We start from the raw sequence: 64,101 nt of genomic DNA, 5'->3' as shown, positions 1-64,101 counted from the left end.
AGAGACCCTTGACATTGAGAGTCTGTTTATTTTTTAACCTAATGTTTTCCAATTCCATCCAATCGTAAGAAAATAACATGATGTTATTCTTTATGGCTAAGTAATACTCCCTTGTGTATATATGACAATTTTTCTTTATCCATTCACCTTTTGATAGTGCCCATCAATAGAAATGCAATATTGGGAGCTAGAGCAAAGTAAAGAAAAATGGTGACGTTAGGGGTTGGATATCATAAAGATAGAAGGAAGATCAGTGGACTAGGAGATTCAGGGGAAGAAGGTGGGAAAGGAAGGAAATGAATAATTAACTTTGTGAAATTATGATTTCTGCATGTATAAATATATCAACTTGAATTCCATCTTTATGTATGTCTTTAAAGACCAGTCAAAAATACAAAAATGTGTGGAAGGGAGGCCAGTAGAATAGAAGAAGGAAAATAGAAGGAAGAAAAAGGGAAAAGGGGCTGAAATAAAGTAAATTAAATTTCATGCATGTATGATTAGGTTATAATTAATCCAACTATTATGTATAACTAAAATGTACCAAAGGGAAAAAGAAAGAGATTCAAGGCAGCACCAAAAACGCACTTAAAATACTGATTGTGGCTTTACTACTGGGAAAATATCCCTAATTATGAACCACAAGATCTTATCCAGATGAAGGCTAGCTCCTGGATCTGTGAAATCCAGGCTCCTATGGGGCAGACCTGCCAGGTATTTTCTCTGCCATTGTGAATTCGACCAAGTCAATAGCAGCTTCTATGACAGCCCACCAGAACTCAAGCTGGCCTTGCAGAAATGTTTCTGAGTGAGATCTGGTCCTTACAATTGCTTTAATAAAATTGGCCATGATGCCTTGTCACATTCCTCATGACAAAAACACTCAGGGTCACTCCAGAGGAACTGGGCTGCACGAAATAACCACACAAGAGACAGAGAGGCCCTTTTCTTTGGGGGTCCTGTGATGGCTCCTCTGACATTAAGGGTCCTCAGAGAGAGAGAGAGGCAGCACGTGCTGACCCTTTTATTGAGGTAAAGCCATTCAAATGAGGTAAGGGGTCAGGTTTCAGGGGGTTGAGTCTAGCTTCATGATGTCTGCTGTCAGCAGTTGACTGACATCTAGGAAGGCCACACCTAAAGGCAGAGCAAGAGAAGAGGACACACAAAGGGTATTTCCATGGAAACTTCTATCCCAAACAGGGCAAAGGGGCAATATCACAAAGGAACAGGTAAGAGTAATCGCACCCACGGGGCTGCAGGAAGGCACTCCTACATCTGAAGACACATGGCGCTACGTTGAGGATCTGGCAATCAATATCCAGGTCACTAGGAAAATGACCGACAGAGCCTCTTTCAATCATGGGAAGGAGAATGTCAGTCATTCAGTGAAACCACCTCTCACAACACCTTCTCTCTTGACACTCATCTCCTGAAGAAAGTTGTTGTTAGCAGTAAGAGTCAGCTCCTTCTCTACCTGCTCATTTCATGCCAAAGGTCTTTAGATCTGGAAACATAACACATTTGTGACCAAAATTCAAAATTCTTCCAGAATGACAAATTTCTCTCTTTGATCTATACTCTAATAACTCCAACAGTGATAACTGTGACATATACTCTGAGTAACAAAGATGTCATGATGGCCTTGAGAAAATTGATGACTTAATATTTAATGCATTCAATACGTATTTGAACCCATTATAACACAAGTCTTCCTGCAAAATCAATAGTGCTTTTTTTTCCCATTTTCCTTGTTTTAAAATGATTATTTCACATGATGTCATTAGCTTGTGAAAAGAAATGGGAGTGGGGAGTCATTGGAAAATATTGACTATGGACTTATGTTTTTAGATAACTTACCCTATAACACAGTGAATTTGCTTCTTAATGATTTAGGAATCCTCAAGGAAAGATTAAAACAATGAACTCAGTAACAATACTATACAGTATGAGGGGATTGGTGATGAGTCTTTCACATGTTTTCATTCCCTAAAATTCTAAACTTAGCAGGAATGGAGACAGATTTTAGAAAAGAAAAATGCAACAGGTTACTGGACAAGTTCAAGATTTTCTCTATAATTTTCCATTCTGCTTCTCTGGACCTAAAAATATGCTCCTCTCTTTGTAGGATACTTTTCCTATATGGCAGAGTCATAATTAGTGACATCCAAAGATTTTTCACCTTGTTCTTTTTAATGCAAAACAATTCCAGATACATATTTTCTGCTTACAAATATAATATATGTAGGATAATTTCATCTTATTTAGACTGGATTCATCCATCCCCTCTCAATGATTTCTTTTTTTATGTTTTGGTTAAGAATGTTAAGGAAAATTAAAATTGAAATCATGGGGTTATTAGTGTAATTGAATTATTTTCTGTATTTTACTGCTTTAAAAGATACTTAGGAGATTTTACTTAAATCCCTATACTGTGTGACTGAACAAAAGTTAAAATTAAGGAACCAGAGACTTGAATTTCTACTAAATGATGGACATGTCATTGGATGATTTATTAATTTAAAAAAATGAAAAAAATATACAACCTAAGGGTGTTTTTTGTTTGCTAGGATTTTTTATTTGTTTTGTTTTTAAGTTTATTTCTCCATTATGTTATATTATGTGTCAATACTCTTTTCTACATAGTCATATGGAATGCATGTTTCAGCTACTTCTGTTGTTGTCCACATAGGCATCATATCACTGTCAAAATATTCTAAAAGTCACAAATTTAATAAGGCAATAGTTTGAGAGGAGAGAATATTCAGAACACTGACAGATGGCAATTGTGGCTACAATAGTGCACATGCAGTGGAATAATGGAAGAAAGGTACAATATTTGGATTTTTAATAATTTTGAAGTGCTCTTTTCAAATTTTTTATTGCTACACAGCAAATCAAATTCAGAGGTGTAGTTTAAAACGACATCACTCTGTTGTGTTTCAAAAATGTCTGATAAAAATATCCTGAAATTCATTTGACAAAATAAGAGACACATAAGGAGACACACCCAAGGAGATCTTAGCAAGAAAAATGAAGCAGGAGGGATCTCAATACCAGACTTCAAGTTATACTGCATAGCTATAGCATCAAGAACACCATGGTATTGGCACCAAAACAGTGAAAAAGGACAATGGAATAGAATAGAAGACAGAGACAAATCCATGGAAATACAATTATCTTATACATTTTTGTTCAAAAGGTGCCAAAAACATTGGGAAAAAAAGGTGGCCTTTTTAATAAATCATACTGGAAAAATGAAAATCTAGAAATCAATATGTAGCAGAAAAGTTTAATGCCTATCTCTCAACCAGTACAAAATTCAACTCAAGGTGGAACAAAGATGGAGATATTAGAGTGGTGACCCTGAATCTGCTAGAAGAAAATGTAGGCCCACCTCTCCAACATGTTGGCATAGAAACAAACTTTCCTAACATGATTCCTAAAGCACAAGCAATCAAGTATCAATAAGTGAGATAGCATCACATTTAAAACTTCTGTATGGCAAAGGAAACAATTGAGAGCATGAAGAGAGAGCCTACAGAATGGAAGAATTTTTTTTTTTACCTGTTCCTCAGGGTAGTATACAGAATATGGAAAGAACCCCAAAAATTAAAAACCAAAACAAATAAATAAACAAACAAACAAAAAATCACCTAATCAATGAAGGGGCAAAATAATTGAACAGACATTTCTCAAAAGAATAATCCACAATTCAACAAATATATGAAAATGGTTAAAACCCTTAACAATCAGGGAAATGAAAATCAAAACTACATTGAGATTTCATCTCACTCTTCAAAAAGGCAATCATCAAGAATACAAATAATAACAAATGTTGGTGAGAATGTGGAAAAAAAGATACACTCATATGTTTTTGTTGGTACTAGTAGTTAGTGCCACCACTTTGGAAACGAGTGTGGTGATTCCTCAAGAAACTAGGAATGAAACCACCATATGACACAGCTATCCCATTATTCAACATATATTTGAAAAATTTAAACTCAGCATACTAGAAAGATGCAGCCACATCAATATTTAAAGCAGCACAATGCACAGTAGTGGAGTAATGGAGCCAACTAGGTGTCCATCAAAAGATGAATGGATAAAGAAAATGTGGTATATAAACACAATGGAGTTTACTCAGTTTAATGTCATAGTTAAAAGAATGACATTATGGCATCTACTGGTAAATGGACGGAACTGAAGACCATCATGCTAAGTGAAGTAAGCCAGTCCCCAAAAGTCATAGGTTGAATGTCTTCTCTGATAGGTAGAATTTAATCCAAAACAAGGGGGTGGGGGGTAAAAAAAAAAGAGAGAGAAATAAATAAAAAATAGAAAGAAGGAACTTTATCAAAAATAGAAAAAAAGATCAGTAGAACAGACAAAAGTAATGAGGAGGTGAATAAGGGGCAGGGAAAGGGAAAAACAATGGAATGAGTTTGGCTGAACTTCCATATGTGCATGCATACATATGGCATGGTATGGCATGGCATTGTATGTGTCCACAGGGCACTAATTAAAAAATAAAAGAGTAAAGTGTAAATGAATTGAAAAGTGATTTGTGGAGTGGAGGGCAGAGAGTGGGAAAAGGGGGGAAGTGATGGAGACTGAATTGAACCAGGTTGTGTTGCATGCTTTTGTGATAATGTCCAGGTGTGTCCTTGTATTGAGTATAAATAGATTTTTTTTAAAAAAAAATTAAATGTCAGGATTTTCTCTGCATAACTGCCTTCTGCAGGACTCAGCAGGGTGATTTTCCTTTCCATATGACATTGAATGTATTCACTTCTGAGGATTCAGATGGTTCCTTTTCTGATATGGAATGTTTAAAAGGATTTTAAGTTTATATTATGGAATTACACTGTGCATTAGGAACATAAAAATTTCATTGTTGTAATTTACATACTGATAGGGAGAAAGTTTAAGCAATTACCTAAGTATATTAACAAAATTATTTCATGTAAACTTTTGGAATAAATCATACAAAGCAATGGGGTTGAGCTTGATGTAATATTTGAGTTTGTGTGATAGAAGGTTAAAGAACATGTACCTATCATGATGGCACTGAAATATAATCTTTATCTCACTATAAAGAGTCCAAGATATAAATAAACTCTCTCATATTAAATGAAAAAGAATGAAAGAAGATGAAGTACAGTCTGAGAAGAGTGAAAAATAAACAGGAGAGGGAGTGTTCTACATTCTATGTATGTAGCACACATATTGATGAAAATAAGGAAGGGATTGTGTTGTTTTTTTAATTTTTATTGTTGGTTGTTCAAAACATTACATAGTTCTTGATATATCATATTTCACACTTTGATTCAAGTGGGTTATGAACTCCCATTTTTACTCCGTATACAGATTGCAGAATCACTTCGGTTACACATCCATTGATTTACCTATTGCCATACTAGTGTCTGTTGTATTCTGCTGCCTTTCCTATCCTCCACTATCCCCCCTCCCCTCCCCTCCCCTCCCCTCTTCTCTCTCTACCCCATCTACTGTAATTCATTTCTCCCCTCTTTTTTTTTCCCTTTCCCCTCACTTCCTCTTGTATGTAATTTTGTAAAACCCTGTGGGTCTCCTACCCTTTCCATGCAATTTCCCTTCTCTCTCCCTTTCCCTCCCACCTCTCATCCCTGTTTAATGTTAATCTTCTTCTCATGCTCTTCTTCCCTACTCTGTTCTTAGTTACTCTCCTAATATCAAAGAAGACATTTGGCATTTGTTTTTTAGGGATTGGCTAGCTTCACTTAGCATAATCTGCTCTAATGCCATCCATTTCCCTGCAAATTCTATGATTTTGTCATTTTTTTAATGCAGAGTAATACTCCATTGTGTATAAATGCCACATTTTTTAATCCATTCATCTATTGAAGGGCATCTAGGTTGGTTCCACATTCTTGCTATTGTGAATTGTGCTGCTATGAACATCGATGTAGCAGTGTCCCTGTAGTATGCTCTTTTTAGGTCTTTAGGGAATAGACTGAGAAGGGGAATAGCTGGGTCCAATGGTGGTTCCATTCCCAGATTTCCAAGAATTCTCCATACTGCTTTCCAAATTGGCCGCACCAATTTGCAGTCCCACCAGCAATGTACAAGTGTACCCTTTTCCCCACATCCTCACCACCACTTGTTGTTGTTTGACTTCATAATGGCTGCCAATCTTACTGGAGTGAGATGGTATCTTAGGGTGGTTTTGATTTGCATTTCTCTGACTGCTAGAGATGGTGAGCATTTTTTCATGTACTTATTGATTGATTGTATGTCCTCCTCTGAGAAGTATCTGTTCAGGTCCTTGGCCCATTTGTTGATTGGGTTATTTGTTTTCTTATTGTTTAATTTTTTGAGTTCTTTGTATACTCTGGATATTAGGGCTCTATCTGAAGTGTGAAGAGTAAAAATTTGTTCCCATGGTGTAGGCTCCCTATTTACCTCTCTTATTGTTTCTTTTGCTGAGAAAAAACTTTTTAGTTTGAGTAAGTCCCATTTGTTGATTCTAGTTATTAACTTTTGTGCTATGGGTGTCCTATTGAGGAATTTGGAGCCCGACCCCACAGTATGTAGATCGTAGCCAACTTTTTCTTCTATCAGACGCCGTGTATCTGATTTGATATCAATCTCCTTGATCCATTTTGAGTTAACTTTTGTGCATGGTGAGAGAAAGGGATTCAGTTTCATTTTGTTGCATATGGATTTCCAGTTTTCCCAGCACCATTTGTTGAAGATGCTATCCTTCCTCCATTGCATGCTTTTAGCCCCTTTATCAAATATAAGATAGTTGTAATATTGTGGATTGGTTTCTGTGTCTTCTATTCTGTACCATTGGTCCACCTGCCTGTTTTGGTACCAGTACCATGCTGTTTTTGTTACTATTGCTCTGTAGTATAGTTTGAAGTCTGGTATTGCTATACCGCCTGATTCACACTTCCTGCTTAGAGTTGTTTTTGCTATTCTGGGTCTTTTATTTTTCCATATGAATTTCATGATTGCTTTATCTATTTCTATAAGAAATACCATTGGGATTTTGATTGGCATTGCATTAAACCTATAGAGAATTTTTGGTAATATCGCCATTTTGATGATGTTAGTTCTGCCTATCCATGAACAGGGTATATTTTTCCATCTTCTAAGATCTTCTTCTATTTCTCTCTTTAGGGTTCTGTAGTTTTCATTGTATAAGTCTTTCACCTCTTTTGTTAGGTTGATTCCCAAGTATTTTATTTTTGGGGGGGATATTGTGAATGGAGTGGTTGTCCTCATTTCCATTTCAGAGGATTTGTTGCTGATATACAGGAATGCCTTTGATTTATGCATGTTAATTTTATATCCTGCCACTTTGCTGAATTCGTTTATTAGCTCTAATAGTTTCTTTGTAGACCCTTTTGGGTCTGCTAGGTATAGAATCATGTCTTCCTCAAATAGTGATAATTTAAGTTCTTCTTTTCCTATTTTTATGCCTTTAATTTCTTTCATCTGTCTAATTGCTCTGGCCAGTGTTTCGAGAACTATGTTGAACAGAAGTGGTGAGAGAGGGCATCCCTGTCTTGTTCCAGATTTTAGAGGGAATGCCTTCAATTTTTCTCCATTCAGAATGATGCTAGCCTGAGGCTTAGCATAGCGTGGTAGACACATCACCCCAATTGGGATTGTGTTTTATTTCATGGGCTGGAAAATACTACAATTAAGAACAAAACTTTGAAAAACATCTTTCACTACTGGGGAATCAAGAAAATGTAATTAAGTATGAAACAAAAAAAAAAATGTCAATAGTGTAGAAAACCTTGTTTTTTAAAAAATACTTTTTAAAATAGAAATTGACCATAAAATCTATACAAAGTTTTCCATGTACTTTATATACTTAAATACAAAATTTTTTAAAATGTATGTAATTTCAAAGTTAATGCACATAATCTTCAAGACCCTACAATGATAAAAATATGTTCAACAAACTGAAAATAAATAAAAAATACAAAAGTAACAAAAATATAGATTATAAGCAAAGTGTGAAACCAGTGATGTACAACTCAAAATCATCCAGAGACAATGAAATACAAGGAACAAATGACATAGGTACACAAATTTGATTAACTCAGAATTCTCATGAGAAACTCATTAGCAACAGAAGCAGAATATGAGAAATATAACTGATACAGGAGAAGTTGTTCCCCACTGTGAGCATGGCTATTTCTATTTAAGAGCAACAGTATGTAGAATTTCTTACACTGTTATAAAAAGAAGCCCTCAAAGAGTGGTTGATTAAAAGTCACTTGTCATTCCACAGATTACTTCATGCAAATCTATAAAGGTGAGCTGCAATTGTGCTATTAGACTTCTTTACTTAAGGATAGCTCTAAATTTGATGACCAAGATTCAATTGATAAAGTAGAAAACCACGAAATTCTGAGATCTTTATGAAATAATTCTCTAGTGTAAGTCTCAGATCTTTTTTAACTTTTTCTTATCCAAAATTAAATTAAATACATATCAGAAAGCATTAATGATAATAAATAAGGTAATTTATCTCAGACAATCTTGAAGACTAATGAGAGTAGAATTATGGAACTTGAGAAGAGAGTTCAACACTTTTTCTATCTGTAAATTATTTCCAAAGCATGAAGTGAAGGGGTTAAGTGGAGTGCAGTATTCAGTGTTTTATGAAGTTAGGGAAATATGTAATTATTCATTTTGGGAAGCTGGAGATCAAGAACTAAGTATTTATTAAGAACTGTTAAGCTGTGTTCGCTTCTTCACAGATGAGGTATTAATATGGAGAGTTTAATTTCATTTTCTCTTGTTTTTATTCCCATTAATGTGTTCTGACAATTTACATAATCTGACTAATTCATAGATGGGTTTATTTAAAGTTGTACTTTTAAAAATGGGGTGAAGGAAAAAATAGGGAAATAAAGTTTCATTTGATTACAAGAGCATCACATGAAGGAGGAGAAACTTACAGAGATAAGAAAAAATGTGAAGAAATAGTGTGAAGTATTGCTCATGTTTATTAAGTTAAGGATTAGTTAATGTATTTGACACATTACAGAAATTGTTAATGAGGAAATCAAATGAACATCAAGCTGGGTTAATGTTTTCATATCAGCATAAGTGATTGGAGATATTGGTACAAAACGATAATAGAGCTCTTTTATTCCTCATTTTAAAAAGTTGATTAGGAAAATTTATTCTCCTTAATAAAAAGAGAGGAGTTAAAATTCATTATGAATAAGATTCAGTGGAAAGCTTCAAGAGCAAATATTTGAATAGAAAGAAGATAGAATATTACTACTATAAAGGGGGAAAAACTGTATACCACCCCCCAAAAAAAAACTATATAAAAGGACTGTAACATAATCCTGCCCTTAAGGATGAAATAATAAGTAATATTTCTCCATGTACCGCTGCATAATGATGCACACTTCTCACACTTCTCAGTACTCTTAGTGTCTGTTGATAAAGTCTAATTAAATACATTAGTTTTTTTTTTCTTGAATTGATTTTAACTGCATATCAAGTAATTCTGAAATTACAAATGTCATCCCATGGGGCCAGAGAAAACAAGGTCGTGGTGGAAATTCTTTAAGAGATAAGTGCTATTTTTCTTTATGTATCTAAGTCAGGTAACATAAAATATTAATGCATTTCACAATGTGAGTAAATTAATCACACAATTTACTGTGCCTACAGATGGAGAGCAAATTAAAGCAGAAAAATCAAATACAACTATGGTGATGGAATTCATTCTTTTGGGGTTTTCTGATACTCCCCATCTCCAGTGGATGCTTTTTGGGATATTTTTATTGCTGTATTTGACTATTCTGACTTGCAATAGCATTATTATGCTGATAACACAAACTGACTCTTCTCTTCAAACTCCTATGTATTTCTTCCTTAGCAATTTTTCCTTTGTGGAAATCTGTTATGTAACTGTCACTATCCCAAGAATGCTCATGGACTTTTGTACACAAAAAGGAAATATTTCTTTGTATGCCTGCTCTACACAAATGTGTTTTGTCCTCTTGCTTGGAGGCACAGAGTGCCTCCTCCTGACAGCGATGGCCTATGACCGCTATGTGGCCATTTGTAACCCTCTGCACTACCCTCTGGTCATGAGCCACAAGGTCTGCATGCAGCTGGTGGCTGCCTCCTGGGTCACTGCAATTCAAGCTGCGATTGGACTGACATACCTAATTTTCTCATTGCCCTTTTGTGGATCTAACAGAATTAACCACTTCTTCTGTGATATCCCTCCAGTCCTCCAGCTTGCTTGTGGTGACACATCCATGAATAACATAGCCGTCTACATGTCGTCCATGGTGTTTTTTCTGATTCCGTTTCTGTTGATCTCTGCCTCCTATGGCAAAATCATCTCCAACATTCTAAAAATGCCATCAGCCAGGGGGAGGGCTAAAGCCTTCTCCACCTGCTCTTCTCACCTGACAGTTGTGGTCTTGTTCTATGGAACAGCTAGTATTACTTACTTGCAACCCAAGTCGAATCAGTCTGAGGGAACAGGAAAACTGTTGTCTCTTTTCTACACCATTTTGATCCCAACTTTGAATCCCATCATATACACTCTGAGGAACAAGGATATCACCATGGCACTGAGGAAACTACTAACTAAGTTATTAGCATAAGGCAAAGACTTGAAAACTAATAATTTTCTATTACTTTCTTACGTAACTACAAAAAAAAAAACTTTGCTCTAATGTTTTTAAATCATGATGATTAATATTGTGGTAACTACTACATTATGCCTAGGGCCTTTGATTATAAAGTTTAGGTAAGGTATCTATGTAATAAGAACATAAATAATCCTATTTCAAGTATGTAATTTGAAGATCAATATTTCCTTATTTCCTTCCATGGTTAAGTACTGAGTTAAGAGATTTTATGAGAATCACAATGGAAAACAATTGCCTGTGTCATATAACCAAGAAGTATACACATGTTCTAGGATTGTGTTTTCAATATTCACTTTCTTCTGCATGAATATGGGTTCCATTTTGTAACCTTACTGTTGGATTTAGCCAATTGAAAATGGCAGAAATATTTTAAGAGGGTGGAAGAAGGGAGTCATGATTTTTAAAAATTTATGTATTTTTGCATTATCCCATTTTTATTTTTCTCTGTCCATATTATTTTATAACTAAAACTTCTTAGGATGTTTGCTCCTCCACTGTCCAGATATTATTGTTCCCTAGTCACCTCCCTCCCTCCCATTGTAGCTCTGGTCTTGTTTTGGTAATATCTCTTTCCTAAGAGATTTTTCTTCATTAATACAGTTGTGTACATATAGTGGGCTGGTTCTTAGTGCCTCAAAATACATCTACATCTGGAATGTACAAATAGGAGTGAATCTAAAATAAGTGATTGGTAGATAGAGTTAAGTAAGCCTATTAAAATGAGATCACTAAGGTTTAGGATGGGCATCAAATCCAGTCATCAGTATTCTGATGTGAGAAGGAAGGCAGAAAATATTTTTAAAACATTCATGAAGAAACAGAAGAACATGACATGAGGGCAGAGGGAGAGATTGGTGTGATTCAGTCCTCAACAAAGGCAGAGAAATGTCATCCAAAGCCGGAAGAAGAAGGACTCTATCCTAGCTTTCAGGATAAGTGAAGCCAAGAAGAAGTGTGATTTTTGACTCTGGCTATAACAACTGTGAGTGATGTATTTTCTTTTTTTTTTTTACAACCAGTTTGGGAGAATTTATTGATGAAAATCCAAGAAATTAGTCTGGCATGTAAACATTGCATTCTTTAAATTTCTTTTATTTGACTCCTGTGGAGTTAATTGTCTGCACTTCCAGGACACAGTTGATTTGTCATCTCTTATCCCTGGCTTCAATTTTTGCTTCCATTTAGGACAATAATTTAACACTTTTTTTCTTTTGATGAAAACACTGATTTTTAAATTAAGTAGAATCAGTAGAATCTCATCTTGCAGAAATAATATGTCCAAGAATTATTACAATTATGCATTTGCTCAAGAAACTTAAAAGACAGGTTCAGATTTCTTTTTAAATAATGAAAATCACAATTGGTAGTGAAAGGTAGGCATTGTGAATTATAGCATGTTGACACAGTGGGGTATGTCTACCCCTGTGATACTGCTCAGCCACTCAGGATAATGCTCTGGAGTGGCTGCATTAAAGAAATTCCCACTGCCCTAATATGAAAGAAGAAAATTGTATATCCTACCATATCCATCCAACTAAGAAAAGGTTTATCTTGGAATATTGCCAGATAATTTGTCAATTTTTTTCTATGTCAGTGTCAATATTAAAACAGAAAGAAACACACTCTTCTATTTTTTTCTGACATTTGACTATTTGACTACACAGAGTGCACTCATAAAGAATTTATTTAAAGGAAAATTCAATATAATAACGGAACAAGGCAGGTTAGTGTCTGAAATCTGCAATTCTATCAGCTCCAGGATATTCCCAGGATTCCTTTGGTCCCACACACCAGGATGTACTTTTGCATGAAGTCAGGTGGACTGCACAGAGCATCTGGACTTCTATAATGTTGAGAAAGAGGAGTTGAGGTGAGGCTAATCTCTCTTGATTATGTAACTAATCCAAGTGGTCAAATTCACTAGGAATTTGACCTTTATTGTTAGTTGGTAACTAACAATAAAGACAGTGACTGAGATCACTAGAGTTATTTTCAATATTAAATAGAATAGCTCAAATGCCACTAGTATTAAATGAGAAAAATCTAGTTATATAGGCATGAACAGATAAAAAGATAGAGCTTTTCCCCTACAGAGTGAAGATCAAATCTATATCCACAATGGCAATGACCATGTTCAACACTGTTTATGCTACTGCAATAATTTTTCTAATGCTGCATTACACACAACCTCAAATTTAGAAATATAAGACAAATATGTTTTCATATTTTCTGCAGTTTATGGTGCTGGGTGGATGGTTTTTGGGGCTGCTTTGGATCTCAATGACTGAAATCAACATAGCTGGGTCAAGTTCTTGTCTGGAGGATGAGGGGAAACCTTTGTTTCCAGCTCAGTTAGGTTTTTAGCACTACAGTATATGTCTCCTGCTGGATCCCATTTCTCTTACCATGAATCTCTTGTCTTTCTGACTTTGACCACCATACCTACATATAAAGGATTTATGTGATTTAAACAGATCCACATGAATAGTCTCCAATTATTAATTTCAACTGATATTAGATCTAAATTATTCATGCAAAATGAGTTTATATTAGTACTTTTTTTTTGTAAAAATAGGAGACTTATGTATAAGAGGAAGCATAGTTACTTGGCAATCTTCAAATCATATTTAATAGTTCTATAACACAAAATAATAAAAACAAAAAAATGATAAAACATAGTAAAGCAAAAATAAAATAATTTAAAAATGAAATTACTACATATTTATCAGAGAAGTTCTCTGAAATAACTTATTATGTTTGAAATAGTTAAGTAAATTGTGCCAAGTTTTATTGAAAGACTACAAAGAATCTTTGGTCATAACTAGCAAACAACAGAAAATATAATCTCAGAAGCTAATAATTATGTTTGTTTAAAACATAACATTTTATTTTGTTTGTATATATCCATATATGTTTATATATAAGCATACATAATATACACATATATACACATTTACACACATTACTGTAACTACAAATAACAAAAATAAATACATGGAATTCCATAAAATACTAATTTCACATATTAAAATATATAAAAGAAGCAAACCAAACATGAAATGAGAAATACTATCTGAACTAGAATGGAAATGAGCAACTATTGAAAATTAAGTAAATTTCAGAAAACTTACATGATAAATAGTAAAATAATTTGAAGGAAATTTAGGAGGAAAGAAATAAATAGCATGTGCAGATGATGAGAATATCATAATTAAAGTATATAAACTTTCTCAAATCAATCACAGACTTAAAAAATAGAATAATTTTTTTTTTGTGTGTGTGTATTCAAGAGAGAGAGAGAGAACTTTTTTAAGCATATATAACAATGTGCTACAATGTTGCAGAAATTCAAACCATGTGATATAATTTTACAACTAATAAAGGAATAAATGGTATAATAGAGAGCTCCACAGGTGGACACACCTAACATGTGGAAACACTTGATTATCAAAAATATTACCTCTGCAGAACAGTGTAGAAAAACTGATTTTTATTAAATTATTCTATTAAAATATTCTAAAGTGGATACAAACGTACAATAGAGAACTTGATTCATACTTTACCTAATTACTCATAAAACAATTCTTGTAGTTTGTAAATTTGAATATTAAACATAACAAATTTTTTCAAAGATAATCTGATATGATTTTGTCAGAAGATATCCCCCTAAAGTAGCAGTTCATGTAGGAATATTCAGAGGTGAAATGATTGGATTGTAAAAATGTAAAGAATGAAAGAGAAAAATCAATTTTATGAAGGAAATAACACATTTTAAAAATAATAAGATGTGATTTTAAGACTCAGAAAATCTTACTGTGAGGAAATAGTGACAATTTTGAAATAGTAAATATATTCACCAGTGGATAATCCAGAAAGAGATACATATGTTTGTATTTTAATCAAGATGCTGGGATAAATATGGGCAATTGAATATATTTTCACTGAATATTGCAGGAGTAATCAAATATCTGCACAAGGAAAAGTAAGCCTCAAACTTTTTGTCATGTCTTATATCAATACAAAATGGATCATATACATAAAAGTGAAATGTACATGATAAAATGATGTAGAAGACATCAGAAGATAAAACCTGTGAGGTACTGTGGTGAAATATTTGTAAAGACAGCTCAAGGGGCTGGGATTGTGGCTCAGTGGTTGTGTGCTTGCCTAGCATGTGTGGGGCCCTGGTTTCGATCCTAAGCACCACATAAAAATAAATAAATGGAATAAAGGTATATAAAAAAGACAGCTTAAACACACACTTTACAAACATAAAGATATGGAACTACCTAAAAATATATAATTTTTAAAAAGATAGCATTAATCAATTATTGCTCAGACATATTTCAATTGATGTATTTGCATTCAGAGTGTATCAAGAACACTTGCCATCCAATAAGTAGATACCTAGTAATAAATGAACAAAGCATTAAAAGGACACTTTAATTTTCACAAAAAAGTTAATTTAGTATAAAATAATTCTATTTCTGGAAAAGTCCTGGACCCCCACCCCTGATCTTGAAGACATTCCAAGCAAAGTGTGTATATGGGAGGAAAAAAAAGTGGCATATTTTGCTATGGGACTGGATGATCTGGATCTGGATGAATGGTGGGGAATCAGCAGAGTACAGAAGGCAAATCTACATCCCCCACTAATGCATTTAAAAGAAGCAGTTAGAGAGACTAACTTTCTGGAAAGTAATAGTGGACAAGTAAGTGGTATTTCACTGCCAGGAATTTCCTTCCTCATGGGAAAAGCTCTATGCCAATGAGAAATTGAGGAAAAGTAGAGTCCATCTAGGAAACACAGCCTTGCAAAATGAGCCTGAATGTCTGCCAAAGAGAAGCAGTACTCTAGAAATTAAATTGATACAAGAAGATGTTCCCCCAGGAGCATGACTATTGCTATTTAAGAGCAATCCATGTTTGCTTCAAGCAAAAATATAGTTGAATTACAGTGACTTCCTCAGAGAAAGAAGAGCTTAAAATGTTTCTAGATTAACATTGACTGATAGAGACTGCTTCATGTACATTAATAAAGGTATGGTGTAGTTCTGCTACTAATACATTTTATTTAAGAATATTTTAAATTTGAGGATCAAGAATAATGTAATAAAGCAGAAAATAATAAAATTGTGAGTGTCTATGAAATGATTAATTCAAGTAACTCATATATTTTAACTTTGTTATTTATATACTTAAATAAAATAAGATGCATGTCTAATAATGACAATTATATTTACAATAACCAAAATTATTTAAGATAATCTTGAAAACAACTACTGACAACAATGTGTAACTTAAGGGAGCAGCATCTGATCACTTCTATCTATCAATATATTAATTCAAAATCATAGATTGATGGGGCTCAATTGTGCATAGGTATAATAGATTTCAGAATATAAGGAATGTAGAAAACTCATTTGGGAAGTTGCAAAACAAGAATTGGGAAAATGCAATGGGAATTGTCTTGTAGTGCTGACTGCATCATAGGGATGAAACTAACAAAGACAGTTTTATTTTTGATTCCCTTGAATCACCTGAGTGAATAAAACTTAGTGTCAAACACAGCAGAACTTGTAAAAGATAACATTATGAAAAGAAAATAAAGAAAGGGTGCTATATTTGCTTAAAAGACAATTAAATGACCATGGAGAATCTCACACAAGTAAGAAAAGAAATACAAAAAAAGTGTGTATGTAATAGGTCATGTGTATTTATTAACTAAAAGGATAATTGAATTTACTATTTTCTGATGTGCTGCTAGGTACCAAACCCAGAGCATCACCCATCACTGAGATTCATCCCCTGCTGAATTCAGGTTTTTGATTCACATTACTGTAGTTGTTATTAGGGAAAGTAAATGAACAACATGCTGGAATCTAGGTTCCCATATATAGCCTAAACAATGGATTATTACATAAATAATAATAATGCATGTTTATTTACTCAAAAATAATGAATTAGTTTAAAAAGTTCATTTTTTAGAGTTTAAACAAAGACTTACAGTTCATTTTGAATAATAATTAAAGAAAAAGTTTTAGGGAAATATTTAGGACTTAAATATGATATTAGAATACCAATGAGCAGATAATAAAATAAACCCAGGAATATCAATACAAAACACCGTAACATTATTTTCCTTTGCAGGGTGAAATGATGAAAATCTGTTTCTCAAAAATATACATTTTTATTTTGTTTAGTGAATAAATTTTAAATGCATATCACTTGATCTCTGAAATTTGAAATTTTAAGTAGTAGAAACAAAAATAGGTAATGGTAGAAATGATTGATGAAATTATAAAAGTGTATTTATGGACTAAACTCCAGGTATCATAAGAGATCAATGTGGTTCAAGATAGGAATAAATTAACCATGTTAAATTTATCATATCTGCAGGTGAAGAGCCAGTTAGAACAGGAAAACCAAATACCACTACATTGATGGAATTTGTTCTTTTGGGATTTTCTGATATTCCCCACCTTCAGTGGATGATTTTTGGAATATTCTTATTCTTATATTTCACTATATTGATGTGCAATAGCATTATTATACTGATAACAAAAACTGACCCTGCTCTTCAAACTCCTATGTATTTTTTTCTTAGCAACTTTTCGGTGTTGGAAATCTGTTATGTAACAGCCACTATGCCAAGAATGCTCATGGACCTTTGTACACAGAAAGGAACTATTTCCTTTTATGCCTGTGCTACACAAATGTGTTTTGTCCTCTTGCTTGGAGGCACAGAGTGCCTCCTCTTGACAGTGATGGCTTATGACCGCTATGTGGCCATTTGTAACCCTTTGCAATACCCTGTAGTCATGAGTCACAAGGTTTGCATACAACTAGTGGCTGCGTCTTGGGTCAGTGGAATCCCTGTTGAAATTGGGCAAACATACCAGATTTTCTCTTTGCCCTTTTGTGGGTCTAACAAAATTAACCACTTCTTCTGTGACATCCCCCCACTGCTCAATCTTGCTTGTGGTGATACTTTTGTGAATGAGATGGCAGTATATGTGGTTGCAGTACTCTTTGTCATGGTTCCATTTATCTTGATCTCTGCTTCCTATGGCAAAATCATCTCCAACATTCTAAAAATGTCATCAGCCAGAGGGAGGGCTAAAGCCTTCTCCACTTGCTCTTCTCACCTGATGGTTGTGGTCTTGTTCTATGGAACAGCTAGTATCACTTACCTACAACCCAAGTCAAATCAGTCTGATGGAACAGGGAAACTTCTGTCTCTTTTCTGTACCATTTTGATCCCAGCTTTGAATCCCATCATCTATACTCTGCGGAACAAGGATATCACCATGGCATTGAAAAAACTACTAACTAAGTTATTAACATGAGGAAAAGACTTGAGTACTCAATAAGAATTTACTCATAGTCTTCTCATTTAATTACAGCAGGAATATATTTCAGGTATATTCCAAAATTTTAAATACCTACAATTTGAATTATTATTAGCAAACCATCTTCTGTTAAAGAAAGTTTGCTTCATATACTTAGATAAGGGCTTCCCTGAAAGCAGTGTCAACATTAACCCAATAACAAGGACATCATTTTGAACATCAATCTTTCCTCTCATAATTATCTATTGAGTTTAGAGACATCAGAAGAAACCAAATGAAAGATAGCAAGTGTATAGTGCAACCAGGGAAAAGAGTCTTGTTCTGTAATTTCTTCTACTCTTTCATTCTAGCAAGTATTTGCTACCCTTCTCTGATGTTATAAGGATGTGTTTAGCCAAAGGAAAATTCCTAAAGAAATTATGATTTTGGTAAAAGGAACATTTTGTGTTTTTTAATTTTCTTATTTTTTTCTTATTTTCGCATCTTTATTTCTTCTTGTATTCCCAGTCATTTTAAGTCTGTAAATCCTGTTCATGTTTCTATTTCTGGAATAGACAATGATTTTTGGTAGCTTCAGTCTCTCCTATGTTAACTTAAGGATTTGTTTGTTTATTATAAGTTTGTAGATCTATACATTTTATGTCTTTGACTGAGTGCTGGTCTTTCTAAATGTATCTCCATCTGGATCCTAAAAATATGATTCTGTTGGGAACAAACAGGTCTTTTAAATATAGTTAATTAAGGATTTTGAAATAAGATTTAAGACAGGCACCAAAGTGAAGGAAGTGTCCTCATAAGACACAAATGACAGAAGTTTAGAAAATGAACATAGAGAAACAGAGAACATCATGTGAAGATGGAGGCAGAGACTGGAGGGATTCAGGCACAAACCAAGGAAGACAAGAGCCACCCAATACTGGAAGAACAGAGGAATGACGCTCTCTTAAAGCATTTGGAGGAGGTGAAGCCCCAAACTATTCAGTTGGGACAGTGACCTTCAGAATATGAGAGACTGATATCATGTTGTTTTCAGCCACCAATTTGTGTTGATGTGGTCACTTGGGACTAGGAATGAATTATATCATGTAAATGATGCTCTGATTAAAGTCTTTTATTTAAATCATCAAGCATGAATTCTGTACCCAGCAAGGTTACAGCTCATATATCATGCATCCTTACTTCTCTAGTTCCACCCATTTTGGCCCACATTTTTTTTTAATGTAAAATAAAAATAATTATTCTCTTATTTAATAAACAAAATCCATGAAATATCATCTTCTAAGATTTATATCACAAAAATATTCCACACATTTGTTCCAATGTGTTTATGAAAGTATATATTTATGTTTGTCACAATCAGAGATAAATTGAAGGTGAGACAGGTAACTTAGACTCTGTTGATGCACTGGAGTGAATACATACCTTAACTGTACTCAGCCGCTCAGGACAGCCCTTCAGGGCAGCTCCACTGAGGAAACCTCACCTCCCTGACAAGTAAAGAAGAATGTAAATCTCTGCATGTCATTCCAATTAAGAAAGTATGTACATGTGAAAATTGCCAAATCAGTGATCAAATAAATGTTTCTATCAATTTGTATAAATAATAGACCTAAAATAATAAATATGTTTGCTTTGTTTTCTGTTGTTTTGATTATTTGGAGATTCACTATACCAAACAGAGTACATTCACAAAGACTTTTGTCTAATGACAAAAAAATATTGTTCATGGAATAAAGAAAAAATGTAGTCAATTTTCTGGTTCTGAGAGACACTCAGTACCAGGAAATTCCCAACTTTCCCCTTTTCCCCATATACCAGGCTGCATGTTTGCTTGGCATCAGATGGCCTGTGCAGGAAATCTGGACTTTAGCCCGAGAGAGTATGGGGAATTGGGGTGGGATCTTATTTCTCCTGGTCATGTCATGTTATGACTGCCATGCTGTCAATCAAACACATTAGGAATTTTGACAACTAGCAATAAAGAAGTGAGTGAGACCATGAGTTTTGTTTTGGACCTTCCACAGAACATCCTAAAGTACACTGTCCTAAGTAAAAGACCTTAACTAGGCATACATAGAGTCAAAGATTCCTTCTACAGATCAAGGGCAAAACCACTCTAAAAGGGTAAAGACTAAGTTCAATGTCTTTTAAGTTACTCCTGAATTTTCAAATATTGCTTAACAAGTGACCAAAAACTCAGCATTTGCAGTAAATACAAATTTATCATCTCATAGCATCTGTGGGTCATAAGTCTTGGCAGGGTGGCTGGTTTCTATGATTTGGGTCTCCATGGCTAAATTTAAGGTGTGGAGGCTGTGGGGAAGAGTATTTGATTCTAGCTCAGCTAGGATGTTTGCAGAATCAAATTTCTTGTGCTGGTAAAATTCAGGTGCATTTTCCTTGAAGGATGCCAACTGGGGACCAAGTGTTAGTTCCTAGGAACCAACCACATTGCATCCTCCCGCTCTCTTTTATTTATCTCCCACTGAATCCTTGGATTACTGATTCTGACTACCATACCTAAGTTTTAAGAGATTTATGTGATTCAGTCGTGGCTACAAGGCTGACAAACCTACTTAAAAGCAAATGAAGTTAGTCCTTAATGATAAGTGCAAAATGATTTTATAGCAACATACATTCTTTGAATAAGCAGGAGGAGATGCATGCATAGGAAGAACCATAAAGTTTAGGACCATCTTAAAATTATATTCACTAAAGATATAAAGGAATAAAAACAATAAAATATATTCAAACTCATTGAATTTTACATCTCATTGAAAATATTTTAAAGTTTGTAGTGTGGTTTGAAAAATTTACCTCATAATATCAGTATCTAAATAGCAAGTTGATAATGAAAAATAATACTGACATTGTGTAAGGTGCAAGTATACCTGTCAAAATAACCAATTAAAATACATGGTCATGTGCTAGGATAGTTGTTCTGTTGTTGAAAGTATTAATGATAAACTTAAATATTAATGGCTATGTATTAGAGTATTCCATTTTGCTTTTGAAACTGTTCTTAAATATTGGTTGTGAAATGTAATAAAAGTTACTTTTAACTTCACTTTTTATTCCCAGAAATATTCGATATTGGAAAATAAATATACTGTGCTAGTACAAGCAGCCTAACACTGTTACTAGTTGGCCACATTTAAGTTGAAACAAAGATGCAAAAATAAGAACTATATTTTGTAAACAAAAAAAAAATCAACAGGGCTATATTAAATTTTAAAAAAATTCTGAAAATATTCCGTAAGCAAAGAACTCAGAGAGCAAGGTTTGAAAGACTTTGACTCTTTGATCTGGAAGCAAGTTCTAAATCCCAGACTTGCTGGGGTATAAATGCAGGACAGGGTGCAGGAGGCTCTGAGTGCTGAGATATCCTTTAAATGAAATGAAGACAGAGGTAAACAAGGTTCACTGTGGAACTGGATGCCACAAGGAAAACTACATGGAATTTATTGGTACCTGGAGTAAGTGTTCTTCAAATTAACCCAGAGACTGCTGTCTATCCCAAGAAACAGGGAAAGTACACGACCAGGGTCCCTTCCAGTCACCCCATGGCATACCAGTGCAGGCTGGTAAGAATTTGTTGTTCATTGATATCTGAACCTGAAGAGGATGACTTAGGCCATAGAGAAATTTGCTACAAAAGGTTTTAGATTTTAAGAAACTGAACTACATGAGATCAGAGAAGGATCTGATGTGTTTGGAACAAATAATGAAACACACTATTAGTGGTCAAAACTCGGGCTGTGGTTTCATGCTCTCCAAACATATTTCCATATGTTTGACATAAAGCAACTTCTCCAGCACCATCCTATTTAGTTGGAAAGACTAATCAGATTTCTTTAGTTATAGATCGTTTTTAATGAGTGTTTTGTCTTATGTGTGAACTCTGACTAGTTTCCCCAATATCATCTCGGTTAAAATTAGGTGTATTATATGTTGGTGCTTTTTAAAGCATGTTTTTTTCTGTATGATCTCTGTTCAATTTTAAGTTATTTGAGTGCTAGTTGTCCATGAGGAACTACAAAGATGGCTGAGGGAACTAGGCCATATAGTGTGGTGCAGATGGAAGTAAGAGACTTTCCTAAATGCTACCTGCAAAATTGTACTGTGTAGGAAACTTGCTTATTTTGCTAAGTAATTGGTATATCTGACTTTTTTTTAAATTTTCTTGGATATTTTCAGATGTTTTATAGTGTGATAAATATCATTTCTAATGATAGGAAGATGATTAGATAAATCTGCTTTAATGGTGGATGGACATTCAATGTGTTACCTACTATAGTAAAGTCAAGGTTGTGATACTTCATGAGTATAGTTCTCATTTTTTGATATAAGTGAAAAAAATGATAATAAAAAAGTACAGAGAATCAATGTAGAAACATGCAGTATTAAAGAGAAACAGATTCAAAACATGCAAAGAATGTGCTTTTAGAAACATAATGTGCATGCTCATGGAAATCTAAGCAGGAAATCAAAAAATTGATTCCACATACCTAAGATTCTAGCTAGGCTCATGGTTTGTTGTTTGAGACTCTTCTCCACACATACCTGTAAACAGTTCAAACAGGATAGGGTGTTACGATGAAACTTTCCTCTTGTCTTTCTGCTATAATCTACTTTAAAATATTTATTTTGGTCATAGTCTCTAGTTTTCAAACAGCTAGATACTTTTCCTGATTAGACAACATTACACAAATTTTAAAATTTCTAGGTATTTGTCATCACGGAGGGTGTGCTTTAGTTTCTACAAATGTTAATTTAGGGTACAGATGATTCAGTTCTAAAAAGGGCCACCCCAAATGGGAACAGTCAATGTAGAGAACATGTATGGGACAAAATATGTGTCACATTTCCTAGAGGCCTGGATGGCCTAAATCTGAAAAAAAAAAAAGTAAAGAAAGAAAATCCACATGACTAACTAAAGGCCATGTATATGATAGAACTTGGCTTGTTTGTTTGTTTTTAACTTCTGTGGCCTGACATGATAGACAAATAAGTGATATTTCACTGCCAGTAAATTGCTTCCTCCTGAGGGAGGCTCTAGGCCAAGGATGGGCTGGGGAGAAGGATGGATCTATATCCAAAAGCTACGACCTAGAAAAGTGAACCTGAATGCTTGCCAACAGAAGTTCCCTAGAAATTAAATTGGTACGTGAGAGAAGATGTTCCCCAGGGTTGGCAGGACTATTGCTATTTAAGAGCAATGCATGTTTCCAGAAAGCAAAGCTGATATAAAATTAGAGTAAATTTCCAAGAAAAGAACTGAAAATTTTACAGGATAAGTCACTTAACACTCCATAGACTGCTTCATGCAAATCTATAAAGGTAAGGTTTAATAGAGCACTTCGAGTATTTTATTCAGATAGTTGTAAATTAATAAATCAGAAAATCATCAAATTCTGAGATCCATATCTGAGTAAAATATTTATATAATGCATGCATATCTTAAATTTATTAATTTTAAAGTTGAACAGTTTTAGATATATGTAAGTAATGATAATGACATATATAAGGTAAATGATTTATTTAAACTAAAATTGAAAACCAGTAGAAAACATTGAAATATAAAGATGTTTAGTAGACATTTGACAAAAATAAAATAAAAGCAATAAAAGCTTCAAGAGTAAAGGTTTGAAGCAAAAGAAGGTGCAATATCACTACCAATACAGAGAAAAATAATAAACTAAAAAAAAAAAAGAAATGAGAAAAAGTATGTAACATGATTCCAACCTTAAGGAAAAATAATAAAATATTATTTATCCACAATATGTTCTAAACAATAATAAATACTTCTCAATAACATTGTTATCATTACAAGTCAAGTATAATAAGTGAATTCAATCTTAATGCTTCATTTTACCTGCTTTTGAGTTAATGCCTGATGCTTCAAAGTTTATTTCATAAAAATAGAGCATACAGATAATAAAAATAATTTAAGGGATTATAAAGTATATTCATGCATCTAAGCTACATAACATAGGATATCAATGCAGTTACAAAGATAAATGAATTAACCATCTTGAATTTGCAATATCTGCAGATGGGGATCAAATTAAAACAGAAAAATCAAATACAACAATGCTGGAATTTGTTCTCTTGGGGTTTTCTGATATTCCCCATCTCCGGTGGATGCTGTTTGGGATATTTTTACTCATCTACTTGGCTATTCTGATGTGCAATAGCATTATAATAGTAATAACACAAACTGACCCTGCTCTTCAAACTCCCATGTATTTCTTCCTTAGCAATTTTTCCCTTGTGGAAATCTGTTATGTAACGGTCACTATCCCAAGAATGCTCATGGACCTATGTACACAGAAAGGAAATATTTCCTTGTATGCCTGTGCTACTCAAATGTGTTTTGTCCTCTTGCTTGGAGGCACAGAGTGCCTCCTCCTGACAGCAATGGGCTATGACCGCTATGTGGCCATTTGTAACCCTCTGCAGTACCCTGTAGTCATGAGTCACAAGGTCTGCATGCAGCTGGTGGCCACCTCTTGGATCAGTGCACTTCCAGCTGTGATTGGACAAACATACCAGATTTTCTCTTTGCCCTTTTGTGGATCTCACAGAATTAACCATTTCTTCTGCGACATCCCTCCAGTCCTCAAGCTTGCTTGTGGTGACACTTTTGTGAATGAGATGGCAGTCTATGTAGTTGCAGTGGTGTTTGTCATGATTCCATTTCTGTTGACCATCGCCTCCTATGGCAAAATCATCTCCAGTATTCTGAAATTGTCATCGGCCAGAGGAAGGGCTAAAGCCTTCTCCACCTGCTCTTCCCACCTGATGGTTGTGGTCTTGTTCTATGGAACAGCTGGGATCACGTACTTGCAACCCAAACCAAATCAATCTGAAAGAATTGGCAAACTGATTTCTCTCTTCTACACCATTTTGATTCCAGCTTTGAATCCCATCATATACACTCTGAGGAACAAAGACATTATGGTGTCACTGAGAAAACTACTAGCTAAGGTGTTAAAATGAGGCAAAGATTTGAAAACTCAGAAATAATTTGCTAATGTTGCTCCAAATATATGAATTTTATTACTATATTCTCAAATGATGGTAGTTAATATTTAGTAAAGATCCACATTATATCCAGGAATCTTTGTTTTATAGAGTTTAGGTGAGGGTTTTAGTACAACCAGAGAGCAAATTAACTCAATTGAAAGATCTATTTTGAATATGAATCTTTCCTCTCATGGCTAACTGTGGAGTCAAGAATCTTCCCGAGTAGCATGAAAGATTGTTAACTGTGTCATAAACCTGTGTTTAGGGTCATGTTCTGGGATAATTTTCTTTAATTTTCTCATTCCTCCAGATAAAATCTACTATTCTCCAATAATGTGTTTGAATTTACCAGTGAAATTCCATGCAGAGCTATGATGATAAACCATGTCCCTTTAACTGTACAATTCCTGAGTATGTTCTTTCCTGTACCACTCAGATTTCATTGTTCTCTGTTAACCTCAGTCCCTTATGTTGTAGCTTCTAGTCTGCCTTTGGTGATATCTATTTAGTATGAGAAGTTTGTAGAATTTTCACTATCAATACCTATTTTGAGGGGGTTGGATGGCATTCTCTCAAAATATATCTCTACTCAGAAACTTCAAATGTGACCATTTGTAAAAAGGGTCTTTGCAGATGTACATCAATAAGGATTTTGAAATGAGATCATCATGTTAGGAAGCAAATCCAAGGATCAGAGCCCTCATAAGATCAGAAGGCAGAAGAAGATTAGAAAACAGAGGAAATCAGAGAAGAACATCATGTGAAAGTGGAGGCACAGACTGGAGTGATACCACCATGCACCAAGGAAGACAAGGGACTCCAAAGGCCGAAGGGGACTGGGTGTGACTCTTCACTAAAGACCAGAGTAAGTAAGCCCCCAACCACACTGTGATTTGGGAGACTGGTCTAGAGAACTGTGAGAGAGTAAATTTGTGTTGCTGTAAGTCATCCATTTAGGGTAATTTGTTAAGGCAGACATAGGAAAATAATACAGCATGTAAATGGTTCTATCATTAAAGTTCTTTTATTTTAATTATCTTACATGAATTGTGTTCTTGCCTGTTCACACTGGTAAAATCCACATTTGTATTCTTCCACCCATTTGGGGAAATGTTTTGTTTTTTTTTTTCAAAATATTACTTAATTTTTTATTTTACAAACTAGATTTTGAAATGTTATCTTATGGAAATACTATCTGCCTAAGAATTGTATCAGATTATATATATATATGAAATATGTTGTGGTGGTACTTGAAATTGAGTCCAAAAACACTCTAGCCCTGAGCTATTACCCTACTTATTTTTATTTTATTTTTTATTTTGAGATAGGGTCTTCTGATGCTGCAGCGGCTGGCCTTGAAGTTGTGATCCTCCTGCTTGAGCCTCCCAGTAGCTGGGATTACAGGCATGTGCCACTGCATCTGGCTCTGAATGATTTTTTAAAGACTTTTGGTTTTCTTTTTCTTAACAATGTAAGACCAAATTGGAGTCAAAGGGGAGTCTCTGTGCACCTAGAGTAAGCCCTGGAGTACATCTATGCTCTCTAGTACTGCCAGCCCCACAAGGCCACGCTTTAGAGCAGCTCAGTGATAGAAATTCCCATTTTCCAAACAGAATGGAGAGCCCATCATTAATCTGAGTAAGAAAATACATCTCTCTGAAAGTGACTATATTGTCAATCAAACAGATTTTCCTCTCTATATGGGTGTCATTATTAAACCTATAGGAAAATGAATGTAGCTGCGTTGTTTTCTGTAGTTTGTTTATTTGAAAGGACTCACCAGATGGCAGTGTACTCACAGTGACAAACACATAGCTCAGTGATGTAGAGAAAAGATGCAGGCAAGCAATGGAGACCTACTGGGCAGCAGGAAATTCCTTGCATTCTTACTGTCCCACATACCAGGCTGCACTTTTGGTTCATATCAAGTGGACTGTGCAGGGAATGTAGATTTCTGGAAGGCTGAGTAAGGGGGGAGTTTAGGTGGGGTCTCATCTCTCTTGGTCATGTTACTAAGTCAGGCCATCAAACACATTAGGGCTATAGCCAAACACCAAGACAGTGATTGGTGTCACCAGAGTGCTGTTAGAGATCACACAGAATATCATGAAGTCCCCTGTTCTTAACCTTAAGTAAGAGCAAAAATGTAGGCATATAGGCATGACAGATACAAAGACAGAACTTTTTGTCAATTAGGTATAAATCAACCACATCTGCATGGTGATAATAACAAAATTCATAGCTTTTTAAGTCATTGCAGTGGTTTTCTAATGGTGCTAAACAAATGACCACACAGTTAGCATGTTAAGGCACCACACACCTATCTTCTTTATATGTAGGTCCTAAGTCTGGTGCAGGGTCACTGATTTCTCTTCCTAGGCTCTCAAGCTGAAATCCAAGTGTCTGCTGGGCCAAGCTATTATCAGAAAGATGAGGGGAAGATATTTGACTGCAAGCTCAGCTTGGTTATATTGTTTCCATAATCCATTTTCTGGTGGAGAGAAGACCACAGGCCCAGTTTTCTGGCTGAATATCAATGGAGTCCAAGTCTTAGCTCCTAGAAACCTGCCACATTTCATAATTCTGCCCTCTTGGATCTCTCACCTTGAAACTCTTGACTTTTTTTTAGTTCTGTTTACTCCACATAGATTGAAAGGAATTATGTGATTCAATTAGGTCCACATGAGTAATCTCCCTAAAGTCAGCTGACATTACACCTTAATTCTAAGAGAAAAATAATTTTACATTATGGCATAGATGACTGATTGAACGAATAAAATTGAAAGTATAGGAGGAAGGATAAACCATCTTAGAATAGTACTTTGTAGAGTTATAATATACACAAATGCAAAAATCAGGAGAAAATGATAAAAATATACAAAATAAAACAGTAAGTAAATATTTTAAAATGGAATCAGTGAAATTTGATGGCTCCTTGCTTTGAGCCATAGAGCTAAATACACTGTGACAAGTTGTGTTGAGAGGCTACAAAGCCAGAACTGTCAATACTAGGAAATCACAGATGATAAAATATAACCTCAGAAATTAAAGTATTTGTTTAGTCACAAAGTGGCTATACTTCTATTTTTTTTCTCAAATGTATGATTTCCTGGAACTGATTTTCATATTAATAATAGTAGTCCTAAATTAATTTTCAAATATATAAATTACCATTCCTTAGTAATTATTCCATTCACAAAGTGGTTTATCTTCAAAGGTATGCTAAAATCTTTTGGTAGCAGTTCTGTTTTTTTTTGTTGTTGTTGTTGTTTTTTGACTAGTATCGGAATATTACTGAATTTGAGAGGAAGTCATTGTAGAAAGATTCATGGCAGTATACAGCAAATGGCGTTAAGAAAGATAGAGTCATTTCAATGAAATTAATAGCAAAATCAATTTGTTTCCATGTAAAAGAAGGCAATATGATATTGAAATACAATTAGCCCTTCATATCCATGAATTTTATATCTCTATAAAAATGAGATTTAAAAAATTTGAGAAATAAAAAATGTCATCTGTACTGAATGTATACAGATATATTTCTTAACATTATTCCTTAAAAATATTGTATAACAACTACATAAGTACATTTATAACATATTCTTTTGCTATTATAAATAAACTAGAGGTGATTTAAAGTATATTACAGTGTTTTTGTACATACAACATCATTTTACAGAAGGAACTTGAACATCTACTGATTTTAGTGTCCAATGGTGTCTTGGAAGTGATCTATCACAGACACTGAGGAAGTACTATAATATGTAAAACAAAATAAAAAATAGCAAGTAGTTGTGAAGAGTCACATAAAATATTTCAGCAATCTAATCCAGTGAACTATAAAATCATTTAAGAAAATTAGAGAAAGCAAATATGATGTTGGTGATACATTGTTGTAACAGAAAATTCAGTATTAAAAAATATTTTTCTCCCAGTGTGAGCCACAAATTCAATGAAATAGAATAAAATCATATGTGTGTATGTATATATTGGGTGTTGTTTAACATATAAGACTGATTTGAAAATTGTTTTGGAGAAGAAGATGGTCAATAATCACTCAGGTAATGTTGAATAAGAGTAAAGTGAGGGGAATCAGTGTAGCCAACATCAGAACATATTTTAATGCTGCAGAAACTGACAGAGTTGTACAATCTAAGTGGACAATTACACACAGAGATCTCAACACACAGACAGACTTGAATAATCACTTTAATAAGTCTTGCTATTTAATTGAATTTTAATGTGTAAAAAAAGGAATTCCTTAATATTTACTCCATAATATTTATATAATAAAATGGTTTCAAATACTTTATATCCCAAATATGTAATAAAACATGAAGTAATTTCAAAAGCAATTTATATTATCTTCATAGTTTTAGTTTGAAAAAATTCTATTAGCACAGCCATTAACCATTGTGGAAAACATTGATAAATTAAACTGCAATAATTAAAAATTGTTGTTGCGGGATATAATTGACCAAGTTAAATGCATATAAAAAAATATGCCAGGCCTGGCGCAGTGGCACAGGCTGTAATCCTAGCAGTGCAGGAGGCTGAGACAGGAGGATCTTGAGTTCAAAGCCAGTCTCAGCAACTTAGCAAGGCACTAAGCAATTCAGTGAGATCCTGTCTCTAAGTAAAATGTAAAATAGGGCTGGGGATGTGGCTCAGTGGTTGAGTGTCCCTGAGTTCAATCCCTACTACCGAAATAAATATATAAATAAGCCAGAATAAGACCCATTAGTCTGCATAATGAGTATGTAAGCAAAAAACAAAAATAAAATGTGTTCTTCCTCCAAAGAAGTCAAAAAGAAATGTTGCAACTAAAAATAATTAAATATAATGTACATACAGAAGTTAATCAAATTAAAACATATATATATATATATATATATATATATATATATATATAGAGAGAGAGAGAGAGAGAGAGAGAGAGAGAGAGAGAGAAAGTTTGAGAAGATATTTCAAGGAGAAAGGAGAAAGGAGCACTTCACAAATGCCCAGGGTGAAAAATAATAATAATCCATTAGTAATATGTGGGAGATCAACCTTGCACTTGACTGAGTCACACTCCCGGCTGGGTGCTGTGGCGCTCAGTCACAGAGATGTGTCAGAGCTTTCCCCACCCTTCTTGATTTTGAGGGTCAGTGTCTCATGCATGGGTGTGTCTTGCTACAGCCCCATGGGTGGAGCTATGCTCACCTGTTCCTTTGTAATATAACCCCTTGCCCTGTTTAGTATAGAATCTTCCATGGAAGTGCCTTGTGTGTGTCCCCTTCTCTTACTGTGTCCTGAGTGTGGCCTACCCAGGTGTCGGTCAACCTGCTGTCAATGGACATCATGAAGATAGACTAAGCACCAGAAACCTGACCCCTTGCCTCATTTGAATAGCTTCTCCTCAATAAAAAGGGTCAGCGCATGTGCACTCTCTTCCTGTGGACCCTTAAGGTCAGAGGAGCTGTCACAGCTACCCTAAAGAAAAAGGTATTTGTGTCTCTTGTGTGGTTATTTCATGCAGCCCAGTTAGCCCAGTTCAACTGGAGTAACCCATGAGCCTTTTAGTCACGAGAACAGAAACCCGGCAGTAATAAGCAAAAAGAAATCAAACTCCAGTGAGATGCATGGCACAACTATCAGTGCGACTAAAGTTTGTAACAGGAAGCACAGCATACTACCTGCATGAAATAATTGGAGCAATGTCAACTCCCCACCTCCATCTCTGGCATATGAAATCTTAATTTCAGCAAATAGCCTGCCTTCGCTTGGAGATTCTATCTACTTTTGTTTATCCAGCAGATGCATGTACACCTGCAAACCAAGAGTTACCCCCAAGAATGTTCATCTTAATATGATTCATAGCTATAAATATTTATCAAATCAGAATTTGAAGCAATTGTGATAATTTCACAAAACGAAAAATGAGAGGTGATGAAAACTGGCAAAACTAGGAACAAAAATGAATAAAGCTTTCTGAGAAAAAAAATCTTATACTAAGAATGTACTATTTTAAGTGAGTTTAAAAGAGTGTGTAGAAATGCCTATCATATATGTGAATATAGGCATATATATGATAAGAATATACGCATATTTACATATTTCTACATATACACATTTTTCTACTTTTCATGCCATTTTTTATTTTGTTTAATGAACAAATTAGTATGGTGATGATGCAAAGAAAAACAATAGGTTTTTTGCTAGGAGCAAATTCAAAATATGTGTTATCTTTTGCTTCCCCAAAAATATGTTCCAAGACAGGTGATCTTGATCAACATTTTCTTTCTCCTTTCTGGAAAGGATATAATTAAAACATTTAATCATTAATTTATTCATCATTTAATAAATTAGCTTCTACTTCTAACTGAAAAATACAGGGTCACAATAACCCAGCATTCCTGCAGAAAGCTGTAAAATCTATGAATATAGCTGGGCATGGTGGGGCACATTTGTAATCCCAGCAACTCAGAAGGCTAAAGCAGGAGAATCACAAGTTCAAAGCAAGCTCCAGCAACTTAGTAGGCTCTAAGCAAATTAGAGGAACTTAAATAAAAGGTCTGGGGACATGGTTCAGTGCTTAAGTACCCTGAGTTAAATTCCCAGTACAAAAAAAAATTCTAAATAATTTATCACCCTCATAATTAGAGGCATCCATTTGCTATAAAAGAGAAAATAATAAATTACAATTTAAAATTAAGGCTAAGTCAGAGAGACATCCAAAATAATGGCTCACACTAATTTGCTCTCTGCAACTATCAACAATGTTGCAATATCCTACTACTGAATAATTCATACACATGTACCATTTATTGCTTTATTCAGAAAGTAAAGGCACTTGTATCTATCAATTATGACAAATTTCTATCCATGGATAGAATATATAGTAGAATTTCTAAGATTTTTTTTCAACTACATCCTTGAAATTCTTCTTTTATGAATGAGGCCAGATATCTGTCCCTTTGTGGAAAAGAATAAGTTTTTCCAACCTTTCTGTGAATTTAATTTGTTCAGTTCATTTTGTTATTTCTATGTTAGGCTTTTCCTTGGTATTTAAAATACCACTTATAGCTGGAGATCTAGCCCAGTTTTGGAGGACTCCCCTAGCATGCATGAGGCTCTGGTTTTAATCCCCAGGACTACACACACAACACACACAAACATACACCCCTACACACATACACACACACAGAGAGAGAGAGAGAGAGAGAGAGAGAGAAATAGCACTTCACTGGAGAATTAATAAACAGATATATGACAATCTAGTATGTGTAAAGATGGTATTGCTCATTGCCCAATTTATATTAAGAAATAAAATGTACTGTGCCCTCTATTCCATAGAGGGCCTGAAGAGAGTGTATTCTGGCTACAGTGGGAGTTACCTGGGCTAAATTAAAGAAATCAAATAAGCAGATGCCTAAGAGCTGCTATTAATTAGAAATTTAAATATGTAGGTGGAGGAAGTCCTTGGGGGTAGACAGAACTGTTGATATTTAAAGAACACTTTATAAAGAACAAATATATTAAAAGCAGAGGGAATATAATAAGTGGTCTCACTTTCAGTAATTTAAATATTGAAATAGTTAAGGCTTCTGCAGTAAGAAAGAAAAATCAAACCATTCAAGAAAGGTAAACATGGATTCTTTTATCCTGACAGCAAGCTTTAATTTGTATACAAACTCAAAAATGAAGTTTATAACATAGTGGGGAGATGTATGTCTTATTAAACAGTTCATCCATTTGAGAAGCACATGATCAGATTTTGCTTTCCACAGATGAAACACCAGGGAAAACCACCAGAAGGAAACCTAACTGCATGGAAGGAATTTGTCCTTTTGGGGTTTGCTGAGGTGCCCCAGCTCCAGTGGTTTCTGTTTGGACTGTTCTTTGTCATCTACATGATCATCCTGCTGGGCAATGGAACTATTTTGGTAATAACAAAAGTAGAGCCTGCCCTCCAGACCCCCATGTATTTTTTCCTTGGCAATTTTTCCTTTTTGGAGATCTGTTATGTTTCAGTTACTCTCCCCAGAATGCTCGTGAATCTTGGGACCCAGAAAAGGACCATCTCTTTGGTTGCCTGTGCTACACAAATGTTCTGCTTTCTTGTACTGGCAGCTACAGAATGTTTCCTTCTGTCAGTGATGGCCTATGACCGCTATGTGGCCATTTGTAACCCTCTGCAGTACCCTCTGGTCATGAACCACAAGGTCTGTATCCAGCTGGTGGCTGCCTCCTGGATCAGTGGAATTCCTTTTCAGGTAGGTCAGACCTTCCAGGTTTTCTCCCTGCCATATTGTGCTTCCAATGTAATCAACCACTTCTTCTGTGACATCTCGCCAATACTTAAGCTGGCCTGTGGGGAAACCTTCACAAATGAGCTGATGGTCTATGTGGCTGCTCTGCTGTTTGTTTCGGCACCATTTCTGTTAATACTTATCTCCTATATCAAAATCATCTCCACAGTCCTTAAATTGCCATCAGCCACAAGCAGGGCCAAAGCCTTCTCCACCTGCTCATCTCATCTTACAGTGGTGGTGTTATTCTTTGGATCAGCTATTATTACATATTTGAGACCTGAGGCTACTCATTCAGCAGAAACTGACAAAGTGCTTTCTCTTTTCTATACTGTTGTGACTCCCATGTTCAACCCCATGATATATAGCTTGAGGAACAAGGATGTTATAATGGCTTTGAGAAAATTATTAGGAAAAGAATCTACTTGAATAAATGTATGCTATATTTGCAGGACTAGTTATTTTCTGCATCTGTAATAAAATTTCAAGAGGTATGTGTATTTAGATTTGTGTCTTATCTATCTCTTAGTAGTTACTATTTCCAAATTAAATCTTATTTGTTATGTTGAGGGATTATTCTGCCTCAAGTTATATGAGTAATACATGTGTCACCAACTAGCAAATCATTTCATTGAAAATTCTTTATTTTTGTATGTGTGTGCAGTGTCAAATTACTATTGACAGAGCTGGTTGTGATCGTCTTGATAATATTCCAGTCTCTGTTGTAACAAACATTGAAAATCATGTCATTCATATCCATAGTTTTATGACAATCATTTTTCAAAGCAGGTAGAAAATGGACATTAAATGAAGAACATAAATGACACACACATGCACACACACATACACACAGATATTTGAACCTAGCCTGATTTTTTAGAGAAATCAGTTCTTAGAAAAAAAGTGCATGTAGTTTCATGAATAATGTTAGTAAATACTGTGCATGGTTTATGTACCTTTAAAAGTTAGTATTCCTTTATGGTAATCATTTTGTATTTTAAATAATATAATAAAATATACACAACTAATATGGAGAACAAGAAGAAGGAAGAGTTCTGTGAATAACAAGTATTTTTTATTATATATGGACAAGTTGTTTTTCCAAAATAGAAGTTTTCTTGGGGAGATAGACTAAATAGCAGAATTCAGAAAGAAGATATTTGATAAATGCACATATCTTCTATCAAATCACCAATATATCACAAATAATTTTCACTCTATACACTGAAAATGATGAATTAATATATAACTAATGTTCATTGTAGCTATCTCAATAAAATTTTCTCTTATGTTTCTTTTATTTAACTGATACTTTGGAGTTTGTTAAGTAATTTGTGTTATTTATGTAATGCTAAAAACAAATGGTAAATCTTTCCTCATTGTGGATAAATAAAATTTAATTTTTTGTCTCATACATATTGATGTAAGTAAACTTATTATTAATACTGTATACAAAGGTAACATATTTCTGAAAAACTGTGACCTGTTAAGAGAGTATATGTCTAAACAAGAACATTGTAAGGTTTGCACTTGTTCTTAAAAGCATTTGTCTTCAGATTAATAATATGAGTTCTTATCACATTTACAAGGAGATACCTTACCCAGAGTGGAGAGAAAATGTGGTACTACATTCTGTCTACCAGAAGATATCCAGAATATGCGTTAACAACCCAAATGACATACCCAAATAAGACTTAAACCCAGCTTAGATCAAAGAAAAGAGTAAATAAATCACTAATGACTCAGATAAAGCCTCTATCAGAAGTTACTAACACCTAAAATAAATGATTGGTAATAGAAGAATGATGAAAGAAAGAAAAATATACTAAGAATAATTTCAGAAAAAGAAATTCTCAGGCAGAAATTGGACAAACCACAAGCTATTGCATTTAGAATGTGGGGAGGGGGTCCAGAAGAAATTGAGGAGTTTTTTTTCCTCACTGGACTTCCTGTGAAATATAGAATAAAAATACTGTTTGAGAGAAGACAGTTTTGGAAGAAGCAATGTCTATCTTAGTAAGAACAGAGAGGTGCTCTTTCCATGATGGAATGGGTCCAGTGTATATCAGCCTGCCACTGGAGAGCTAGAAGGCCAGTCCAGGAAATGATGTCATACCTGGAATATAGGGTTAATCTCTGCTCCTGACAAATTGTAGAGTCATCAGCAGCTCTAATCAAACTGAAGATAATGATTGGAAGTTCATGCTGCTGTGTCCATGCATAGCCTCTCCCTGTGTCTGTGTGGTCACTTGGCACAGCAACCCACTGGACAATGCTAATGGAAACTAGGGAAAGAGGCTAGGTGGTAACCACAGAATGGGTTTCCCTACCCATGTAATCATCCAAAACCTCCTCAGCTGAGGACAACCTTTGATAAATATTCACATTGTTCACAAATATCTTCCCTTTTTGGGGATCATTTTCAGAAGTCTATTTATGTATTTTTCTAAAAATATCTTGATGATTATTTCTCAATTTTGATTCTTTCAAATCCCTCACTGTTCTCTCAAACCATTACCTTTAACCAATGGATGGGTACACAATCACACATCTGGTCATTTTTCTTTCCAAGCTAAATGAACAACCAGAAGTACTGCTCAGATTCCTTCCCCCCTCACTAAACTCCTTGATGCATGTCCCAGAAAGTAGCTACATGGTCACACATGTTAGCTTTGGGGTGATACCTGAACGTCCCATAGAACCTAGGTAACATAGATCCATACTTTCTTTTGCTAAGTGAACTTCTATGAGGTCATTAATATTGAATGAGAGAGAAAATGATGTAAGAGGAGAAAAGACCTTGATAATTTGGACCTCTTTTTCATGTGAATGGCTTGTGCCATTAGGTCCTGTTAAAGTCCTATATATACCACTTCCATATGATACTTGGGCCTTTTAAATAAAAGTTTTATTATCCTGCTGTTTAGGTGGACTCTATAAATTATCTCTTTCATCCTGAAATAGGATTCTATTTTGTGGATTTTAAGGAATTATTTTTATCTAATTGGCATATTTATAAACTTATTGGGAGTGTTGAAATTATCATTTCAATAATATCTATGAATTCTAATGTGAAATTTCTTTTGTTTCTCTTTTTTACTATTTGTAATTTATCTCATTTTATCTTCTTAATCACCTACTATATATGCACATATATTATTAAACTTTATAAACACAATATGTAGTTTTATCTTTCTTTTTCTAAGTTTCCAATTTTATATATATTAAAAATATATTGAAGGATGAACAGTAGAATAGAGGAAGCCAAATACAGAAAGGAGGAGGAGAGGGAAAGAGGAGGCACTGGGGACTGAAATGTACCAAAATGAATGCATGCAAGTAGGATAATGTCAAAATAAACCCAACTATTACTTATAACTGTAATACACTTATGAAACCATTAAAATTGATGATACAATAACCTGAAAGTAAGAAGATAAATACAATATTAGTGAAACCCTGTAGTACTTCCCTTTTGCATAGTTTTTTTATTTATTATTAATTTATTTACTTATTAAAAGTCTCCGTAGATATTTTATTTCATATTATAGCATGCCATTTTTGATTTAATGCATTCTAGTAGTTGATTTGTCTAAGTTAATTGTTTCCTATAAAATTGTTCAGATTATTTTTATAGTAATTTTAATTTTTTCAGAATATGCTGTAATATATACAAAAATCACATTTTATAATTATTGTTTTAAAATTACTGACTCAAAGACTTATTTTAATATTCCTCATATCACAGGGCTCCTAAGCAGCAACTTGCTGTTGTTGATATGAATTTTGTTTCTGTGTATAGTTCATATTTTCTTGTTTTCTACATCTCATAAATTCTCTTTACAACTGGACAATTTGTCTGACATACTATAACAACTCCAGATTCTGGTACTTGTAGGAAGGGTTGTTGTTGTCTTTGTTTGTTTGTTTAGTGTCTTGCCTGGATTAATTTTGTGGGATCTGTTTTATTTATGTTGTGAAACTACTGATAAAACCTGGTTGTTCTTATGATTATGATTATGATTAGTTATATTACAATGTCTGAATTCACAAGTATCTATCCCCCACTGGTCAGTATAGCTTAGTGATCAGCCCGTGAGAGTGTCCTTAAATACACCAGCCAGGAGGATCTCCAATATTTATTTACTGGTGGATTTGTGGCTGGCTTGGAAAATGTATTAAAATTTCAGGAAGTTTGAAAGGGTTTGCTGGATTTTACTCTCTGAATTTACACAGTCACAGTCACCAGTATCCCTCTTGGGACAGTCTAGAGGGTGTTTGGCCATGCACTCACATCCACTCATTCAGATCTCTACAATAATTAGGATTTCAACAGTACTCATTTTCATTTTGTCATTTCCAGGAACTTCTGTTAAATTGTTGGCTATTCTGTCTCAAAGTCTATGGACACTATGGAATAGCTATAATCTTACCCCATCCAATTGATGATTTGTTACAGAAGTTGATAACATTTTTAATAAGAACTGTGGAAATTATTCATATGTGTTGGTTGAAGTTACACGAACCTTCCACTGTATAAATCAGAAAGCAGATAAATTGTTGGGCAAATAGAGTCCTAGTAGATATTCTGTTCCATGTAGTTGAAAGTGGTTAATAAGAAATTCCTGTGTCAAAAAAAGCAAATTTTCACTATTCTTATTTATGTGGCCTTACTTTTCTTAAACATTTTATGCACACAAAAACCCTAAAACATAAAGTTCTTATTTCAAGAAATTTAACTCAAAATGCATTATGGATTTAGTTGTATATTTCTTTAAAATTAGAATTGTTGGAAGAAAATATATGAGAAAATATTTATGATCATGTTTAGGCAAATATCATAAATGTTATGAAATCACAAATTACTAAAGACAATGTTTTCAGAGTTTATATTAATTGGTAAGCAAAAGAATGTGGAGAGACTGAGGATATAAGTAGAATAGCCCTGCAGGTCATAGTTTGTTATACTAGACTCCTTCAATAGTAGAAAAATGCTTTCCTCAATTGGAAAGCTACTTGGGAAAGGATTTATCCCCAAGGCAGACACTATTTATTACTTCAGGAGCACTGTTTTTTTTTTTTTTGTTGTTGTTGTTGTTGTTAGTTTGCTTGTTTTGTTTTGTTTTATTTTTTTTCTGAAAGTTGAATATATATTATAATTACCCTCTGTTACAAATAAAGATAAATTCCCAAACTATAAAAACGACAGACTTCTTTATTGTTTTCTATTACCAATCAATAAAGGTAAGCATTATAATTAACCTAATTTTAAAATCAGTATGCATGGACTAATTTTGACAAGTATAGAATTTATTTTTATATCTACTTTTTATCTTTATTTACATGAACAATAAAAATATTTAAAATTTAAAAGGAACCCTTTGTTGTTGGTTATTTTTTCAATTCCATGATGCTCTTGCAGATTACATTTGTACTCTTGTGACTTTTACTATTATTAGGTAAACTGAGAGCAAAATGGAAAATCCTTTTCAATAAAAGAAAGCAGCAAGAAAGATTATTGTCATCATCATCTTCTTATGTGTTGATATTTGCTAAATAATTGTGTGATAAGCATGTATTTAGTTATTTTACATCAGCAAGATCCAGGCATCTTAACTTGTGTAAACCCAATTATATATACTAGTTTAGCAAAATATTGAATACAGTATTAAAATGACTATGCATTTTACTAATATTAGAAAGATTCCGAGGGGTTAAATAGAAGGGAATATGGTTAGAGGCAGTGACAATTTTCAGGTTGTATAATGCAAAGTAATTATATTTCTTCTATGGAAAAAATGAGATAAAATGTTCTATTGATAAAAAAGATAACAAAAGCAATAGATAAAGACAAAAAAAAAAAGAAAGAAAAAAGGAAGGAAGGAAGGAATAAAATCCAGGATTAGGAACCCTAAGATGAATGTATGTGTGAGGTCTGGTTTCAATTCCCAGCACTACACACACAGGGAAACATATGCATACATGCAAATAGCTCTTCATTATAAAATTAATAAGTGGATATATGTCAATCTATGATGGTTGCAGAAGTTATTGCTCAGTACCAATTCTTATTAAAAAAGAAAATGTACTGTGCACTCTATTCCATAGGGAGACTGAAAAGAATGTATTCAGGCTACAATGAGAGTTATCTGGGCAAATGCAATAAAGCAAATAAGCAAATGCCTAAGAGCTGCTCTTAATTAGAAATTTAAATGTGTAGGTGGAAGAAGGCCCTGGGGTAGACAGAACTGTCGATATTTAAAGAGCATTTTTTAAAGAACAAATATCTTAAAAACAGATGTAACATCTATGATGATATAAGTGGTCTCACCTTAAGCAATTGAAATATCAAAATCTTTAAGCCTTACAGTAAGGAAAAAAAATCAACCCAATCAAAAAAGGTAAATATGAACTTTTTTATCCTGTTGAAATTTAAATAATACAAACTAAAAATTTATATTCAGAACATAGTGGGGAAATGGACATTTCATTAAAACAGCTCATATATAATTCTTATTCTATTAAATATAACTTGCAATGAAATGATAACTATAAAACAATGATATGAAATTATGTGAAGTCCAGAAAACTGTACTAACTGTTGTATTTTAAGGCTAGATAATATTATAGAAAAACTTCCTTTTAAGCTAACACTTTGTTACAAATTATTTTCATATGTACCTATTCAGGAAGTATACACCCAGGGAGAAGCTTAGGTAGCTTGTAATAGTTGGCTGAACTTGAATATTATTACATATTACTTTAATCTTTTGGTTTTTTGGAGGAAACCTGGTCTTGAATTTAAAATAGAAAAATAAGAGCATTAAGGTTTTTTTGTTTGTTTTTAACTTTGGTTAATAAAAACATAAACAACTGCAAAAGAGAAAGGTAATAAAATCTTATTTGAGCATATTGAAGAAATTTGTGCTTTGTGCCTTGCTACCTCTGAGTAAAATAGTATTTATCTCTTTTATATAGTACTTATTTCACAACAAAATATTGGGTTTGTATAACATAAAATTATATTTTATTTATCACTGAAAGATTTTGGAATAGTAAAATTAGTTTTTATGTATTGCCATTGACCATAAATATACATAAAGTGTGGAATCTTGTTTTTTTTTTCTTCTTATGAGGGATACTTTTAATAGTGTGTCTTACTTTGAATCATTTTTGAATAAAATATTAAGCATTATGCATGGTGAACAACCATTATTTTATGATCTGTACTGATCTGCAGTAGTAAATAGTCCAGTCTTACCTCTCAGATCATTTATTGATAATAAAAGAAAACTCATACAGAGAGATCAGGCCAAATTTCAACACACTGGGCTAAGCAATTAATTGTATTTTGGATAGTAGAACCACAGATAAATATGAGAATATAAATAAAATTATGACAGAGAACTCTGGGTATTTATCTTGAGATTTTGGGAATTTCATAACTTTAAAAGTTTGCTTTAAGATCTTTCTCTAGTCTCACATTAAACAGATCATGCAAAGAAAAAAAATATTTAGAGTATATTTTTATGTTATCTGAAGCATTAAATAAACTTAAAACAATATTAATAAGTACCATTTATATAGACTTGCATAGATGCCATGCACTCTTGAAGCAGTTTTACATATATCGAGATCAGTAATCCTAAAACTGGGTAAAATTCTTGGCCTGTGTTACTTTTTTTTTTAATCCTATGGCAGCAGGAATAGAGCAGTATCTGTGAATCTCAGACAGCAAGAAGAGGAGCTGTAGTTCAATCCTCGCCATCTTTGTAGGACTCTCTCTCACTTCCATGACTACACTTATTCTGTGTTTGAGGGGAGAGGTCCAAAGCCACAGGTTTAGAGAAATGATAGGCAAGGCTGAGATTAATGAAGAGCAAGAACCAGATGATACTTTGGATATAATATCTAAAATTGCATTCACTCTTAGAATTGTACATATACTAAATGTCTCCTGAGAATGAATGAGTACCTCTTAAATATTTTTTCAAAGAATCAAGTTCAACTTTCCATCATTGTGATCCAAATGAAGTGTAAAAGTGGAATAAACTGCCTAAAAAGTAAGCAGGTAACTCTATGAAATAACATTTATTGAGCAATGTATTATTAACCTGTGGGCTAATGACCTATTAGCCTAAAGCCCAATTTCTATAATCGACATTATTATATGTATAGAAACATAACTAGATGGCAATCACTTTAAAATGGATCACTGATATTTTGCCAGTATTGTCTCATTTAATTCTGACAAATAAGGTACCTTAGAAATGTTAAAGATCTTTTTCTTATATCACAGACAATAAATAGTAGAGTTAGGATTCAAACCCAAGTCCAATAAAAAATATAATAATCTGAACCTCAAACTTATGGGAAAATGAAGAAATTGTCTATGGTTATTTATCTCAATGTGTTAGTTTCTAAAAACATAAAAATATTGAAAAGTTTGTAGAGTTTTCTTGGTTCTTTGGGACTTATTGTTTGTTTTGTCTTTCTTTATGGAACAGCAAAGACTGTGGTGGGGCACACTGCCCATGGAGTTTAACCTAATGGCAGAATTTTTTTTTTCACTTCCACCACATACATATACACTGTCACATACCTCACAGGCCACATTGGTTTCCCTCAGTACATTCTTAATTAATTCTATCTGGATCCATATTCCCATATTAAGGAAAATCCTCTAATATGTCCCACTTCATATCCTACAGATGGATACATTTTTCGGTTTGTCAACAAAATATTCTCCATTTTCCAACTTTCTATAATTATGAATTATGTAATAAAAACATTTAGGGTACAATTAAGTGATGGGAAGATGGAGAGTTGAAATAGCCAGAAAAAATGCACTCTTTCAAAAAGCTACAAGGATGTATCATGAAAATTTCACCATCAGGAAATAATGTTTGGAGAAATAAATATGTACCATGATTTAAATATTATGCAATGTATTCACGTGTCAAAACATAATGTGGTGTCCCATTGATGTGTACTATTTTAATGCTTTTGATGGGAGTGACAGGGAGAGGAGGGGCTGCAAGGGTATGAAGAAAGCAGAATGAATCAGATGTTATTATCCTATATGCATATATGACTGATTACACAACCAGTGTAGCTCTACATCACGTACAACCAGAAAAATGAGAATATGCCATTTACGTATGATATCAAAATGCATACTACTGTCATGTATACGTAGTTATACCAAATAAAAATGTTTCTAAAATGAGGGCTGGGGGCTTAGCATAATTAACCTGGGCTTGAGCCCAAGCACCACTAAAAAAATACATTAATGAAATTTTCCAAAGGTGGGAGAAGATAATCTATGAAAGAGTGTTATTCAAATTCCTTAAGAAAGTTCAGAGATGTCCAAGAATAGGATTTTCAAAAAGTTAAATTAATTAAGCGTAATTAAATGTAATTAATTAAACTTGACATACTCTGGCAGAGCTGTGGATTTATCTTCAGGAGCTGCCAAATGTACAGGTGCCTGTGAATAATTTGGATTATGCTGGGCTTTCACAGGAGATACCATGGGATTACTCTGAAGAAACTTAGGGCAATGTGTGAGTGACCATGCATAGGATCTAATGTACAAAAAGGTGGAATGTGTAAGGAATGTCATATTCTTACAGTGGTAATAATTGCAGTGGTCTTCAGCCTTGATGTGGATGACCAGATTCATTTAGATAGCCCATACCTGTCCCTGAAGGTCTCTGAGAAGCACATGATCAGATTTTGCTTTCCACAGATGAAACACCAGGGAAAACCCCCAGAAGGAAACCTAACTGCATGGAAGGAATTTGTCCTTTTGGGGTTTGCTGAAGTGCCCCAGCTCCAGTGGTTTCTGTTTGGACTGTTCTTTGTCATCTACATGATTATCCTGCTGGGCAATGGAACTATCTTGGTAATAACAAAAGTAGAGCCTGCTCTCCAGACCCCCATGTATTTTTTCCTTGGCAATTTTTCCTTTTTGGAGATCTGTTATGTTTCAGTTACTCTCCCCAGAATGCTCGTGAATCTTGGGACCCAGAGAAGGACCATCTCTTTGGTTGCCTGTGCCACACAAATGTGCTTCATTCTTGTACTGGGGGCCACAGAATGTTTCCTTCTGGCAGTGATGGCCTATGACCGCTATGTGGCCATTTGTAACCCTCTGCAGTATCCTCTGGTCATGAACCACAAGGTCTGTATCCAGCTGGTGGCTGCCTCCTGGATCAGTGGAATTCCATTTCAGGTAGGTCAGACCTTCCAGGTTTTCTCCCTGCCATATTGTGCTTCCAATGTAATCAACCACTTCTTCTGTGACATCCCCCCAGTACTTAAGCTGGCCTGTGGAGAAACCTTCACAAATGAGCTGATGGTCTACGGGGCTGCTCTGCTGTTTGTTTCAGCCCCCTTTCTGTTAATACTCATCTCCTATATCAAAATCATCTCCACAGTCCTTAAATTGCTATCAACCACAAGCAGGGCCAAAGCCTTCTCCACCTGCTCATCTCATCTTACAGTGGTGGTGTTATTCTTTGGATCAGCTATTATTACATATTTGAGACCTGAGGCTACTCATTCAGCAGAAACTGACAAAGTGCTTTCTCTTTTCTATACTGTTGTGACTCCCATGTTCAACCCTATGATATATAGCCTGAGGAACAAGGATGTTATAATGGCATTGAGAAAATTATTAGGGAAATAATCTACTTGAGTTAATATGCTATATTTGCAGGACTAGTTATTTTCTGCATCCATAATAAAATTTCAAGTGGTATGTATATTTAGATTTGTGTCTTATCTATCTCTTCAGTATTACTATTTCCAAATTAAATCTTATCTGTTATGTTGAGGGATTATTCTGCCTCAAGTTATATGAGTAATACATGTGTCACCAACTAGCAAATCATTTCATTGAAAATTCTTTATTTTTGTATGTGTGTGCAGTGTCAAATTACTGTTGACAGAGCTGGTTGTGATCGTCTTGATAATATTCCAGTCTCTGTTGTAACAAACATTGAAAATCATGTCATTCATATCCATAGTTTTATGACAATCATTTTTCAAAGCAGGTAGAAAATGGACATTAAATTAAGAACACAAAAACTGACACACACATACACACACACACATACAAACAGATATTTGAAACTAGCCTATTTTTTAGAGAAGTCACGTCTTAGAAAAAAGAGCATGTAGTTTCATGAATTATGTTAGTGAATATTGTGCATGGTTTATGTACCTTTAGAAGTTAGTACTCCTTTATGTTATTCATTTTGTATTAGAAATAATCTAACAAATATTTTTTATTGAATATGAACAAGTTGTTTTTTCAAAATAGAAATTTTCTTGGGGAGATAGAATACGTAGCAGAATTCAGAAAGAAGATATTTTATAAAAGCACATATCTGCTATCAAATCACCAATATATCACAAACACTTTTCACTCTACACACTAAAAATGATGAATTAATATATAACTAATGTTCATTGTAGCTATCTCAATAAAATTTTCTCTTCTGTTTCTTTTATTTAACTGAGAGTCTGGAGTTTGTTAAGTAATTTGTGTTATTTATGTAATGATAAAAGCAAATGGTAAATCTTTCCTCATTGTGAATACGGAAAATCTATTTTTGGTGTGTGTGCTATTGTCTCATACATATTGATGTAAATAAACATATTATTACTACTGTATACAAAGGTAACATATTTCTGAAAAATTGCTTCCTGTTAAAAGAATTTATGTTTAAACAAGAACATTGTAATGTTTACACTTGTTCTTAAATACATTTGTCTTCAAGTTAATAATATGTGTTCTTATCACATTTACAAGGAGATATCTAACACAAAGAGGAGAGAAAATGTAGCACTACCCTCTGTCTACCAGAAGATGTCCAGAATGTGTGTTAAAAACCAAATGATAAACCCAAATAAGACATACCCCAGCTGAAATCAAAGAAAAGCATGAATAAATCACTAACAATCTCAGATAAAGCCTCTATCAGAAGTTACTAACATCTAAAATAAATGATTGGTAATAAAAGAATGATGAAAAAAAGAAAAATATACTAAGAATAATTTTAGAAAAATAATTTTCAGGCAGAAATTGGACAAAGCAAAAGCTGTTGCATTTAGAATGGGGTCCAAATGAAATTGAGGAATATTTATTCCTCACTGGACTTCCTGTGAAATATAGAGTAAAAATATTGATCGAGAGAAGAGAGTTTTGGAAGAAGCAATGTCTATCTTAGTAAGAACAGACAGGTGCTCTTTCCATGATGGAATGGGTCCAGTGTATATCAGCCTGCCACTGGAGAGCTAGAAGGCCAGTCCAGGAAATGATGTCATACCTGGAATATAGGGTTAATCTCTGCTCCTGACAAATTGTAGAGTCATCAGCAGCTCTAATCAAACTGAAGATAATGATTAGAAGTTCATGCTGCTGTGTCCATGGGTAGCCTCTCCCTGTGTCTGTGTGGTCACTTGGCACAGCAACCCACTGGACAATGCTAATGGAAACTAGGGAAAGAGGCTGGGTGGTAACCACAGAATGGGTTTCCCTACCCATGTAATCATCCAAAACCTCCTCAGCTGAGGACAACCTTTGATAAATATTCACATTGTTCACAAATATCTTCCCTTTTTGGGGATCATTTTCAGAAGTCTATTTATGTATTTTTCTAAAAATATCTTAATGTATTATTTCTCAATTTTGATTCTTTCAAATACCTCACTGTTCTCTCAAACCATAACCTTTAACCAATGGATGGGTACACAATCACACATTTTGTCATTTTTCCTTCCAAGCTAAATGAACAACCAGAAGTACTGCTCAGAATTCCTCCCCCTCACCAATCTCCTTGATGCATGTCCCAGAAAGTAGCTACACCGTTACAGAGGTTAGCTTTAGGATGATACCTGAAAGTCGCATAGAACCCAGGTAACATAGATCCATACTTTCTTTTGCTAAGTGAACTTTTATCAGGTCATTAATATTGAATTAGAGAGAAAATGATGAAAGAGGAGAAAAGACTTTGATAATTTGGACCTCTTTTTCATGAGAATGGCTTGTGCCATTAGGTCCTGTTAAGTCCTATATACACCACTTCCATATGATACTTGGGCCTTTTAAATAAAAGTTTAATTATCCTGCTATTTAGGTGGACTCTACAAATTATCTCTTTCATCCTGAGAAAGGATTCCATTTTGTGGATTTTAAGGAATTATTTTTATCTAATTGGCATATTTATAAACTTACTGGGAGTGTTGTAATTAGCACTTCATTAATATCTATGAATTCTATTGTGAAATTTCATTTGTTTCTCTATTTTACTATTTGTAATTTATCTCGGTTCATCTTCTTAATCATCTACTATATATGTACATATATATTATTAAAATTTATAAAAACAATATGTAGTTTTGATTATCTTTCTTTTTCTAAGTTTCCAATTTTATATATATTAAAAATATAGAGAAGGAAGAACAGTAGAATAGAGGAAGCCAAATACAAAAAAGGAGGATGGGAGGGAAAGAGGAGGCACTGGGGACTGAAATGGACCAAAATGAATCCATGCAAGTAGGATAATGTCAGAATGAACCCAACTATTACTTATAACTCTAATGCAGTTATGAAACCATTAAAATTGATGACACAAAAACCTGAAAGTAAGAAGATAAATACAATATTAGTGAGACCCTCTAGTACTTGGCTTTTTGTGTAGTGATTTGTTTATTATTAAATCATTTACTTATTAAAAGTTTCCTTAGATATTTTATTTCATATTATAGCATGCCATTTGGGATTAATATCATTCTAGTAGTTGATTTGACTAAGGTAATTGTTTCCTATAAATTTGTTCAGATTATTTTATAGTAATTTTATTTTTTTAAGAATCTGTTATAATATATACAAAATCACAGTTCATAAGTATTTTTTTAAATTAATACCTTAAATTATTTAAAAGGGAAATAGAAAAAGTATTTAAACACTATTTCTTACTGGTATAATTACCGCCACAAAGGCTTTCTTTGTTTTTTGTAATTTTGACTTGACATATGGTCTCACTCCCTTTCCACTCAAAGACTTTATTTAATATTCCTCATAACGCAGGGCTCCTAAGCAACAACTTGCTGTTGTTGATATTAATTTTGTTTCTGTAAATAGGTCATATTTTCTTGTTTTTCTACATCTCATAAATTCTGTTTAAAACTGGACAATTTTTCTGACATACTATAGCAACTCCAGGTTCTGATACATGTAGGAATGGTTGTTGTTGTCTTTTGTTTGTTTGTTTAGTGTCTTTCCTGGAGTAATTTTGTGGGATCTGTTTTATTTATATTGTGAAACTACTTATAAAACCTTGTTGTTCTTATTATGATTAGTTATGTTCCAATGTCTGAATTCACTAGTATCTATCCCTCATTGGTCAGTATAGCTTAGAGATCAGCCAATGAGAGTGTCCTTAAATACGCTAGCCAGGAGGATTTCCAATATTTGTTTACTGATGGATTTGTGGCTGGCTTGGAAAATGTATTAAAATTTCAGGAAATATGAAAGGGTTTGCTGGATTTTACTCTCTGCTTTTACACAGTCACATTCATCTGGATCCCTCTTGGGACAGTCTAGACCCTTTGGTAGGCACTCACACCCAGTCATTCAGATCTCTACAATAATTAGGATTTCAACAGTAACCACTTTCTTTTTCTCATTTCCAGAAGTTTCTGTTAAATTGTTGACTATTCTGTCCCAAAGTATATAGACACCATGGAGTAGCTATAATCTTGCCTCCCCCAATTGATGATTTGTTACAGAAGTTGATATCATTTTTAATAAGAACTGTGGAAATTATTCATATATGCTGATTGAAGCTGCACGAACCTTCCACTGTATAAATCAGAAAGCAGCTAAATTGTCTGGCATGTAGAGTCATAGTAGATTTTCTGTTCCATGTAATTGAAAGTGGTTAATAAGAAATGCCTGTGCCAAACAAAGCAAATTTTCACTATTTTTATTTAGGTCACCTTACTTTTCTTAAACATTTTATGCACACAAAAGTCCTAAAACATAAAACTCTTATTTCAAGAAATCAAACTCAAAATGCATTATTGATTTAGTTGTAGAATATTTTAAAATTAGAGTTGTTTGAAGAAAATATATGAGAAAATATGGATGATCATGTTTAGGCATATATCACAAATGTTACTGAAATCATAAATGACAAAAGAAAATGTTTTCAGAGTTTATATTTATTGGTAAGAAAAAGATGGAGGAGAGACTGAGGATATAAATAGAATAGCCATGAGGTCATAGTTTGTTATACTAGACTCCTTTAATAGAAGAAAAATGCTTTCCTCAATTGGAAAGTTACCTGGGAAAGGATTTATCCCCAAGGCAGACACTATTTATTACTTCAGGAGCACTGGTTTTTTGTTGTTGTTGTGTTTGTTTTGTTTTGTTTTGTTGTTAGTTTGCTTGTTTTGTTTTGATTATTTCTGAAAGTTGAATATATATTAGAAGAGCCTTAACCTCTGTTACAAATAAAGGTAAATTCCCAAACTATAAAAAACGACAGACTTCTTTATAGTTGTCTGTCTATTACGAATCAATAAAGGTAAGCATAATAATTAACCTAAATTTAAAATAGGTAAGCATGGACTACTTTTGACAAGTACAGAATTTATTTTATATCTACTTTTAGTCTTTATTAACATGAACAATAAAATATTGAAAATTGAAAAGGAACCCTTTGTTGTTGGTTACTTTTTCAATTCCATGATGCTCTTGCAGATTACATTTGTACTCTTGTGACTTTTGCTATTATTAAGTAAACTGAGAGCAAATGGAAAATCATTTTCAATAAAAGGAAGCAGCATGAAAGATTATTGTCATCATCATCTTCTTACCTGTTAATACTTGCTAAATAATTGTGTGATAAGCATGTATTTAACTATTTTACATCAACAAGATCCAGACATCTTATCTTGTGCCAACCCAATTATACATAGTAGATGAGCAAAATATTGAATACACAGTATTAAAATGGCTTTGCATTCTACCAATATTAGAAAGGTTCCTGCTTGGTAATAGTCACAAACCATGATAAATGTATCTAAGAAGACAGAAAGGGGCTGGGGTTGTGGCTCAGCTGTAGAGCCCTTGCCTCATACATGTGAGGCACTGAGTTTGATCCTCAGCACCACATAACAATAAATAAATAAACAAAATAAAGATATTGTGTCCATCTACAACTAAAAACAATTAATAAAATAAATAAAATAAAATGACAGAGAGATGTTAGCATGATTTTTTTTTAATCATTAGAGATTTCTGGCAGAAAGTCATCCTTCTGATTGTGTACGCTGGTATCTACTTTTATTTCTTATTTATAATTTGATTCCAACCACTTGCTCTTGGTATAAGTATTATGTATGATAGAAGCTCTAATTCAACTCCACACTATTTACACCATAGAAGATCATTGTTACAAAGGGAATAACCATTAAATAAATAAACATGAAGTATCTGAGCAAAACAAACATAGCGACATCAGGCTGATTTATTAGTAATTTTCCCTCTTAGAAGTATAAATAGAAGTATCTAAAGTTTCCAAAAGTTGAAGAAATCATCAAGAATGTTATTTGAGGAAGCTTCTTATACAAAATTGTATTTAGTGTATAAGACATCCAGAGGCAATGTACCAGTGAACTGAGCGCTGCACAAACCCATGGTTTTGTTTTGTTTTGTTGTTGTTTTTACCTGGCACATTTTTCTATACTGGAAATCTGTTATGTTTCAGTCACTTTCCCAAGGATTCTGGTCAGAGTAGGAGAATTTTCCTACTGGGCTGTGCTAAGCAAAATTGTTTCTTCCTTATGTTCAGAGCAGCAGAATGCTTCCTCCTGGCTGTGATGTTGTATACCCACTATGTGGCCATCTGCAACCCTCTGCACTATCCACTAGTCATGAACCCAAAGAAGTGCCATCAACTGGCTGCTGGCTCCTGGCTCAGGAGAGTACCAATCCAGATAGGGCAAATGTGCCAGATATTCTCTCTGCATTTTTGTCGTTCTAACCAAGTCAACCACTTCTACTTACATATTCCCCATTCTCAGGCTAACCTGTAAGGACACCTTGTACATGAGGTGTCTGTCTACATAGTAGCTATATTATTTGTTGTAGTCCCTTTTATGTTGTTACTTGCCACTTATAGCAAAATTGTTTTCACCATTCTGAGGTTGCCAACAGCCCAAGTACTGGCTAAGCCATTCTCCACTTGCTCCTCCCACTTGCAGGATGTGGTCGTATTTTTTGGATCAGCTTCCATTACCTACCTTAGGCCCAAATCCATCTATTCTGAAGGAACTGATAAATTACTCTCTCTTTTCTACACTACAGTGATTCCAATGTTTAATCCTATAATATATAGCTTAAAGAATAAGTATGTAATTACTGCACTAAAAATATTCATGCTTAAATGATAGTATCACAGATTTATGTAAAATGTTTGAATTGCTGGTCACACAGTTGGGGAAAATAAATTTATGCTTTTCATACTTCATATCTAAAGAAAATTATTTTCTTTGCAATAAAATTGCAACGTACATCAGAAATCTCTTCTAAAATTAAAGAGCAGAATCCAATTTTATGACTTGCAACTGATATAAACTGGCAGGTTATTTATCTAAATAATTTATAGACTTGCCAATTGTAGATGAATATTAAGTGCTGTTAAGTGAGTGATTAAATGAGTAATGAATACAAGATACTGCCATTTCCTACCTCAGACTCTGGGCAAACTCTAAAGATTTTACAGCATCACTAAGTACAGATAGCTCATTTATTTAACTCACTGTGTGTCAGTGTGGAAATACTCCACAGACAATACCAAAAGGGGAAAGAAAAAGCTTATGAGCATTTAATTTCTTTCTCAACACTCTCTATCTGAGAACATGATAAAATATAACACTCTTATCTGGTAAGTTATTCATTCTGTTTAACATCTAAAGTTATTGATTAATATGAATACATTAGTATTTATTCCTAGGTAACCTAACCAACTTTGCCTGGAATGCAGTATCATATGTTGTGTCAGTTTATAATTTTAACAGAGATCTGATCAAATAAAGATCACGTAAACCAATCATCCCATTTTACTAGAACATTATGGTAGACTAAAAAACCTTAATTCATGGGTTTTTTGATTACAATAATTATATAATAAATGAAATTTTGCACAGGTGTGCCAGATTACAAACTATGAGATTAGGATATTATCCAGGTAATCCAATAGATGACATGAGTCCTAAAAATGCAGCAGAAGAGGAAGAGTATGTCATATGTATGCAATGACAAAAGAGGAAGGGAAAAGGAGGACTCAGTTTGCTTTTTTTGCCTTTCCATGAATGGGCCACATGCCAAAGTGGTGACTGTTTGAAGCCACTAAGGACATTAGGCTGATATTCATTAATAAAACAGGTATTACATTTCAACATATACAAAGAATAGAGTTCTTCCAATAATATAATTTATCAAGTAAATGGATTCCCCAGGATATCCTCCTGAAAACAGGCAGTAAGGCCACTGGAGCTATAGAATAGCTTAATTCCAGCTCAGAACTATATGAACAGAGTGGGAACAATATTTTCATATCAGAAGGGGTTAATATCCAAAGCATACAAAGAACCAAAATAGCTCAATACAATGAAAACAAAGAATCTAAATTTAAAAAAATGGGAGAAAAATGAGTATTCCTTACTTAAGGCATAAAAGTGGCCACAGTAAGGCAAGTATTCTACATTACTAATCATCAGAGAAGTATAAATTAAAGGCTCAATGTGATATCACTTCACTCGTGCAGAATGATGGTATGAAGAAAATGAAAGACAAGCGGTGGTCAGGATGTAGAGAAAATGAAACTTTGAACACCTACTGTGGGAATATAAATTAACTCATCCATTGTGGAAAAGATCATAGAGGTTCCTCAGAGTAATAAAAATAGAACTACCATATGATGCAGCAATCACGCTACTGGGTATGTGTGCAACAGAGAGAACTCTGTAGGTTGACAAGATATCTTTGCCATGCTCATTCCACCATGTATTCCAAGTGAGAACAGGGAATAAACCTAACTGTACATCAGCAACTGAATATATGCATGGAATCTGGCATAAACAAATTGTAGTATTGTTAGTACATAATAATTGAAGGAAATCCCGGTATTTATGGTAACATGGAAAAACTTGGAGGATATAAGAGTAAGTGACATAAGCCAGAGGTGGAATGAAAAACCCATCACAATCTCACTGCTATATCTCATCTACAAATATGAACTCAGAAGCAGAGAGTAGAATGGAGGTTGTGAGAGTAGAGTGGAGGGATTGCAGAGATGCTGATCAGAGCAGGCAGAACAACTGAGAGGAGGTACAAGTTGAAGAGACTGGCTGTATTTAATTTTGAGTATAGTCACCAAAAACAATATAGCTTTATGACTATATTTTATTTTTAAATAATTTTAAAGGATATGTAAATACACAAAATTTATCTATTAATGGGGTACCATGTAATGCTTTGAGACATAAATAAATTAGATAATTTTAAAAATTGTTATAATTTGGGCTGGGAATGTGGCTCAAGCGGTAACGTGCTTGCCTGGCATGCGCTGGGCAATGGATTTGATCCTCAGCACCACATAAAAATAAAATAAAATAAAGGTGTTGTGTCCACTGAAAACTGAAAAACAAATATTTAAAAAATTTGCTCTCTCTCTCTCTTTAAAAAAATTGTTCTAATTAGTTATACATGACAGTAGAATGCACTTCAACTCGTTGTACACAAATGAAATACAACTTCTCATTTCTCTTTTTACAGGATTCAGAGTCTGTTCGTTCAATTTTTACATCATGATAAATCTATCTCCAAAAGTTTTTATCATTTCTCTCTGGGAATAATTTCAAAATCCCTTTTTTTATTGAAATGTGGAGTATGGTATTGTTATCTCTTTTCATTATGATATATAAGAATTCTTTCTCACATGTAAATCTAACTAAGTATTCATTAAATTTTAAAATTTTCTCTTTCATCCAGGATCCCCTAAAATTCCCCACGTCTCCTAACCAGAAATGTACTAAAAATGTTTGTGAGATCAACCTTTTAAAGATTTCACTTGTGATTGAGACCATGTGGTACCTGTTCTCTTCTTGGATTATTTTACTTAGCATAATTATCTCCAAATCAGTCTACAATGTGACAAATGGCAGGATTCCATTTTTTTTTTTTTTTTAGTGCCTGAATCATAGTCCATTGTATGTATGTAATATATTTTGGTTACTCAACTGTCAGTTGATGGACACTTAGATGGTTTGTATTTCTTGGCTGTTGTGAATAGAACTGCAATAGATAAATATGCCTTCCCTTATATATTCTGGTCTAATTTCCTCTGAGTATTCAGTAAAGGCATTGTTAGATCCCATAGTACTTCTATTTCTAATTTATTGAGGAAGTTCCATACACTTTTTTTTATAATGTCTGCACTAATTTCCAATCTCACCAATAGTGTGCAAGTGTTCCCTTGTCTTCCCATCCTCAATGAGAATTGCTATCTGTTGTCACTTCTACTGAGGTGAAGTGATGTTTTACTTTGCATTTTTGCCATGATTGATAATGTTGTGAATTTTCTCACATACTTGTTGATCATTTGTCTTATTTTGCAAAACATCTATTCAATTCAATTGTCCATTTTTAATTGGGACATTTGTAGTTTTTGCTATTGAGTTTTGGAAGTTTCTTACATATTCTTTTTACAGAGAAGTAGATAAATACAGAAAAATTACTAGACTCTGTTCTATGCAGATTCATCACATTTTGTCAATCAATTTTGTATTTTTTATATATATTGTATCATGTAGTTTTGATACTATTTCATGTTTCTTTGCTTGTTTTGTTTCTTTGCTTGTTTTTGTTCTTCTACTGTACATTATATTGAGGACATTTCCTGATGTGACTGATATGCAGGTAATTCATTCACTCTCATTTCTATGTAACATTCTTATATAAAACATATCTTAATGTCATTTATTTAATTTAAAACTAAAGTCAGCACAATATGGCACATGGAATTTTTGAAACTGAAAGTAAAAATTGATTAATGTAATACCCGTTTTTGTTTATATGATTGAAGGGTAACCTGAGTGGCTGTGATAATGTCCAGGATTCCGAACCCTAAGATGAATGTATGTGTGAGGTCTGGTTTCAATTCCCAGCACTACACACACAGGGAAACATATGCACACATGCAAGTAGCTCTTCATTACAAAATTAATATGTGGATATGTGTCAATCTATGATGGTTACAGATGTTATTGCTCAGTACCCAATTCATATTAAGAATAAAAATGTACTGTGCACTGTATTCCATAGGGAGCCTGAAAAGACTGTATTCTGGCTACAATGAGAGTTATCTGGGCAAAATGCAATAAAGGAAATAAGCAAATGCCTAAGAGCTGCTCTTAATTAGAAATTTAAATGTGTAGGTGGAATAAGTCCCTGGGGTAGACAGAACTGATAATATTTAAAGAGCACTTTTTAAAGAACAAATATCTTAAAAACAGATGGAACATCTATGATGACATAAGTGGTCTCACCTTAAGCAATTTAAATATCAAAATCTTTAAGCCTTACAGTAAGGAAAAAAGCAACCCAATCAAGAAAGGTAAATATGAACTTTTTATCCAGGTGAAATTTAATTAACAATACAAACTCAAAATTGATAGTCAGAACATAGTGGGAAAATGGACGTTTCATTAAAGCAGCTCATATATAATTCTTATTCTATTAAATATAACTTGCAATGAAATGATAATTATAAAACAATGATATGAAGTTATGTGAAGTCCGGTAAACTGTACTAACTGTTGTATTTTAAGGATAGATAATATTTAGGAAAACTTCCTTTTAGACTAACACATTCTTACAAATTATTTTCATATGTACCTAATCAGTCTAGATTATATATATGTTTTAAATTTTTTCTTTTAATTGTCAATAGACCTTTATTTTATTTATTTATATGTGATAAACCCAGTGCCTCACATTTAATTCTGACAAATAAGATACTTTAGAAATGTTAAATATCTTTTTCTTATATCATAGACAATAAATAGGAGAGTTAGTACTCAAACCCAAGTTCAATTCAAAAAAATAATTTCAACCATCAAACTTATGGGAAAATGAAGAAAGTGTCTATTGTTATTTATCTCAATGTGTTAGTTTCTAAAAACATAAAAATAGAAAAGTTTGTAGAGTTTTTTTGGTTCTTTGGGGTTTATTGTTTGTTTTGTCTTTGTTTATGGAACAGCAAAGACTGTAGTGGGGCACACTGCACATGGAGTTTAAGCTATGGCAGAATTTTTTTTTTTCACTTCCACCACAAACATACATACTGTCACATACCTCACAGGTCACCTTGGTTTCCTTCAGTACATTCTTAATTAATTCTATCTGGATCCATGTTCCCATACTAAGGGAAATCCTCTAATATGTCCCAATTCATATTCTACTGATGGATACATTTTTCCATTTGTCAACAAAATATTCTCCATTTTCCAACATTTTATAATTATGAATTATTTAATAAAGACATTTATGTTAAAATTAAGTGATGGGAAGATATGGAGAGTTGAAATAGCCACAAAAAAAGTACTCTCTATTTCAAAAAGCTAGCGGAAGGATCATGAAAATTTCACCATCAGGAAATAATGTTTTGGGAAATAAATATGTACCATGATTTAAAAAATTATGCAATGCATTCACGTGTCAAAACATAATTTGTTGTCCCATTGATAAGTACCATTTTAATGCTTTTGAGGGGAGTGACAGGAAGGGGAGGGGCTACAAAGGTAGGAAGAAAGTAGAATGAAGCAGATGTTATTATCCCATGTACATATATAACTGATTACACAGCCAGTGTAACTCTACATTATGTACAACCAGAAAAATGAGAAGTAATATGCCATTTATGTATGATGTCAAAATGCATACTACTGTCATGTATAAGTAATTAGATCAAATAAAATATTTTTAAAATGGGGGCTAGGGTCTTAGCACAATTAACCTGGGCTTGAGCCCAAGCACCACTGAAAAATAAATAAATGAAATTTTCAAAAGTGTGAGAGAAGATAATCTATGAAAGAGTCTTACTCAAAATGCTTCAGAAAGTTCAGAGATGCCAAAGAATAAGATTTTCAAATAGTTAAATTAATTAAACCTAATTAAATGTAATTAATTAAACCTGACATGCCATGGCAGAGCTGTGGATTTATCTTCAGGAGTTGGCCAATGTACAGGTGCCTGTGAATAATTTGGATTATGCTGGGCTTTCACAGGAGATACTGCCGCAGCCCGACTGGCTGGGCAAAATAGCTTGGGGGGGCGTGGAGACAAGCAACTTATGTAGATTGATACAGCAGGAGTACTAGCCATTTATTGTAGGACAGGAGGCATATTTATACATTCCACACAGCTTATCTTAATTAGCATAAACTAGATACAGCAGTCAACCAATAAGAAATCTCCACACTTAATGGCTCGCTGGCTCCACCTCACAAACCACTCCCCCTGGCAAAATGCCAGGCGCCATCCATACTTGTTTACAGACTCTAACAAGATACCATGGGATTACTCTGAAGAAACTTAGGGCAATGTGTGAAGTGACCATGCATATGATCTAATGTAAAAAAAGGTGGAATGTGTAAGGAATGTCATATTCTTACAGTGGAAATAATTGCAGTGGTCTTGAGCATTGATGTGGATGACCAGATTCATTTAGATAGCCCATACCTGTCCCTGAAGGTCTCTGAGAAGCACATGATCAGATTTTGCTTTCCACAGATGAAACACCAGGGGAAACCCCCAGAAGGAAACCTAACAGCATGGAAGGAATTTGTCCTTTTGGGGTTTACTGAGGTGCCCCAGCTCCAGTGGTTTCTGTTTGGACTGTTCTTTGTCATCTACATGATTATCCTGCTGGGCAATGGAACTATTTTGGTAATAACAAAAGTAGAGCCGGCTCTCCAGAACCCCATGTATTTTTTTCTTGGCATTTTTTTTGTTTTTGGAGATCTGCTATGTTTCAGTTACTCTCCCCAGAATGCTCATGAATCTTGGGACCCAGAGAAGGACCATCTCTTTGGTTGCCTGTGCTACACAAATCTGCTTTATTCTTGTACTGGGGGCCACAAAATGTTTACTTCTGGCAGTGATGGCCTATGACCGCTATGTGGCCATTTGTAACCCTCTGCAGTACCCTCTGGTCATGAACCACAAGGTCTGTATCCAGCTGGTGGCTGCCTCCTGGATCAGTGGAATTCCTTTTCAGGTAGGTCAGACCTTCCAGGTTTTCTCCCTGCCATATTGTGCTTCCAATGTAATCAACCACTTCTTCTGTGACATCCCCCCAATACTTAAGCTGGCCTGTGGAGAAACCTTCACAAATGAGCTGATGGTCTACGGGGCTGCTCTGCTGTTTGTTTCAGCCCCGTTTCTGTTAATACTTATCTCCTATATCAAAATCATCTCCACAGTCCTTAAATTGCCATCAGCCACAAGCAGAGCCAAAGCCTTCTCCACCTGCTCATCTCATCTTACAGTGGTGGTGTTATTCTTTGGATCAGCCATTATTACATATTTGAGACCTGAGGCTAGTCATTCAGCAGAAACTGATAAAGTGCTTTCTCTTTTCTATACTGTTGTGACTCCCACGTTCAACCCCATGATATGTAGCCTGAGGAACAAGGATGTTATAATGGCATTGAGAAAATTATTAGGAAAATAATTGAATCAATGCAATTTGTATTTGTAGGATATCTTTTTTCCTGTATCCAGTGGTATGTTTCTTTAACTCTGCAACTTACGTTTCCCTTGAATAACTATTTTCAAAATAAATTTTAATTCTGATGTAGGCAGTTGTTCTGTTTTAAACTGTATATGTGATATATGTGCCACAAAATTCCAAATTATTTTGTTAATATTTATATTTTTATGTATGTGCAACACTTACTAACTACACACTATTGACAGCAATAATTTTAATTGAATTGGTAATATTACAGTCTCTGTTGTGTCACTTATTATGCCATTGACATCCATAGATTTGTGACAGGCTATTTAAAAAAAAAGGTAGAAAATGGACATTAACTGAAGAACACAAGCACTGACACACACATATACACATGTATTTTGACCTAAATAATGACTATTCAGAGAAAACTTTAGAGAAAAAATGTGTAGTTTCATAAATGATGTTGGGGAATATTATACCTGGCTTATTTACCTTTAAAAGCGAATATTCCTATATGGTTATTTATCATAGTATAATAAATATTATTGAAATGTACACAAGTAAAATGGAGAACAGGAAAAAAAATTGTGAATAACTGACAAGTTTTTTATTGAATATCAACAAGTTATTTTTCAAAGTAAAAATTTTCTTGGGGAGATAAAAGCTATAGCAGAATTAGGGAAGAGGATGTAATATTTTCTAAAATCATGTATTTGAATTCACTCACAAATATATCACACATACTTTTACACTGTAGTCACTGAAAATAATGAATTAAGATGTAATTGATGTTCAATGTAGCTATCTCAGAATAATTTTTTATTTTTTAATTGATTTTTTAAAAATAAATGACAATGGAATGCATTATATTGAATTTACTGCCTTGGTTATTTTTGTAAAAAAATTAAAAACAAGTGGTAAATTATATGCAATGTGAATAAGAAAAATCTAAACAGTTTCTTGTGCTATTATCTCATTCCTATTGATATAGTTAAACATTATTATTATTATTATATACAAAGATAATATTTCTGAGAAATCTGATCTGTCACCAGATTTATGATTAAATAAGAATTTTGTAATGTTTGTACCTGCTCTTAAGAATACTTGTCTTTAGTGAATAATGTCTGTCTTTATCACATTTACATGGAGATACCTAATACAAAGTAGAGACAAAATGTGGTACTACTTTCTGACTAGTAGAAGATATCAGAATATGTGTTAACAAGTCAAATGACATGCCCCAAAAATCTACCCTAGCTGAGATCAAAGAAAAGCATGAATAAATCACCAATAATTTTACATAAAGCCTCAATAAGAAGTTATTAAATCTAACATAAACATGGGTAATAGAAGAATGGCAAAAGAAAGAAAAATATAGTAAGTCTAATTCCAGGAAAATAACTTAGAGGCAGAAATTGGAAAATCACAAGCTATTGCATTTAAAATGATTTGAGACAGAAATTGAGTCCTTTTTTTTTTCTCACTCTCCCTCCTGTGAAATATAGAAAAAAAAATATTGTTTGAGAGAAGACAGTTTTGGAAGAAACAATCTCTATCTTAGTAAGAACACAGTGCTTCTCTTTTTGTGATGGAACAGGTCCAGTGTAATTAGTCTGCCACTAGAGAGTTGGAGGGCATCCCAGAAAATGATGGCATACCAGGAATTTCAAATTAATCACTTCTCCTGACAGATTAGATATTCATCAGTGACTCTAATCAGATTGAAGATGTTAACTGGAAGTGCACACTGCTGAGTCCATGCATAGCATCTCCCTATGTCTGAGTGGTCTCGTGGCACAGAAGCCCATTGGATAATGCTAATGATAACTGGGGAAAGAGGCTGAGAAGAAACCACAGAATAGGTTTCCTTACCCATTTGATTACCCAAAACTTCCTCAGCTGAGGTCAACCTTTGATAAACATTCACATTGATCACAAATATCTTTACTTTTTGGGGTCATTTGGAGAAGTCTATTTATGTATCTTTTCTGAAGACCTCTTAATGATAAAATTTTAAAATTTTACTTCTTCCAAATTCCTCGTTGTTCCCTCAAACTATTAACTTTAACCAATAGATAGGTATCCAATAAGACATCTGGCCATTTTCCTTCAGAAGTAAATGAACAACCAGAAATTCTGTTCAGAGTTTCTTCCCCCTGGGGACATATCTCTGCACCAGTATCCTTCAGAGATGGCCCAGGAAGTGGCTACACTGTTGCATAGGTCAGTTTGGGGATGGTTTCTGAATGTCACAAAGAAACAGGTAAGCTAGGCCTATTTTGTTAAGTCAGCTTTCATGAGGTCATTAATACAGAATTAGGGAGAAAAAATGTAGAAGGAGAAAGGACCCTGAGAATTTGGACTTTTTTCTCAAGTAAATTACTTGTGTCAACTGGACCTGTTGAAGTCATTATACACCACTTCCATATGATACTTAGTGACCAGCCTTTTAGATTAAAAAAATGTTCAATTTTTCTACTAGTTAGGTATACTCTACAAATTATCTATTTCATCTTGAGAAAGGATGACATTTTGTGGATTTTAAGGAATTATTTTTATCTAATTGGCATATTTTTAGTTTGAAAGTTATTAGGAATATTTTTATTAGTACTTCAATAATGTCTATGAGTTTTGATGTAAAATTTCCTTCTGATCCTCATATCTACATTTGTGATTTGTCTCGTTTTAACTTTATCAATCATAATATACATTCATATATATTACTGTACGTCATAAAAACCATATTTATATATTTTTTTGTTTTGATTATCTTTCTTTCTCTATGTTTCCACATGTATGTATGTTAAAAAATATGTAGAATAAAGAACAATAGACTAAAGGAAGCCTAATAAAGGAGGAGGTGAGGGAAAGAGGAGGCACTAGGAACTCAAATGGATAGAACTAAATTGATGCTTGTATGTGTATATCAAAATAAACCCAACTATTATTCATTACTATAATTCAGTAATAAAAGCATTAAAATTGGTGAAATACAAAAGTGAATGTGAGAAGAAAAATACAATCATTAGTGAAGCCCTCTTGTATTTGTCTTTTTTTGTGTAGAGATTTATTGATTTTTAATTCAATTGCTCATTAGAAGTTTATGTAAATATTTGATTTCATATTATTGCCCATCATTTTGGATGTGATGTCATTCTAGTAGTTGATTTGTCTGACTAACTGTTTTCTATAAAATAGTTCATATCAATTTTTACAGTAATTTTAATACTTTCAAAATCAGTTCTAATATATACAAACTCATAGGTTTAGATTGTTGTTTTAAAAACTACTTAAAGTATTTTAAGGAGAAATAAAAAATATGCAAATGCCATGCTTTATAATCACTGGTATAATTAGCTTCACAAAGGCTCTCACTTTTTTTTTAATAATTTGACTTGATCTATGATATCACTTCCTATCAACTCAAAGACTTTATTTCATATTCCTCATAGCACAGGACTCCTAGCAGCAACCTGCTATTTTCAATGTTATTGATTTTGTTTCTTTGTACAGGTCATACTTTCTTGTTTCATTACATATCTTATAAAGTCTGGCTAACACTGATAAATTGATTTAACATATTTCAGCAACTCCAGACTTTAGTACCATTTAGAAAAGGGTGTTGTTGTTATTTGTTTGTTTGTTTAGTCTCTAGCCTGGGCTAATTTTGTGAAATCAACTTATGTTGTGAAACTACTGATAAAATCTGGTTGTTATTGTTGTTGTTGTTGTTATTATTATTATTATTCCAGTGCCTGAAGGCCTAAGTTTTTCTCATTGGTCAGTATAGCTTAGTGACCAGCCAATGATATTTATTATGTATTTTAATAGCCCTGCCAGGAAGACTTTCAACAACATTCATTTATAGATGAACTTGTGGCTGGTTGGAAACTTGGAAAATGTATTAAAATTTCAGGAACTTTGCAAGTTTTGATGGATTATACTCCCTGCATTTACATGGTACCATTAACTGGGATCCCTCTTGGGACAGCCATGAGTGTATATGTGGCCTTGCATTTGCACCCAGTCATTCAAATCACTACGATAATTAGGATTTCAATAGTACCCATTTTATTTTCTCATTCTCCAGAAACTCCTGTTAAATTGTTGGCTGATCTGTACCAAAGTCGATGCACACCCCAGCAGAGCTATAATCTTGGCCCCACCTGAACAATGACTTCCTATTTAAGTTGACAGCATTTGTAATAATTCTGGAAATTTCTTAATTTCATAATTGGAAATTTCTTTCCAATATGCTACTTGAAATCACAGGAACCTCCCTCTGAAAATATTAGAGAGTTGCTAACCTATCTGGCATACAGTGTCCAGGTAGATCTTCCATTCCTTGTAACTGAAAGTGGTAATGGAAACTGTCTCATACAAAACACAGTGAATTTTCACTATTCTTATTTAGTTTGGTTTATTTTTTATAAGCATTTTATTATTGCAACATAGTTCAGAAGGATACAAAGACTTTTTCTTGAAAAAATTTGAACTTCTATGCAGAAAACCCTAAAAGTAAAATTTTTGTCTTAAGAAATTATTGACTCCTTATTATTCACTTAGCTATATAGAATGTTAAAAATTCATAGTGGTTGGAAGAATATGTTTCAGAAAATATGCATGACCCTGTATAGCCAAATATCAATAAATGTTACCAAAAGCACAAACCTTATAGGAAAATCTTTATAAATCATACTTCATTGATATTAAATATTTTGTTCAGTGTCAACATTGTCAGGAAAATTAAAATATAGGCTACAGACTCAGGAAAATATTGGCAAAGCACATATCTCTCAAAGGAAATATACATAAAATACATGAAGATCTGTGTAACTGAACAGTGTGAGAAAGACATGGCCTAATTAAACAATGTACAAGAGTCAAGTGAAATTTAAGACAAAAATTAATGCTGCATTTTAAAAATTCTGATTTGTTATATATGACAGAAGAATTCATTACAATTTATATCTTACATATAGAGGGCAATTTTGCATATGTCTGGTTGTACACAAAGAGAGTCACACCATTAGTGTCTTCATACATATACTTAGAGTAATGATGTCCATCTCATTCTACTGTCTTTTGTAACCCCCATGCTCCTTCCCTTCACCTCCCTCTCCTTTGCTCTATCTAGACTTCCACTAATCCTCACATGCTCCCACCCCAAACCCATTATGAATCAATATCCTTATATCAGAGAAAACATTTAGCATTTGCTTTTGTGGGATTTGACTTAATTCACTTAGCATTATATTCTCCAATTCCATCCATTTATGTACAAGTGCCATGATTTTTTTCTATTTTAATGTTAAATAATATTCCATTCTGTATATATACCACATTTTCTTTATCCATTTATCTACTGAAGGGCATCTCTTATGCTTCCACAGTTTAGTTATTGTGAATTGGGCTGTAATAAACATTGATGTGGCTGTGTCCCTGTAGTATGCTGTTTTTAAGTCCTTTGGGTATAGACCAAGGAGTGGGATAGCTGGGTCAAATGGTGCCTTCATTCCCAGTTTTCCAAGGTATCTCCATACTGTTTTCCATATTGACTGCAACACTTTTGCAATCCCACCAGCAGTATGAATGTGCCTTTTTCCCCACATACTCGGCAACAGTTTTTGTTGTTTGTATTCTTAATTCTGACTGGAGTGAGATAAAATCTTAGAGAAGTTTTGATTTGCATTTATCTAATTGCTAGATATGTTGAACATTTTTTTATATATTTATTGATTGATTGTGTACCACCTCTGAGAAGTGTCTGTTCAGTTCCTTGACCCATTTATTAATTGGGTTATTTTATTTATTTATTTATTTATTTTAGTGTTAAGATGTTTGAATTCTTTATATATCCAAGAGATTAGTGCTCAATCTGGTGTGTGTAATAAAAATTTGCTCCCAA

The 64,101-nt window shown here is 33.7% G+C and overlaps 5 protein-coding genes and 2 pseudogenes across 5 annotated transcripts; all 7 read left to right on the top strand.

Annotated features, from left to right (window-relative positions):
- Nucleotides 1-9,689: 9,689 nt before the first annotated feature.
- Nucleotides 9,690-10,643, top strand: LOC143391756 (olfactory receptor 10AG1-like). Its single transcript, XM_076844506.2, has one exon. The coding sequence runs from the start codon at nt 9,732-9,734 to the stop codon at nt 10,641-10,643; it is 912 nt and encodes a 303-aa protein (XP_076700621.1). The 5' UTR covers nt 9,690-9,731.
- A 6,431-nt stretch (nt 10,644-17,074) lies between these two features.
- LOC143391755 (olfactory receptor 10AG1-like) lies at nt 17,075-18,040 on the top strand. Its single transcript, XM_076844504.2, has one exon. It carries the CDS (start codon nt 17,135-17,137, stop codon nt 18,038-18,040), a length of 906 nt encoding a protein of 301 aa, XP_076700619.2. The 5' UTR covers nt 17,075-17,134.
- Nucleotides 18,041-24,136: 6,096 nt separating this feature from the next.
- On the top strand, nt 24,137-25,045 carry LOC143390457 (olfactory receptor 10AG1-like). The gene has a single exon (XM_076842841.1). The coding sequence runs from the start codon at nt 24,137-24,139 to the stop codon at nt 25,043-25,045; it is 909 nt and encodes a 302-aa protein (XP_076698956.1).
- Nucleotides 25,046-32,820: 7,775 nt separating this feature from the next.
- On the top strand, nt 32,821-33,795 carry LOC143391754 (olfactory receptor 10AG1-like). Its single transcript, XM_076844503.2, has one exon. The coding sequence runs from the start codon at nt 32,821-32,823 to the stop codon at nt 33,793-33,795; it is 975 nt and encodes a 324-aa protein (XP_076700618.2).
- A 9,298-nt stretch (nt 33,796-43,093) lies between these two features.
- LOC143391752 (olfactory receptor 10AG1-like) lies at nt 43,094-44,059 on the top strand. The gene has a single exon (XM_076844501.2). It carries the CDS (start codon nt 43,094-43,096, stop codon nt 44,057-44,059), a length of 966 nt encoding a protein of 321 aa, XP_076700616.2.
- A 2,850-nt stretch (nt 44,060-46,909) lies between these two features.
- On the top strand, nt 46,910-50,835 carry LOC143390456 (olfactory receptor 10AG1-like; annotated as a pseudogene).
- Nucleotides 50,836-57,241: 6,406 nt separating this feature from the next.
- Nucleotides 57,242-58,184, top strand: LOC143391751 (olfactory receptor 10AG1-like; annotated as a pseudogene).
- Nucleotides 58,185-64,101: the final 5,917 nt, after the last annotated feature.

Source organism: Callospermophilus lateralis, chromosome 2, assembly GCF_048772815.1.
Source record: "Callospermophilus lateralis isolate mCalLat2 chromosome 2, mCalLat2.hap1, whole genome shotgun sequence".
Classification (NCBI taxonomy): domain Eukaryota; kingdom Metazoa; phylum Chordata; class Mammalia; order Rodentia; family Sciuridae; genus Callospermophilus; species Callospermophilus lateralis.
This window is presented reverse-complemented; position numbering and strand designations above follow the sequence as displayed.

Excerpts from the sequence above, each read along its gene's own strand:
- LOC143391752 (XM_076844501.2), top strand. The coding sequence starts at position 43,094 with ATGATCAGATTTTGCTTTCCACAGATGAAACACCAGGGAAAACCCCCA.
- LOC143391756 (XM_076844506.2), top strand. The coding sequence starts at position 9,732 with ATGGTGATGGAATTCATTCTTTTGGGGTTTTCTGATACTCCCCATCTC.
- LOC143390457 (XM_076842841.1), top strand. The coding sequence starts at position 24,137 with ATGCTGGAATTTGTTCTCTTGGGGTTTTCTGATATTCCCCATCTCCGG.
- LOC143391754 (XM_076844503.2), top strand. The coding sequence starts at position 32,821 with ATGATCAGATTTTGCTTTCCACAGATGAAACACCAGGGAAAACCACCA.
- LOC143391755 (XM_076844504.2), top strand. The coding sequence starts at position 17,135 with ATGGAATTTGTTCTTTTGGGATTTTCTGATATTCCCCACCTTCAGTGG.